This window comes from Triticum urartu, chromosome 2A, assembly GCF_056163025.1.
Source record: "Triticum urartu cultivar PI428250 chromosome 2A, HENAU_Tu73, whole genome shotgun sequence".
Lineage (NCBI taxonomy): Eukaryota > Viridiplantae > Streptophyta > Magnoliopsida > Poales > Poaceae > Triticum > Triticum urartu.
Window position 1 is genome coordinate 23,181,590 of NC_141874.1, and position 67,807 is coordinate 23,249,396.

A 67,807-nucleotide genomic window follows, 5' to 3' on the forward strand; every position below is an offset into this window, starting at 1 on the left:
TTTTCTAATCTTTCTAATCTTCAAGCGCATTTTCTCCATCTTGATCTTGTGATCATCGACGACATCGGCAACATGCAACTCCAATTCCATCTTCTCCCCCTCAATTCTTTTCAATTTTTCTTTCAAGTACTCGTTTTCTCTTTCAACTAAATTTAACCTCTCGACAATAGGGTCGGTTGGAATTTCCGGTTCACATACCTCCTATAAAAAATTTCTATGTCAACTTGATGGGCATAATTTGTCATAAACACGAAATGCAACTAGTTTTAAAAGAGAATATATATACCACATCCGAATCATAACAAGGACGAGGGCCGACGGGGACGGATATCAAAACCATGGCACTATATGTATAACAAACAACGTACGGGTAAGATAATTATACGGGTAACTATATATCCAAATCACACAAACATCAATTTTTATATAAAATTTCATGAACAAGAGGCTCACCACAAGGTGGTGCCGGCGACGGGACAGTGTGGGCGATCGACGGCGGTTACGACAGAGATTTAGAAGGCACTAAGTAAACCACACCTACATATGCAAACTAAGTGTTATTTTTGACCTCAAATTGCATATAAATCAAATACTAGCACATATATATATATCCTCCCAAATTACTAAACTCACAAATTAATCACTATATAAAGCATTGCAAGAGCTAATCTAGCAATGAGAGACCTTTGTGATCATTTGAATGGATGGGGGCCTTCAAATCTTGACAAATTTTGGGCAAAATGTGTGATGAGCTCGAGAGGAAGAGGGGAAGAACAGAGAGAGGAGAGGGGAAAGGGGAAGAACAGAGCGAGCTCGGGTGGACGAAGGGTTTATGTAGGACGACCTTTAGTACCAGTTCGTGCCAAGAACCGGTACTAAAGGGGCTGGAGGGGCCCCAGTCTGACAACATCCTGCCACCACTCTCATTAGTACCGGTTCGTGGCACGAACCGGTGCTAAAGGTTCGCCACGAACCGGTACTAATGAAAGCGGCCCGGCTAGCCGTTGGAACCGGCACTAATGTATACATGAGTGCCGGCTCAAATGCAAACCGGCACTAATGTGCTTCACGTTTGACCCTTTTTCTACTAGTGGTAGAGGAGAATTGGGGGAGGAAGTAGAGGAGAGGGAATCAGGCCGCGCGGGGGGTTAGGTGAAAATAGCTTTAACAGTAGCGTGGGGAGGCAAAACTCGCTGCTGCTAAAATCCGTAGTAGTAGCGATGTTCGTAGAAGGGCGCTACTACTATACCTAGCACGTCGAGAACGGTGTGGCAATTATAGTAGTAGCGCATTCTGTTCCTGCCGCGCTACTGCTAAGCGGTTAACAGTAGCGCTGTTCTAGCAGACGCGCTACTACTAAGTAGCTGTAGCGCCTCATTTTAACAAGCGCTACTGGTAACATTCTGTGTATAAGGTTTTCCCTAGTAGTGAACCTAAACCTAAGCATTAGTGTTTATGGTGGCTAGGGGTCGACGGAACCACCAAAACCTAAGCATTAGTGTTTATGGTGGCTAGGGGTCGGCGGAGCCACCTAAACCTAAGCATTAGGGTTTACGGTGCATCGGGGTCGACGGAGCCACCTAAACCTAAGCATTATGGTTTACGGTGGCTAGAGGTCGACGGAGCCACCTAAACCTAACATTTAGAGTTTACGGTGGCTAGGGGTCGACGGAACCACTAAAACCTAAGGATTAGTGTTTATGGTGGCTAGGGGTCGACGGAACCACTAAAACCTAAGGATTAGTGTTTATGGTGGCTAGGGGTCGACGGAACCACTAAAACCTAAGCATTAGTGTTTATGGTGGCTAGGGGTCGACGGAACCACTAAAACCTAAGCATTAGTGTTTATGGTGGCTACGGGTCGACGGAACCACTAAAACCTAAGCATTAGTGTTTATGGTGGCCACGGGTCGACAGAACCACTAAAACCTAAGCATTAATGTTTATGGTGGCTACGGGTCGACGGAACCACTAAAACCTAAGCATTAGTGTTTATGGTGGCTCGGGGTCGACGGAGCCACCTTTTGCTAAGCATTAGGGTTTACGGTGGCTCGGGGTCGATGGAGGCACCTAAACCTAAGCATTAGGGTTTACGGTGGCTCGGGGTCGACGGAGCCACCTAAACCTAAGCATTAGGGTTTACGGTGGCTCAGGGTCGACGGAGCCACCTAAACCTAAGCATAAGGGTTTACGGTGCATCGGGGTCGACGGAGCCACCTAAACCTAAGCATTAGGGTTTACGGTGGCTCGGGGTCGACAGAGCCACCTAAACCTAAGCATTAGGGTTTACGGTGGTTAGGGGTCGACAGAACCACTAAAACCTAAGGATTAGTGTTTATGGTGCATCGGGGTCGACGGAGCCACCTAAACCTAAGCATTAGTGTTTATGGTGGCTACGGGTCGACGGAACCACTAAAACCTAAGCATTAATGTTTATGGTGGCTACGGGTCGACGGAGCCACCTTTTGCTAAGCATTAGGGTTTACGGTGCCTCGGGATCGACATAACCATCAAATAGTCTTCCAATGCTAACATAATCATCTAATATAAAACCTAGTGCATGAGAAATCATAATCTGAAGTCTAGCAAACATAACACAGAATATCTAATCCATCTTCCATGCATGATATATCACCATTTCAAGTCTAGCAAACATAACACACAATAGTAACTGGAGTTCAACATATTATAGGGTACACAACCATTGTTCACAATACATAGTGGAGTTTCGATGCATAGTTCATCCTTTTCTCACAAAAGGATGAAAAGCATATTTACTACATACATACACAGCCATAGTTCATCTTAGAGAAGTTCACATTTAGTAGAGCCATACACTACACAACCATCATGCCCAAAAGGTCAGCATTGCCCACTAGTCTCATATTCTTCACTTCTCTAAGATGGCCTAGATCCCCTTGATCTTCTCCTTCAGCTTCTCCTCTGCCTTCATTATCTCAGCAAACTGAAGCTCTAGCTGCCCCATCTCTTCACCATGCTTTTCCTTTCACTTAAGCAAATCAGCAACCTAAAACTTCAACTCTAGCTTATCTTGGTTGAGCTTCTCCTCAGACTTTGTGATCTCTGCATTCTTCAACTCCAAGTTCATCTTAGCTTCACTAAGCAATTGCTTCTCTGTAATATGCTTCAACTTCAGGTTCTGGATGACTATAGCTTGAGCTCTTGTCAGGTTCAGTAGCACTTCATAATTCTGCTTAAGCTTCTCAGACTCTGCATCTTTCTTTGCCATCTGTGCCTTCATATCAGCCACTAGTTCACTTCTGCATTCATGCTGATATGTAATGGCAGACTGCAGATGTCTGAAATCCACCACCCTCTCCTCCTGGAAGCTCATAAGCTCATGCACATCTTGGACTAGCTTGTCATAGTTGGCCTCCAACTTGTTCTTCTCTTCTGTCAGATGGTGGATAGTGAAAGAACTTTCAAGATTATCATTCACCCTAGCAATCTTGCTATCTTCAACCATTGCCCACAGCTTCAACAATGCATTTTGCATTGTTGGGGGCCACTGTTGATCAACCCATTCAACAAACCCACAATTCCGCCCTTCCTGCAAAAAGAGCAAAAAGATAAAAAATAAACAAGTTAGCTCATACCACAGGTAAATAACTAGTGCAAAGCAATAGCACTGTTTTTCCTTTCTACATTGCTAATAATAGCACCACTAAGCTACACTGGTAATTGAGGTGTACATACCCACTAAATAACAGCATGACAAAGAGTACTCCATGACAAATTACAGCACCACTCACCTACAGATTTGAACTAGATTTTGCTAATCAACTACAAAACAAGAGCAATCTCAAACTGCAAACTTGGTGAACTACCAAACCATATGTAGTACATACATGCTACCTCTTGAGCACTGCGTTGGTTTTCCCCGAAGAGGAAGGGATGATGCAGCAAAGTAGCGTAAGTATTTCCCTCAGTTTTTGAGAACCAAGGTATCAATCCAGTAGGAGGCTACGCGCGAGTCCCTCATACCCGCACAAAACAAATAAATCCTCGCAACCAACGCAAATAGGGGTTGTCAATCCCTATAAGGCCACTTACGAGAGTGAGATCTGATAGATATGATAAGATAATAATTTTGGTATTTTTGTGATAAAGATGCAAAGTAAAATAAAGACAAAGTAAATAGCAAAGGAAATGACTAAGTAGTAGGAGATCAATATGATAAGGATAGACCCGGGGGCCATAGGTTTCACTAGTGGCTTCTCTCAAGAGCATAAGTATTCTATGGTGGGTGAACAAATTACTGTTGAGCAATTGATAGAATTGAGCATAGTTATGAGAATATCTAGGTATGATCATGTATATAGGCATCATGTCCGAGACAAGTAGACTGACTCCTGCCTGCATCTACTACTATTACTCCACTCATCGACCGCTATCCAGCATGCATCTAGAGTATTAAGTTAAAAGTAGAGTAACGCCTTAAGCAAGATGACATGATGCAGAGGGATAGACTCATGCAATATGAAGAAAACCCCATCTTGTTATCCTCGATGGCAACAATACAATACATGCCTTGCTGCCCTTACTGTCACCGGGAAAGGACACCGCAAGATTGAACCCAAAGCTAAGCACTTCTCCCATTGCAAGAAAGATCAATCTAGTAGGCCAAACCAAACTGATAATTCGAAGAGACTTGCAAAGATAACCAATCATACATAAAAGAATTCAGAGAAGATTCAAATATTATTCATAGATAGACTTGATCATAAACCCACAATTCACCGATCTCAACAAACACACCGCAAAAAGAAGATTACATCGAATAGATCTCCACAAGAGAGGGGGATAACATTGTATTGAGATCCAAAAAGAGAGAAGAAGCCATCTAGCTACTAACTATGGACCCGTAGGTCTGAGGTGAACTACTCACACTTCATCGGAGGGGCTATGGTGTTAATGTAGAAGCCCTCCGTGATCGATGCCCCCTCTGGCGGAGCTCCGGAACAGGCCCCAAGATGGGATCTCGTGGATACAGAAAGTTACGGCGGTGGAATTAGGGTTTTGGCTCCGTCTCTGATCGTTTGGGGGTACGTGTATATATATATGAGGAAGGAGTGTGTCGGTGGACCAACAGGGGGCCCACGAGGGTGGAGGGCGCGCCTGGTGGGGGTGGGCGCGCCCCCTACCTCATGACCTCCTGTTTTATTTCTTGACGTAGGGTCCAAGTCTCCCTGGTCTTATTTGTTGAGAAAATCACGTTCCCGAAGGTTTCATTCCGGTTGGACTCCTTTGATAGTCCTCTTCTTTGAAACCCTAAAACAGGCAAAAAACAGCAATTCTGGGCTGGGCCCCCGGTTAATAGGTTAGTCCCAAAAATAATATAAAAGTGGATAATAAAGCCCAATAATGTCCAAAACAGTAGATAATATAGCATGGAGCAATCAAAAATTATAGATACGTTGGAGACGTATCAAGCATCCCCAAGCTTAATTCCTGCTCGTCCTCGAGTAGGTAAATGATAAAAACAGAATTTTTGATGCGGAGTGCTACTTGGCATAATTTTAATGTAATTCTTCTTAATTGTGGTATGAATATTCAGATCCGAAAGATTCAAGACAAAAGTTCATATTGACATAAAAATAATAATACTTCAAGCATACTAACTAAGCAATTATGTCTTCTCAAAATAACATGGCCAAAGAAAGTTCATCCCTACAAAATCATATGGTTTAGTCATGTTTCATTTTCGTCACACAAGAATGCTCTCATCATGCACAAACCCGATAACAAGCCAAGCAATTGTTTCATACTTTAGTAATCTCAAACCTATAAACTTTCACGCAATATATGAGCGCGAGCCATGGACTTAGCACTATAGGTGGAATAGAATATAATGAGGGGGGTTATGTGGAGAAGACAAAAAAGGAGAAAGTCTCACATCAACGAGGCTAATCAATGGGCTATGGAGATGCCCACCGATTGATGTTAATGCAAGGAGTAGGGATTTCCATGCAACGGATGCACTAGAGCTATAAATGTATGAAAGCTCAACAAAAGAAACTAGTGGGTGTGCATCCAACTTGCTTGCTCACGAAGACCCAGGGCACTTGAGGAGGCCCATTGTTGGAATATACAAGCCAAGTTCTATAATGAAAAATTCCCACTAGTATATGAAAGTGACAAAACAAGAGACTCTCTAACATGAAGATTAAGGTGCTACTTTGAAGCACAAGTGTGGCAAAGGATAGTAACATTGCCCCTTCTCTCTTTTTCTCTCATTTTTTTTTCTTTTTTTGGCCTTCTCTTTTTTTATTCCTCACTTGGGACAATGCTCTAGAAAATGATGATCATCACACTTCTATTTATTTACAACTCAATGATTACAACTCGATACTAGAAAAAAAGATGACTCTATATGAATGCCTCCGTCGGTGTACCGGATATGCAATGGACCAAGAGTGACATGTATGAAAGAATTATGAACGGTGGATTTGCCACAAATACTATGTCAACTACATGATCATGCTAAGCAATATGACAATGATGAATGTGTCATGATGAATGGAATGATGGAAAGTTGCATGGCAATATATCTCGGAATGGCTATGGAAATGCCATAATAGGTAGGCGTGGTGGCTGTTTCGAGGAAGATATAAGGAGGTTTATGTGTGAAAGAGCGTATCATATCACGGGGTTTGGATGCACCGGCGAAGTTTGCGCCAACTCTCAATGTGAGAAAGGGCAATGCACGGTACCGAAGAGGCTAGCAAGGATGGAAGGGTGAGAGTGCATATAATCCATGAACTCAACATTAGTCATAAAGAACTCACATACTTATTGCAAAAATCTACAAGTCATCAAAAACCTTGGTACTATGCACATGCTCCTAGGGGGATAGATTGGTAGGAAAAGACCATCGCTCGTCCCTGACCGCCACTCATAAGGAAGACAATCAAATAACACCTCATGTTTCAAATTTGTTGCATAACGTTTACCATACGTGCATGCTACGAGACTTGCAAACTTCAACACAAATATTTCTCAATTTCACAACTACTCAACTAGCATGACTTTGATATTATTACCTCCATATCTCAAAACAATCATCAAGCATCAAACTTCTCTTAGTATTCAAAATACTCTTAAGAAAATTTTACTAACTTTGAATACCTAGCATATTAGGATTTTAAGCAAATTACCATGCTATTAAGACTCTCAAAATAATCTAAGTGAAGCATGAGAGATCAATAGTTTCTATAAAACAAATCCACCACTGTGCTCTAAAAGATATAAGTGAAGCACTAGAGTAAAACTATAGAGCTCAAAAGATATAAGTGAAGCACATAGAGTATTCTATCAAATTCCAAATCATGTATGGCTCTATCAAAAGGTGTGTACAGCAAGGATGATTGTGGTAAACTAACAAGAAAAGACTCAAATCATACAAGACGCTCCAAGCAAAACACATATCATGTGGCGAATAAAAATATAGCTCCAAGTAAAGTTACCGATAGAAGTAGACGAAAGAGGGGATGCCTTCCGGGGCATCCCCAAGCTTTGGCTTTTAGGTGTCCTTAGATTATCTTGGGGGTGCCATGGGCATCCCCAATCTTAGGCTCTTGCCACTCCTTGTTCCATAATCCATCAAATCTTTACCCAAAACTTGAAAACTTCACAACACAAAACTTAAAGTAGAAAATCTCATGAGCTCCGTTAGCGAAAGAAAATAAAAGACCACTTCAAGGTACTGTAATGAACTCATTCTTTATTTATATTGGTGTTATACCTACTGTATTCCAACTTCTCTATGGTTTATAAACTATTTTACTAGCCATAGATTCATCAAAATAAGCAAACAACACATGAAAAACAGAATCTGTCAAAAACAGAACAGTCTGTAGTAATCTGTAGCTAGCGCAAGATCTGGAACCCCAAAAATTCTAAATTAAATTTCTGGACGTGAGGAATTTATCTATTAGTCATATTCAAAAAGAATTAACTAAATAGCACTCCCAAATAAAAATGACAGCAGTTCTCGTGAGCGCTAAAGTTTCTGTTTTTTACAGCAAGTTCAACAAGACTTTCCCCAAGTCTTCCCAACGGTTCTACTTGGCACAAACACTAATTAAACACAAAAAACACAACCAAAACAGAGGCTAGATAAATTATTTATTACTAAACAGGAGAAAAAAGCAAGGAATAAAAATAAAATTGGGTTTCCTCCCAACAAGCGCTATCGTTTAACGCCCCTAGCTAGGCATAACAAGCAAGAATAGATCTAGGTATTGCCATCTTTGGTAGGCAATCCATAAGTGGCTCTCATAATAGATTCATAAGGTAATTTAATTTTATTTCTAGGAAAGTGTTCCATGCCTTTCCTTAATGGAAATTGGAATCTAATATTTCCTTCCTTCATATCAATAATTGCACCAATCGTTCTACGGAAAGGTCTACCAAGAATAATAGACATGAAGGATTGCAATCTATGTCAAGAACAATAAAATCTACGGGCACATAATTCCTATTTGCAACAATAAGAACATCATTAATTCTTCCCATAGGTTTCTTAATACTGGAATCCGCAAGGTGCAAGTTTAGAGAGCAATCATCAAAATCACAGAAACCTAACAAATCACACAAAGTCTTTGGAATCGTGGAAACACTAGCACCCAAATCACATAAAGCATAGTATTCATGATCTTTAATTTTATTTTTAATAGTTGGTTCCCACTCATCATAAAGTTTTCTAGGGATAGAAACTTCCAATTCAAGTTTTTCTTCATCAGATTGCATCAAGGCATCAACGATATGTTTAGTAAACGCTTTATTTTGACTATAAGCATGAGGAGAATTTAGCACGGATTGCAACAAGGAAATACAATCAATCAATCAAAGAGAAATTTTCATAGTTAAATTCCTTGAAATCTATAATAGTGGGTTTATCAACATCTAGGGTTTTAATTTCTTCAATCTCACTTTTATCAAATTTAGCATCAAGATCAACAAATTCCGAATTCTTGAAACGCCTTCTAGGTAAAGGTGGATCATATTCAGTCCCATCATTATCAAGATTCATATTTCAAAACAAAGATTTAATAGGGGACACATCAATAACTTTTAAATCTTCATCTTTATTTTCATAGCAATCCGGTTTAGCGGCCATCTTATTAACTAAGGTAGCCTGCCTATCCAAAATTTCAGCAGTTAATTTCTCAAGATGAGCAATTTGGGATCTTAAACCATCGAATTCTTTAGACATATCATCAAGCTCTTTATTCATAAAATTCATAAAACTTTTTTGTTCTTTAAGCTCATTTCTGAAGAAACTATTATGTTCAAATTGCAAGACCATGAAACTCCTGACATTGTTTTTGATCTCTTCTAATCTTTTAAGATGAAGGTCACCAAATTTAGGTAGAGCCATCGCGACAAGCAAGAAAACTAACACACAAGCAAGCAAAAAGCAAGCGGGCAAAAAGAGGCAAATAGAGAAAGAAAGGGAGGATAGAGAGAGAGAGAGGGGGGCGAATAAAACGGCAAGGGTGAAGTGGGGGAGAGGAAAACGAGAGGCAAATGGCAAATAATGTAATGCGGGGGATAAGGGTATGTGATGGGTACTTGGTATGTTGACTTTTGCGTAGACCTCCCCGGCAACGGCGCTAGAAATCCTTCTTGCTACCTCTTGAGCACTGCGTTGGTTTTCCCCGAAGAGGAAGGGATGATGCAGCAAAGTAGCGTAAGTATTTCCCTCAGTTTTTGAGAACCAAGGTATCAATCCAGTAGGAGGCTACGCGCGAGTCCCTCGTACCTGCACAAAACAAATAAATCCTCGCAACCAACACAAATAGGGGTTGTCAATCCCTATAAGGCCACTTACGAGAGTGAGATCTGATAGATATGATAAGATAATAATTTTGGTATTTTTGTGATAAAGATGCAAAGTAAAATAAAGACAAAGTAAATAGCAAAGGAAATAACTAGACCCGGGGGCCATAGGTTTCACTAGTGGCTTCTCTCAAGAGCATAAGTATTCTACGGTGGGTGAACAAATTACTGTTGAGCAATTGACAGAATTGAGCATAGTTATAAGAATATCTAGGTATGATCATGTATATAGGCATCACGTCCGAGAAAAGTAGACCGACTCCTGCCTGCATCTACTACTATTACTCCACTCATCGACCGCTATCCAGCATGCATCTAGAGTATTAAGTTAAAAACAGAGTAACACCTTAAGCAAGATGACATGATGTAGAGGGATAGACTCTTGCAATATGAAGAAAACCCCGTCTTGTTATCCTCAATGGCAACAATACAATACGTGCCTTGCTGCCCTTACTGTCACCGGGAAAGGACACCGCAAGATTGAACCCAAAGCTAAGCACTTCTCCCATTGCAAGAAAGATCAATCCAGTAGGCCAAACCAAACTGATAATTCGAAGAGACTTGCAAAGATAACCAATCATACATAAAAGAATTCAGAGAAGATTCAAATATTATTCATAGATAGACTTGATCATAAACCCACAATTCATCGGTCTCAACAAACACACCGCAAAAAGAAGATTGCATCGAATAGATCTCCATAAGAGAGGGGGAGAACATTGTATTGAGATCCAAAAAGAGAGAAGAAGCAATCTAGCTACTAACTATGTACCCGTAGGTCTGAGGTGAACTACTCACACTTCATCAGAGGGGCTATGGTGTTGATGTATAAGCCCTCCGTGATCGATGGCCCCTCCGGCGGAGCTCCGGAACAGGCCCCAAGATGGGATCTCGTGGATACAGAAAGTTACGGCGGTGGAATTAGGGTTTTGGCTCCGTCTCTGGTCGTTTGGGGGTACGTGGATATATATAGGAGGAAGGAGTACTTCGGTGGAGCAACAGGGGGCCCACGAGGGTGGAGGGCGCGCCTGGTGGGGGTGGGCGCACCCCCCTACCTCATGGCCTCCTGTTTTATTTCTTGACGTAGGGTCCAAGTCTCCCTGGTCTTATTTGTTGAGAAAATCACGTTTCCGAAGGTTTCATTCTGTTTGGACTCCATTTGATATTCCTTTTCTTCGAAACCCTAAAACAGGCAAAACCCAGCAATTCTGGGCTAGGCCTCCGGTTAATAGGTTAGTCCCAAAAATAATATAAAAGTGGATAATAAAGCCCAATAATGTCCAAAACAGTAGATACTATAGCATGGAGTAATCAAAAATTATAGATACGTTGGAGATGTATCAATACACTAGTAGAAAAAGGGCCATTTGTCCCGGTTCATAAGGGTCTTTAGTCCCGAGAGTCGTTACTAAAGCCCCCCCTTTAGTCCAAGTGGGCGTTGCATGGAGGTCCACCTTTAGTCCTGAGTACTAAAGGAAATTTTATGATTTTTTTTTAATTTTTTTTGAATTTTTTTTATTTTTTTGAATTTTTTTTCTCGAATTTTCAAATTTCTGAATTATTTTAACCTCTCATCTCTAATCACCCCTCACCACTGCTCAATTTAACCTCTAATCTCTAATCACCCCTCATCATTCCAAATCATCTAACTTCCTGGACGGTCACCCATCCTCTCACTACCCCGACCTGAGCACACTTAACTTCCGGGTTCTATTCTCCCTCGTTTCCAAGTCTGCACTTGTTATTTTCCTGACAATAGTAAGATGTCAATCCTATTAACTCTTAGGAGTTTAGCTTGAGCATGAAGTCACACATTTCACTGTTTGAGTTTGAAACTATCGTTATAAAAAACAATAATTATTTAGTAACACTAATATTTCTTGAATAAGTAGTTTGACCATTGTTTGACCACAGTTTGACCAGATTTGACCAAAATTCAAAAAACAGAAATAATTATTTAGTAACACTAATATTCTTGAATAATTATTTAGTAACACTAATACTTCTTGAATAAGTAGTTTGACCATAGTTTGACCAGATTTAACGAAAATTCAAAAAAAACTAAAATTTGAGCATAACTTTTTTCCTTTTAGAATTTGAGGATTCTAAAAATTTGCAAACAGGCCGTAGGCTGTCAGAATCGGATGCGGATTTTTGTGCTGAATATTTTGATATATTATACATTTTTTCTGACATCGTATGCAAAAGTTATAGCTGTTTTACATTTTCCCTACACTTTTTGCAAAACATGTCCAAATTTAAGTTTTTAAATTTTCCTAACTAGTAGATGTAGTAACATAACTACATCTCAAAGGATTTTAACTTTTGAAGTTTTTATCATTTTCTTTTACTTTTTACCAAACTGAAAAGGCGAAACACGGGGAGGGGGTTAGAATTTGAAAATTGCACCATTAGTACCGGTTCGTGGCACCAACCGGTACTAAAGGTCTACCTTTAGTACCGGTTGGTGCCACGAACCGGTACTAATGCCTCAACCCCATTTGTCCCGGTTGGTGGCTCGAACCGGGACTAAAGGTCTAACCTTTAATACCGATTCGTGCCACGAACCGGTACTAATGGGCATCGCACCCTTTAGTCCCGGTTCGTGGCACCAACCGGGACTAAAGGTCCCATTTGAACCGGGACTAATGCTTGTACGGTGCCCTAACCGCTCGAACCGGGACTAATGCTCACATTAGTCCCGGTTCGTAATGCAACCGGAATTAATGCTCTTTTCTGGCCGAACCAAAGCCCTATTTTCTACTAGTGATACTATCCATTCAACTCAATATTTGTAGCATTTAGATGCATAACAGTAGGTGCATCCCAACATAAAAGTAATAGTTCACTCAATATTTAGTTCCAAACAGGAGCAAAAGTGTAACAGCAACATAATTAACAGTGCACTGTCATTCAACTACATAAAAATGCCACAGCGGCAACATAAAACCTGTAGAAGTCCGATACTGAATATTTCACATGATAGGAAGAAGAATGCCACTGTCAAACCAACAATAATATGACACTGTCAACCTAAATATAATATCCCACTATTAGCCTACAATTCATACCGGCTCTGCACATGCTAACCTTCTCCCTGTGTATGTTCCTTCAAATGCGACAAGCCTCTCAGATGCCTTGTCGTGCTTCTCACATGGCGACATCGTTTCCAGCTCAAGCCCCTGGTAATCTGGATCTTCAACGCTGAAAGGAACCTACCGAAGCTCATACAAACAAAATGCCCAAATCAAAACCCAGTGAAATCAACCAAATCAAAAAGCCCCAAATCCGAAACCCTAACCCTAAACCTAGCTCAAAGAAAATCACCTGGTTAAGCCCGTCCATGGATGAGGTCGAGTGCATGTACGGCAGGCTGGATGTGTCGTCACTGCTTTCGTCTTTGAAAACCATGGCGGGCGGCGGCGGTCCGGTCCGGCAACGCTGCGGGCGGCGACGAGGGGGGCGACAGAGGAGCGAGGAGGGAGGCACGAGCGAGGAGGAAGAGAGACAAAGCACGGGTCGGTCCGGTTCGAGCCGGACCGCACATATCGAGCGAGCGGGCACTCGAGCGGGCGGGTGCCGTTTCGCCAGCGTGGCAGCTGATGCGCGGGCCCGGGCGGTCAGTTCGAGCGTCAATACGTAGAAATACGAAGTTTAGTCCGATTTGCAACGGTTCAACCCAAACATGATACCGACACGTAAAAATTACCAAAAGTGGTACCAATCCTCCACCATCGCCCCAAATGTGGTACTATCATGTAATTAACTCGGCCAAATTCGATGGCCATATTAATAAGAACCAATCAGTGGTTGGATGATGGTTCCCTCGACCTATTAGAGATCAAATAATAGATTTGACGCTTTGCTGTCACATTAATGCGGAATTTTATTTTGATGTGAGACGACGTTCATGTCATTCCACGTGCACCAAGTCATGGGGATATTACAACTAGCAAGCAGTGCTTGGTGTGGCCTATAAATATGGGCCATGCCGTACAAGCCCTCGTATGTGGACGCTGCTACTACTCACTTCGTACTTAAATATTTTTCTTTCTAAAAATTTCAACAAGTAACTATATACGAAGCAAAATGAATGAATCTACACTCTAAAATATGTCTACATACATTCGTATGTTGTAGTCAATTTAAAATGTCTTAAAAGGCAAATATTTAGGAACAAAGGGAGTAGATTGCAGTTGTAGCTAGGGAGAGGGACCTTGTTTGCCCACTTTGCTTGGCCGGGGCGTTTGGTTCCATTGCAAAAACGGTTTTTGCCTTGCTAAGCTAGGTTAGGTGTTTGGTTTCTCAAATTTAATCTAGCTTTTGGAGGCAAGGTAGCCACGCTGAGCAAGGAAAACTTTGCTCCGGCGGGGGAGCCGATTTGGCTGCCTCCGACGGCAAAGTAGGATCGTAACAAAAAATCAACAACGAGCTCTCCTAATGGGACGCAAGTAATCGCAATTAACCAAACATGTAGCCGAGGCAAGGCCAGCAAAGCCAAGCTGAGCTAGCTGGGCTAGCCCAGCTATAGCCTACCCGTGCAATAAAACCAAACGCACCCAAATGAGCCTGCAGGAGGGGGCTAGGCGCTGTAGGAGGATATCTGGTGATACGGCTCATAACATGCTCCCATGCTCCAGGTCAGTTTGGGGCGTTGGATCTGGACTGTAGGAACAAGATTAAGTAGGCTCACGTCCTTCTGGCAACAAATATACAAAGACACCCTCGGTTACTCAGCATATCAGACGGAGGTGTGTACCTGTCCCTTCCTTGGCTCTGTATGACTCGTTCGCTTCGATTGTGTCGCCATGGCAACTGTTCCCTGCCCTGGAGGATATCCCAACGCCGTCGGCCACCGTAGTGTATGCCTCATCTGATATTATTAGCCCAACCCTGCCCAACCTATTAGTAGGCCACGGTGCGCGTGCTGAATTGGAGCTCGGATCAGATCGGACGTGCCATGCATGGGTGCCGAGAAGGATCTGCTGGAACCGACCGCATCGCCTCGTTAGTACCCAGGCCGTATTGTGGCGCTACATGTTGTCTGTGCCGATCACAGCGATCCTGAAATCTGCACTTTTTCAGTGAAAATCTGCAAGTGAAAAACAGTCTCTGTCTTGGTGGTCCTCTACTCCTCTTATGATGTTCATGCTATTACTTTTTGTTTTATCATGTGGCTATCAGTTGAGCCAATCATTGTGAAGAAGTAATGTAAGCATGAAGCTTTCTTGATCTGTGAACGAGTAGTGTAGTACTATTGTCCAAGTTCATGCCATTCAAATTTTTTGTCACTCCTGCATATTCCAACAGTGTTACCAGTAGTGTAGTACGTACATCAGAATGCTTCACTTTTTGGCATGTTCCAGAAGTATTACCAGTTGATATGGAAATAAATGTTTGCATACTTATGTTTAAAAAAAAAATCAAAATTGCACCTGCCTCACTTGTTAAATGATTTCAAATTAAATGGTGTCTTAAAGAATGTCCATGTTGTTGGAATATTTGTATAGAGACAGAGTTGTATAGAGAGAGAACTTCTCCTGTTTAAACCTGTATCTCATCTCTATCTCTTCTTCCGTTCCAAACTCTACCGATCGATCTGTCGATCGTTTTCTTCTTGTAACCCACGGCAATGCCCATATAAATACAAGTGCGGCCCGAGCAAAGGGTTTAACTCTTCCCAATAATCTTACATGGTAATCAGAGCGACTTCTTCCTACGATCAAAAGGAGATCGCATCTAGACAAGCCGTTCTTCAACCTATCGCCATGACTACTGCTTCCACCACCTCCAGCACCATGAGTGCTCTCGCCACGTCCCTTGCGTCCACCTCCACCTTCGCCCCTTCCTCCTCCTCCACCGCATCCTTTACCATGTCCCTTGGATCACCCCCCCAGGAGAAGCTTATGAGGAACAACTACCTCATGTGGAAGGCCATCGTGCTGCCTCAAATCAAAGGCGCACAGATGGGCCACCACCTTGATCCGGCGAGCCAGGCGCCACCTGAAACCCTCACCATCACCAAGGATGGGAAGGAGGAGCAGATCGCCAATTTCGCCCGAGTTCTCTGGTATGCACAGCAGCAACAGGTTCAGAGTTTTCTGATGGGTTCTCTGTCTCGCGAGATTCTTGCACAGGTGGTTACCCTTCAGACACCGGCGGAGGTGTGGGCGGCGATCGAAGCTATGTTTGCTGCCCAAACCGAAGCACAGGCGATCAATACTCGGATGGAACTCACAAACCTCAAGAAGGGTAACATGTCCATGTCAGAGTACTTAGCCAAGATCAAGATGCTCACGGATGAGATCGCCTGCACCGGAGCTGCCATGTCCAGAGGCGAGATCGTCTCCCAAGTTCTGGCCAGCCTCGACCTCGACTACAACCCGGTCGTGTCGGCGCTTGCTGCGCGGGTTGAACCCGTGACCGTCCAGGAGCTATACACGCAGCTTCTCAGTTTTGACGCACGCCTCAATCTTCTCCATGGGATGAACGTGCGCCAGTCTTCAGCTAACGCCGCCTCGCGTGACCGTGGTACTGGTCGTGGGCGCGATCAGGGAAGGAACCGCAGCAACAACAACGGTGATGGCGGGCGCGGCCGCGGCAGCGGACCAGGTGCTCGATCCGGTGGGGGCGGCTACACCAGCACCAACGCTCCTGCCCGTTCTGGAGGGGGTGGCTTCAACAACAATCACACCTCCTCTGGACCTTCCTCAAGCAACCGTGTTCGGTGTCAATTGTGCAAGAAACCGGGCCATGAGGTCATGGACTGTTGGCATCGTTATGATGAAGACTACGTTCCTGACGCCCGTCATGTCGCTGCTACAATCAGAGAGCAAGGAGGAGATGGCACGGTCTGGTACGCCGATTCAGGGGCCACTGATCATGTCACCAACGAGCTTGAAAAACTCTCCATGAGGAAGAGATACCTCGGCAACGATTAAATTCACACCGCAAGCGGTGGAGGTATGGATATTTGTCACATTGGTCAAGCATCTATTAATTCCCCTACTCCTAAACGTGATCTTATTCTAAAAGATGTCCTTCATGTTCCACAAGCCGACAAAAACCTAGCATCCATGTCTCGTTTATCTGCCGATAATAATGTTTTCTTTGAAACTCATCCAACATATTTTTTCATCAAGGATCGGGCAATGAGGGAGCTCATTCATCACGGTAGATGCATTGGAGGCTTGTATCCCATCACATCCGGAGCACTTAGTCGAAAGCGTCGTCATCAAGTTTACTCCGTCATCAAGCCCTCCTTGGCGAGATGGCATCAAAGATTAGGACATCCTTCTTCGATCATAGTCAAGCAAGTAGTGAATAAAGGCAATCTTCCATTGTCATCTAGTCAAAATATTGAGTCTGTTTGTGATGCTTGTCAGTGTGCAAAGAGTCATCAACTCCCTTATCCTAAGTCAAATAGTGTGTCTCGTGCTCCATTGGAACTTATTTTTAGTGATGTATGGGGTCATGCAAGAGATTCTTTTGGAAGGAAAAAATATTATGTTAGCTTTATTGATGACTTTAGCAAGTTCACTTGGATATATTTGCTTAAGTTTAAATCTGAAGTTCTTTCCATCTTCCAAGAATTTCAGAAACTTGTTGAGCGTCAATTCAACAGAAAGATTATTGCAGTCCAAAGTGACTGGGGAGGAGAGTATGAGAAACTCAACTCTTTCTTTTGTGACATTGGTATTAGTCATCATGTCTCTTGCCCTCATGCTCATCAGCAGAATGGCTCCGCCGAGCATAAACATCGCCACATTGTCGAAGTAGGTCTATCCCTTCTAGCTCATGCATCCATGCCCTTAAAATATTGGGACGAAGCCTTTATTGCTGCCACTTATCTTATAAATCGTCTTCCCAGCAAAGTAATTGGTCATATTACTCCTTTGGAAAAATTGTTTCATCAAAAACCAGACTATAACTTCTTGAGAATTTTCAGGTGTGCGTGCTACCCTAATCTTCGTCCATATAATCATCACAAAGTTGAGTTTCGTTCGACTCAATGTGTGTTTCTCGGTTATAGTAACCTTCACAAAGGATACAAGTGTCTTGAAATCTCTACTGGACGAATCTATATTTCTCGTGATGTTATATTTGATGAAACAATATTCCCTTTTGAAAAACTTCATCCAAATGCCGGAGCTCTTCTTCGTGCAGAAATTGCACTTCTTCCGGAATATGTGTCTAGTCCAGATCACGGCGGTGAGTTAAATAGTGTTGATCATGTGACTAATCCTAAAGAAAATATGGTTTTTGATGGTGCAGCTTCAGGGCGTGATTTTATGCAAAGAGATGCAGCCAAAACTGTCACGGGATCCCAGGAAGATTTGGGCGGCAGCAGAACAGGATCCGAGGAAAATCCCCGCGTCAGGCTTGGCACGTGATCCCAGGCGATTCCCTCCATGTCGCATGCGCCAGCCGACGACAGCCCAGGCAGCGTGGGCCAGCCTAGCCAAACCGGCGCGGGCCAGTGCCGCTCCCCGAGCGCCACGCGTGCGGCTGATGGGCTAGTGGCCGACCAGGAGACAGGCGCGGGGCCCAAAACCAACGTCTCGCCCCGCGCATCCGAGGAGACAGCCAGCGAGGGTGACACGTGGCGCGGCTCCACTGGAGCGTTGATCGCGAGGGAGATCCCTGTCGCCTCGGATCTGGAGCGGTCTGTCGCGGCTGATCCAGATCGGTCTGGCGCAACGGATCTGGCCGGATCTTCTGTGGTTGCAAATTCTGCTGGTGATTCTGATGTGCCAGGTATTCCACTTCGACACACGAGGTCTCGGTCTGGTATTGTTAAGAAGAAAGAATACACTGATGGCACTATAAGGTATGATAAAATTAAACGTGCTTTTCTTACTAGTATGGGTGAACCAACTCATTTGCATGATGCACTTGCTAGTAAAGAATGGAAAAAGGCTATGGATGTTGAATATGAAGCACTTATGAAAAACAAAACTTGGCGTCTAGTACCACCAACAAAGGGCATAAATGTCATAGATTGCAAGTGGGTATACAAGATCAAGAGAAAATCTGATGGAAGCATAGACAGATATAAGGCAAGGTTAGTTGCGAAAGGTTTCAAGCAGCGATTTGGTATTGATTATGATGATACTTTTAGTCCTGTTGTTAAAGCAGCTACAATTTGACTTGTGCTATCTGTTGCGGTTTCCAAGGGTTGGAGTTTAAGGCAACTAGATGTTCAGAATGCGTTTCTTCATGGTGTTCTGAAAGAAGAGGTTTTTATGCGGCAACCACCAGGTTATGAGAACAAAAATTCACGTCATTTTGTTTGCAAGTTAGATAAGGCTTTATATGGTTTGAAACAGGCCCCAAGAGCCTGGTACTCAAGGTTGAGCACTCAGTTACAACAACTTGGGTTTACACCATCTAAGGCAGATACCTCATTGTTTTTCTATCAAAAAGGAAATGTCATTATCTATGTTTTAGTATATGTTGATGACATTATTGTGTTGGAAATATGCCCTAGAGGCAATAATAAAAGCATTATTATTATATTTCCTTGTTCATGATAATTGTCTTTATTCATGCTATAATTGTGTTATCCGGAAATCGTAATACATGTGTGAATAACAGACACCAACATGTCCCTAGTAAGCCTCTAGTTGACTATCTCGTTGATCAACAGATAGTCATGGTTTCCTGGCTATGGACATTGGATGTCATTGATAACGAGATCACATCATTAGGAGAATGATGTGATGGACAAGACCCAATCCTAAACATAGCACAAGATCGTATAGTTCGTTTGCTAGAGTTTTCCAATGTTAAAGTATCTTTTCCTTAGACCATGAGATCGTGTAACTCCCGGATACCGTAGGAGTGCTTTGGGTATACCAAACGTCACAACGTAACTGGGTGGCCATAAAGGTATACTACGGGTATCTCGGAAAGTGTCTGTTGGGTTGACATGGATCAAGACTGGGATTTGTCACTCCGCATGACGGAGAGGTATCACTGGGCCCACTCGGTAATGCATCATCATAATGAGCTCAAAGTGACCAAGTGTCTGGTCACGGGATCATGCATTGCGGTACGAGTAAAGTGACTTGCCGGTAACGAGATTGAACGAGGTATTGGGATACCGACGATCGAATCTCGGGCAAGTAACATATCGATTGACAAAGGGAATTGCATACGGGGTTGATTGAATCCTCGACATCGTGGTTAATCCGATGAGATCATCGTGGAGCATGTGGGAGCCAACATGGGTATCCAGATCCCGCTGTTGGTTATTGACCGGAGAGTCGTCTCGGTCATGTCTGCTTGTCTCCCGAACCCGTAGGGTCTACACACTTAAGGTTCGGTGACGCTAGGGTTGTGAAGATATGTATATGCAGTAACCCGAATGTTGTTCGGAGTCCCAGATGAGATCCCGGACGTCACGAGGAGTTCCGGAATGGTCCGGAGGTAAAGAATTATATATAGGAAGTGCTGTTTCGGCCATCGGGACAAGTTTCGGGGTTATCGGTATTGTACCGGGACCACCGGAGGGGTCCCGAGGGCCCACCGGGTGGGGCCACCTGTCCCGGGGGGCCACATGGGCTGTAGGGGGTGCGCCTTGGCCTAGATGGGCCAAGGGCACCAGCCCCACTAGGCCCATGCGCCTAGGGTTTCCATGGGGGAGGAGTCCACCTAGTGGAAGGCCTAGGTGACTTGGGGGGAGGGAAACCTCCCCTTGGCCGCCGCACCTAGGAGATTGGATCTCCTAGGCTGCGCACCACCCCCCCTTGGCCCTCCTATATATAGTGGGGGAGAGGAGGGACTTGATACACCAGCCCCTGGCGCCTCCCTCTCTCCCCGTTACGTCTCTCTCTCGTAGTATAGGCGAAGCCCTGCTACTGTGACGCCCTGCATCCACCACCACGCCGTCGTGCTGCTGGATCTTCATCAACCTCTCCTTTCCCCTTGCTGGATCAAGAAGGAGGAGACGTCTCCCGTCCCGTACGTGTGTTGAACGCGGAGGTGCCGTCCGTTCGGCGCTTGGCCATCGGTGATTTGGATCACGTCGTGTTCGACTACATCATCACCGTTCTTTGAACGCTTCCGCACGCGATCTACAAAGGTATGTAGATGCATCCGATGACTCGTTGCTAGATGAAATCCTAGATGGATCTTGGTGAAACGAGTAGGAAAATTTTTGTTTTCTGCAACGTTCCCCAACAGTGGCATCATGAGCTAGGTCTATGCGTAGTTCTTCTTGCGCGAGTAGAACACAATTTGTTGTGGGCGTAGATTTGTCAACTTTCTTGCCGCTACTAGTCTTATCTTGCTTCAGCGGTATTGTGGGATGAAGCGGCCCAGACCAACCTTACACGTACGCTTACGTGAGACCGGTTCCACCGACTAACATGCACTAGTTGCATAAGGTGGCTGGCGGGTGTCTGTCTCTCCTACTTTAGTTGGAGCGGATTCGATGAACAGGGTCCTTATGAAGGGTAAATAGAAGTTGACAAATCACGTTGTGGCTTTAACGCAGGTAAGAAGACGTTCTTGCTAGAACCCTAATTCAGCCACGTAAAAACTTGCACCAACAATTAGAGGACGTCTAACTTGTTTTTACAGCAAGTGGTTTGTGATATGATATGGCCAAAGTTGTGATGAATGATGAATGATCTATATGTGATGTATGAGATGTTCATGCTATTGTAATAGGATTCACGACTTGCATGTCGATGAGTATGACAACCGGCAGGAGCCATAGGAGTTGTCTTTATTCTTTTATATGACCTGCGTGTCATTGAGAAACGCCATGTAAATTACTTTACTTTATTGCTAAACGCGTTAGCCATAGTAGTAGAAGTAATAGTTGGCGAGCAACTTCATGGAGACACAATGATGGAGATCATGATGATGGAGATCATGGTGTCAAGCCGGTGACAAGATGATCATGGAGCCCCAAGATGGAGATCAAAGGAGCTATGTGATATTGGCCATATCATGTCACGTTTATTATTTGATTGCATGTGATGTTTATCATGTTTTTGCATCTTGTTTACTTAGAACGACGGTAGTAAATAAGATGATCCCTCATAACAATTTCAAGAAGTGTTCTCCCCTAACTGTGCACCGTTGCTAAAGTTCGTCGTTTCGAAGCACGCCGTGATGATCGGGTGTGATAGATCCTTACGTTCACATACAACGGGTGTAAGACAGTTTTACACATGCAAAACACTTAGGGTTAACTTGACGAGCCTAGCATGTACAGACATGGCCTCGGAACACAGAAGACCGAAAGGTCGAGCATGAGTCGTATAGAAGATACGATCAACATGAAGATGTTCACCGACGTTGACTAGTCCGTCTCACGTGATGATCGGACACGGTCTAGTTAACTCGGATCATGTAATACTTAGATGACTAGAGGGATGTCTAATCTAAGTGGGAGTTCATTATTAATTTGATTAGATGAACTTAATTATCATGAACTTAGTCTAAAATCTTTACAATATGTCTTGTAGATCAAATGGCCAACGTAGTCCTCAACTTCAACGCGTTCCTAGAGAAAACCGAGCTGAAAGACGATGGCAGCAACTATACGGACTGGGTCCGGAACCTGAGGATCATCCTCATAGCTGCCAAGAAAGATTATGTCCTACAAGCACCGCTTGGTGACGCACCCGTTCTCCCTGCAGAACAAGATGTTATGAACGCTTGGCAGGCACGTACCGATGACTACTCCCTCGTTCAGTGTGGCATGCTTTACAGTTTAGAGCCGGGGCTCCAAAAGCGTTTTGAGAGACACGGAGCATATGAGATGTTCGAAGAGCTGAAAATGGTTTTCCAAGCTCATGCCCGGGTCGAGAGATATCAAGTCTCCGACAAGTTCTTCAGCTGTAAGATGGAGGAAAATAGTTCTGTCAGTGAGCACATACTCACTATGTCTGGGTTACATAACCGCTTGACTCAGCTGGGAGTTAATCTCCCGGATGATGCGGTCATTGACAGAATCCTCCAGTCGCTTCCACCGAGCTACAAGAGCTTTGTGATGAACTTCAATATGCAGGGGATGGAGAAGACCATTCCTGAAGTATTTGCTATGCTGAAATCAGCAGAGGTAGAAGTCAAGAAGGAACATCAAGTGTTGATGGTCAATAAAACCACTAAGTTCAAGAAGGGCAAGGGTAAAAAGAACTTCAAGAAGGACGGCAAGGAAGTTGCCGCGCCCGACAAGCAAGCTGCCGGGAAGAAGCCAAAGAATGGACCCAAGCCCGAGACTGAGTACTTTTATTGCAAGGGAAGCGGTCACTGGAAGCGGAACTGCCCTAAATACTTAGCAGACAAGAAGGCCGGCAAAACAAAAGGTATATGTGATATACATGTGATTGATGTGTACCTTACCAGTACTCGTAGTAACTCCTGGGTATTTGATACCGGTGCCATTGCTCATATTTGTAACTCACAGCAGGAGCTACGGAATAAGCGGAGACTGGCGAAGGACGAGGTGACGATGCGCGTCGGGAATGGTTCCAAGGTCGATGTGATCGCCGTTGGCACGCTGCCTCTGCATTTACCTACGGGATTAGTTTTAAACCTCAATAATTGTTATTTAGTGCCAGCTTTGAGCATGAACATTGTATCGGGATCTCGTTTAATTCGAGATGGCTACTCATTTAAATCTGAGAATAATGGTTGTTCCATTTATATGAGAGATATGTTTTATGGTCATGCTCCTATGGTAAATGGTTTATTCTTAATGAATCTCGAGCGTATTGCTACACATATTCATAGTGTGAGTACCAAAAGATGTAAAGTTGATAATGATAGTACCACATACTTGTGGCACTGCCGCCTTGGTCACATAGGTGTCAAACGCATGAAGAAGCTCCATGCAAATGGACTTTTGGAGTCTCTTGATTATGAATCATTTGACACGTGCGAACCATGCCTTATGGGTAAAATGACCAAGACTCCGTTCTCAGGAACAATGGAGCGAGCAACCAACTTATTGGAAATCATACATACTGATGTGTGCGGTCCAATGAGTGTTGAGGCTCGCGGTGGCTATCGTTATGTTCTCACCCTCACTGATAACTTGAGTAGATATGGGTATGTCTACTTAATGAAACACAAGTCTGAAACCTTTGAAAAGTTCAAGGAATTTCAGAGTGAGGTTGAGAATCAACGTGACAGGAAAATCAAGTTTCTACGATCAGATCGTGGAGGAGAATACTTGAGTCACGAATTTGGTACACACTTAAGAAAATGTGGAATAGTTTCACAACTCACGCCGCCTGGAACACCTCAGTGTAATGGTGTGTCCGAACATCGTAATCGCACTCTATTGGATATGGTGCGGTCTATGATGTCTCTTACTGATTTACCGCTATCTTTTTGGGGCTATGCTTTAGAGACTGCCGCATTCACTTTAAATAGGGCTCCGTCGAAATCCGTTGAGACGACACCGTATGAATTATGGTTTGGGAAGAAACCTAAGCTGTCGTTTCTAAAAGTTTGGGGATGCGATGCTTATGTCAAGAAACTTCAACCTGAAAAGCTCGAACCCAAGTCGGAAAAATGCGTCTTCATAGGATACCCAAAAGAAACTATTGGGTACACCTTCTACCTCAGATCCGAAGGCAAGATCTTTGTTGCCAAGAATGGGTCCTTTCTAGAGAAAGAGTTTCTCTCGAAAGAAGTAAGTGGGAGGAAAGTAGAGCTTGACGAAGTATTACCTCTTGAACCGGAAAATGGCGCAACTCAATAAAATGTTCCTGAGGTGCCAGCACCGACTAGAGAGGAGGTTATTGATGATGATCAAGATACTTCTGATCAAGCTCCTACTGAGATTCGAAGGTCGACAAGGACACGTTCCGCACCAGAGTGGTACGGCAACCCTGTCTTGGAAATCATGTTGTTAGACAACGGTGAACCTTCGAACTATGAAGAAGCGATGGCGGGCCCGGATTCTGAAAAATGGCTAGAAGCCATGAAATCCAAGATAGGATCCATGTATGAAAACGAAGTATGGACTTTGACTGACTTGCCCGTTGAACGGCGAGCCATAGAAAATAAATGGATCTTTAAGAAGAAGACAGACGCGGATGGTAATGTGACCATCTATAAAGCTCGGCTTGTCGCTAAGGGTTATCGACAAGTTCAAGGGGTTGACTACGATGAGACTTTCTCACCGCTAGCGAAGCCGAAGTCCGTCCGAATCATGTTAGCAATTGCCGCATTCTATGATTATGAGATATGGCAAATGGACGTCAAAACGGCATTCCTTAATGGTTTCCTTAAGGAAGAATTGTATATGATGCAGCCGGAAGGTTTTGTCGATCCTAAGAATGCTGACAAGGTGTGCAAGCTCCAACGCTCGATTTATGGGCTGGTGCAAGCATCTCGGAGTTGGAACATTCGCTTTGATGAGATGATCAAAGCATTTGGGTTTACGCAGACTTATGGAGAAGCCTGCGTTTACAAGAAAGTGAGTGGGAGCTCTGTAGCATTTCTCATATTATATGTAGATGACATACTATTGATGGGAAATGATATAGAACTCTTGGACAGCATCAAGGCCTACTTGAATAAGAGTTTTTCAATGAAGGACCTTGGAGAAGCTGCTTATATATTAGGCATCAAAATCTATAGAGATAGATCGAGACGCCTCATAGGTCTTTCACAAAGCACATACCTTGATAAGATATTGAAGAAGTTCAATATGGATCAATCTAAGAAGGGGTTCTTGCCTGTGTTACAAGGTGTGAAATTGAGCTCAGCTCAATGTCCGACCACGGCAGAAGATATAGAAGAGATGAGCGTCATCCCCTATGCATCAGCCATAGGTTCTATTATGTATGCCATGCTGTGTACCAGACCTGATGTAAACCTTGCCGTAAGTTTGGTAGGAAGGTACCAAAGTAATCCCGGCAAGGAACACTGGACAGCGGTCAAGAATATCCTGAAGTACCTGAAAAGGACTAAAGAAATGTTTCTCGTTTATGGAGGTGACGAAGAGCTCGTCGTAAAGGTTTACGTCGACGCTAGCTTCGACACAGATCTGGATGACTCTAAGTCACAGATGGGATACGTGTATATTTTGAATGGTGGAGCAGTAAGCTGGTGCAGTTGCAAGTAGAGCGTCGTGGCGGGATCTACATGTGAAGCGGAGTACATGGCAGCCTCGGAGGCAGCACATGAAGCAATTTGGGTGAAGGAGTTCATCACCGACCTAGGAGTCATACCCAATGCGTCGGGGCCGATCAAGCTCTTCTGTGACAACACTGGAGCTATTGCTCTTGCCAAGGAGCCCAGGTTTCACAAGAAGACAAGGCACATCAAGCGTCGCTTCAACTCCATTCATGAAAATGTTCAAGATGGAGACATAGAGATTTGTAAAGTGCATATGGACCTGAATGTAGCAGATCCGTTGACTAAACCTCTCCCCAGAGCAAAACATGATCAACACCAGAATTCCATGGGTGTTCGTTTCATCACAATGTAACTAGATTATTGACTCTAGTGCAAGTGGGAGACTGTTGGAAATATGCCCTAGAGGCAATAATAAAAGCATTATTATTATATTTCCTTGTTCATGATAATTGTCTTTATTCATGCTATAATTGTGTTATCCGGAAATCGTAATACATGTGTGAATAACAGACACCAACATGTCCCTAGTAAGCCTCTAGTTGACTAGCTCGTTGATCAACAGATAGTCATGGTTTCCTGGCTATGGACATTGGATGTCATTTATAACGAGATCACATCATTAGGAGAATGATGTGATGGACAAGACCCAATCCTAAACATAGCACAAGATCGTATAGTTTGTTTGCTAGAGTTTTCCAATGTTAAAGTATATTTTCCTTAGACCATGAGATCGTGTAACTCCCGGATACCGTAGGAGTGCTTTGGGTATACCAAACGTCACAACGTAACTGGGTGGCCATAAAGGTATACTACGGGTATCTCCGAAAGTGTCTGTTGGGTTGACATGGATCAAGACTGGGATTTGTCACTCCGCATGACGGAGAGGTATCACTGGGCCCACTCGGTAATGCATCATCATAATGAGCTCAAAGTGACCAAGTGTCTGGTCACGGGATCATGCATTGCGGTACGAGTAAAGTGACTTGTCGGTAACGAGATTGAACGAGGTATTGGGATACCGACGATCGAATCTCGGGCAAGTAACATATCGATTGACAAAGGGAATTGCATACGGGGTTGATTGAATCCTCGACATCGTGGTTAATCCGATGAGATCATCGTGGAGCATGTGGGAGCCAACATGGGTATCCAGATCCCGCTGTTGGTTATTGACCGGAGAGTCGTCTCGGTCATGTCTGCTTGTCTCCCGAACCCGTAGGGTCTACACACTTAAGGTTCGATGACGCTAGGGTTGTGAAGATATGTATATGCAGTAACCCGAATGTTGTTCGGAGTCCCGGATGAGATCCCGGACATCACGAGGAGTTCCGGAATGGTCCGGAGGTAAAGAATTATATATAGGAAGTGTTGTTTCGGCCATCGGGACAAGTTTCGGGGTTATCGGTATTGTACCGGGACCACCGGAGGGGTCCCGGGGGCCCACCGGGTGGGGCCACCTGTCCCGGGGGGCCACATGGGCTGTAGGGGGTGCGCCTTGGCCTAGATGGGCCAAGGGCACCAGCCCCACTAGGCCCATGCGCCTAGGGTTTCCATGGGGGAGGAGTCCACCTAGTGGAAGGCACCCCTAGGTGCCTTGGGGGGAGGGAAACCTCCCCTTGGCCACCGCACCTAGGAGATTGGATCTCCTAGGCTGCGCACCACCCCCCCTTGGCCCTCCTATATATAGTGGGGGAGAGGAGGGACTTGATACACCAGCCCCTGGCGCCTCCCTCTCTCCCCGTTACGTCTCTCTCTCGTAGTATAGGCGAAGCCCTGCTACTGTGACGCCCTGCATCCACCACCACGCCGTCGTGCTGCTGGATCTTCATCAACCTCTCCTTTCCCCTTGCTGGATCAAGAAGGAGGAGACGTCTCCCATCCCGTACGTGTGTTGAACGCGGAGGTGCCGTCCGTTCGGCGCTTGGTCATCGGTGATTTGGATCACGTCGTGTTCGACTACATCATCACCGTTCTTTTAACGCTTCCGCACGCGATCTACAAAGGTATGTAGATGCATCCGATGACTCGTTGCTAGATGAACTCCTAGATGGATCTTGGTGAAACGAGTAGGAAAATTTTTGTTTTCTGCAACGTTCCCCAACATATTGTTGCTAGTTCAAGTTCAGATGCTACCACTTGTTTGCTTAAGGATTTAAAGATGGAGTTTGCTCTTAAGGATCTAGGAGATCTTCATTATTTCCTTGGCATAGAGGTCAAACAGATAAAAGATGGTATACTTGTTTCACAAGAGAAATATGCTCATGACATACTCAGGAGAGTAGGGTTGGAAAACTGCAAACCTGTAAGTACACCAATCTCAACCTCAGAAAAACTCACAGTTGATAATGGAGAAGCACTTGGACCCGAGGATGCAACAAACTATAGAAGTGTTGTGGGTGCATTACAATATTTGACTCTTACACGTCCTGATATTTCTTACTTTGTAAACAAAGTGTGTCAATATTTGCATGCACCTACTACCACTCATTGGGCTGCAGTTAAAAGAATTGTAAGGTATCTGAAGTTCTCAGAAGGACTTGGACTGAGAATTGTCAAGTCTTCGTCTATGCTTGTGACTGCTTATTCAGATGCAGATTGGGCAGGATGTCCTGATGATAGAAGGTCTACAGGTGGATTTGCTGTTTTTCTGGGAACAAATCTTATATCATGGAGTGCAAGGAAACAGGCTACAGTTTCAAGGTCAAGTACTGAGGCAGAGTATAAGGCTCTAGCAAATGCCACAGCTGAAGTCATGTGGATTCAAACATTGCTTTATGAGCTCGGAATTAAGACTCCACAAGCTGCAAGATTATGGTGTGATAATATTGGTGCAACCTATCTTTCAGCTAATCCTGTTTTTCATGCACGTACTAAACATATTGAGGTTGATTTTCACTTCGTCAGAGAAAGAGTAGCTCGCAAACTGCTTGACATACAGTTTATACCCACTGGTGATCAACTGGCTGATGGCTTTACAAAACCTCTCACTATGAGGAGACTTGATGAGTTTAAGTTCAATCTCAACCTTGGAATAGCATAGGTTTAGATTGAGGGGGAGTGTTGGAATATTTGTATAGAGACAGAGTTGTATAGAGAGAGAACTTCTCCTATTTAAACCTGTATCGCATCTCTATCTCTTCTTCTGTTCCAAACTCTACCGATCGATCTGTCGATCGTTTTCTTCTTGTAAGCCACGGCAATGCCCATATAAATACAAGTGCGGCCCGAGCAAAGGGTTTAACGCTTCCCAATAATCTTACACATGTTATTTCTATCTCAATGCCATGGATAATAAATCAAAATTTCCATTCCGAATTTTTTAACAAACGAAAAGGCCAAAAGAATGATATTGAGTTTTGTGGCAATGACGGTTGATTAGTTTTAAATGTGTATTGTGCATATACAAAACTAATAGAACAAACAAAGCAGGGTTCTGATGATGTTAATCTGTTATCATTGTGTAATGGAAATATATAACATATAACCTCCAGGCCCTTCCTCTGAAACCATCTTCCCTTATGGATAAACTCCTGCTCCAGTACTTCATCATTTGGGCTGTAACCAGCACTGCAATGCAAGAATGTATCAAATACATTAACATTGTACGGAGCATCAAGTTTGAGAGTTGCCCAAAGAAGCCTAACTACTATTGTTCGTCTAATAAATATTTACTGTAGCCACATCAACTCGTCTAACACTTGGTAGTAGGAAACAACATCAGCAGCCTCAATCGCCAAAGCTCAGGCCACTCCGACGAAAAAGTAGTGTTATTTTGATTGCTGTTTTTAAGCTCTCACCTCTATCACCTCTATCAGCCAAGAATTCTGCGCCTCGACAATACTCTTAACGCGTCCTCAGTTTGACAGTAGAGTGATGGCGGAACATCGCTTAATAGTTTACCTTTGTTTCTCTAAACATTTCATATGTACAGTTACCTCTAGAATGGCCACTCAGTTCAAAGAAGTGCTAAGTGCTCCGCTGTCCCTTGAAACTTCACATTTGGAGCACTAGGAGACGACGTTGTTTGTTCTAGTGTTTTGGATCTTCGAAGAAATTAAACAGTGCTTCTTACTTGTGTCGAAAGTGCCTGCATTTGTTTTATTCAAGCACGTAGTTGGTACTTTTCTTGGTTTATCTCACACATGCTAATTGACTGTGAAATACTCTCGGGCTCTTTGAATTATGTTCTATGAGGCTGGCGATTCATATATGTACATTTCTGGCCTGGCTGTATGGTTTCTAGTCCATTTGACGTGGGGAGTAAGATGCAAAGACATGATGCTTCCAGGGGGCAAGATGCAAATGTACCAAGGGGCCATACTGAAATTGATTCGTTAATTGATCCTGCCCCTTCATGCATATCCGACGCACCTAGAGGTCCCGGAGCAGCGTATCACTCAAAAGGCTGGAGCACCTGATATTTTCCCTAGGCGTTGTCTCCTCATAGTCAGAGCGGGGAGCGGTGTTGGGCGGGTGAGCTCGGGTGGTGGTGGCATCGGGTGGGAGAGGTCGGGCCGGTGAGGGAGATCGGCGGCGGTGTGGGAACTCGGGCACAGAGTTGGCAAAAACTTAATATGAGCAAGATAGTAGCGACGAGTTGAGAGCATCTCTAGCAGACCCCTTAAAACCGCGACCTTTATAAGCGGGATAAGGATCGAGAAAATCGCATTTTAAGGGCCGAAATCGGCTGCGACGGAACAGAGCCCGCAAACCCGAGTGGTAAAAGAGAATATCCGGGGTTTGCGGGCTCTATTCCGCGTGCTTCCGAGTTGGGCCCTCAAACCATAAAAGCACACAAATAAATTAACCGCGAATTTGAACAAGTAAAACATAAATGCCGAGAATTTAAACATGATCTTGCCACCACCACACAGTTTTGGCGGCATTTAAACATAGTTCTTGCGCCACAATCCAAAAGAGATTGCATCCGTCATCATTGGCACAACCCAAAGATGCATCCATCATCATCATCACAAGATGGAATCTTCATCGCCACCATTACTACCACCACTTGCCAACCACTATGCTCACCAAACCTTGGCACCGTATGGCCTCTTCTGGCTAGCCTCCTCCTCTCCTAGATCTCCAACCTTGACAAGTCATGCCATTCTTTGGTGACCTCGTCTCTCATTTCGGTTCATCATCATGATCTTGTTCTCCTCTTGAAGAAGTTTGGCCATGGCTTTGTCTTCCTCGGCCTTGCCTCTTCTCTCCTCAATGGCAACCTTGTGGTCGGTCTCCACCGTGAATAGTTGCCACTTCTCTTGCTTCTCTTGAACCTTTTTCTCGGCCAACTTCTCTTTTGCCTCCAATGTCTTGATCACCAATATCTCATTGGACTTGACCATGTCATCTAGCTTCTCCCGCAAGCTTGATGCCTCCATTTCCTTCTTGATCCTGTCTTTGGCTTTCTTGTTTCCATCGGGCTTTGTTCTTGTTTCTTGGGCCATCGCCGTCTTCATCATCATCATCGTCATCCTTCTTGGTGAGTGCACCTCTCTTCGGTGGGGATTCTTTGTCAATCACCTTCCACTTCTCACTATCTTTGAGAAGTTCCCAACAATGCTCTAGTTGAATGCCTTTTTGCATGAAGCTTCCATGTCCTTGTATCTTTCTTGCGCAATTTTGTCCTACAAAATGGAAACAATGTCAAATTATGCAACCGCTCCGAGTTGCACAAAAGATTTGCGCTACTTGAGACATGAAAATGAACTCACATAATCGGCTTCGACGACACCACTTGGAGGTGCATTGCGGACTTGCGTCAAGCAAGCAGCCCAACGGCTACAAATCGGCTTGATCACGTGCCAACGACCTTGAAGAGACCGAAAGGTGTGTGGCGTCCGGTTGGGATACTTTGACATCATGCAAAAGAATTGATCCTCGATCCTTTGTCAATACCGCTTCGCGGTTTCGTCGGTGCCGGTGCAAGCATCAAGAGACACCGACTCCCAAGCCTTGATCAAAACTTTATCTTCCAATGGAGTGTAGTTCTTCGATCTTGCGCGTTTTGCTTGCACTTCGTTGTACACCCCCTCGTCAACCTCCTCCACATCATCTTCTTCTCCGTGACCGTGCACGCCACCATCCATCTCAGTGTAACTAAAGTCACCAATCGGGGCGCGATCGATGTCGACGGTGTTGTCATCCAACATTTGCACGAAGTCGGCAGTCGCATCATGCATACCGGCGCTACAATTGCACTCCACAAGTCACGTGCAAGCGGAATGAACCAAAATGAAAGAAGTGATGGAAATTGAAGAATTATACCTTGCGCCCATTATGTCGAACATGTTAGGGGCGGCAGTAGCGCCATCGGCGGGCATCCTTGGGGCAGCTCTCGTCGGAGCAATCGGGGGAGGTGTTGGCGGGGAGGCTCGTCCCGCGAGCTTCTTGCGTTTCACACCGGAGGCCTTCCCCCTTCTTCGCCGGCAGATGCCCGACCGAATTCACATCGGAGGCGGCGGGGTGCGCGTGCCTTCCCGGTGGGGCCGGCGGGAGCGCCGCCCTGGATGACGACGTTGCCCTGCCGCTTGCGGGGTGGCGCGGTGCGGCCTTGAACGGCGACGGGCGCGGCATGGCCGCCGAAGAGGGTGTCGCGTGAATGGCGGCCGCAGTGACGCCCGACGGCTGAGAGGCTTCCATGGCGGCGAAGGGACGTCGAGGAAGGTGCTCCAGGGCGAGTGGAGGGAGGCGGTTGGTGGCAGAGGGAGAGGGAAGCGGGAAGAGCCGCGCGGAAATGTCCCTCCCGCCAAAACTCGCAGCTGTTTGGGGTCGAGCTCGGGTCGGCCTCTCGCCCCGTGAATCTACAGGTTGAGGGGCGAACTTTGTACATGCCCCACAATTTTTTTTTACAATTCGCGGGCTGATACGGGGTCTGGTCGGGGCGTTTTTTTCACCTGAAACCGTAAACAAGCTGTTATTTTGCAGGTCGACGCGTTTTAAGGGGTCTGCTAAAGATGCTCTGAGCGACAAAACAATGGGTTGGTCCCAAATGTTTTCGTGGGGTGTCATTTTGTCCATAAAAACATCAACGCTTCGAGGTGTTGTGGGGAGATGGGCGACTTGAAAGAAGCTCAGTAATAAGCACCTCTTATAAAAAAACATCATCCCTTCAATCAAATGATAGCCAAATCATTTACATGATGGTGAAGAATTGGCCTCTCTACTGCAGTGATCAAAAGTGATACTAGCAAACTCCAATGTCAGGAGGGAGCACTTGGCTATGATTGGCACGCCTGGTCCCATATATGCATTTGGATCAGAGATGGCCTCAACTGCATTGAGACTATCAGACTCGACTGCCAAATTCGTGCACCCCAGATTTGCTCCGAGATTTAACCCACATCGAATAGCGATTAGTTCTGCTACTTCTACACTCGCCACATGCGGTAATAGATGAGTCACTGCACCTAGGAGCTTACCGTGGTCGTCACGGGCAATGACACCACAAGATCCCGTGAACTTATCCGCATGAAAAGAAGCATCAACATTTATTTTAACAGCTCCCACCACAGGCTTGTTCCATATATGATCCCGATTGTGAGTAGGCTGATTTGGAGTGTTTGCTCATAAAAATTTGTTGCTAGCACCCGGATCGTCATTGCTGCTTGTTTAGGCATCTGAACTATCTCACCTTTTGTATGGATTCTCCTTTGCCACCAAATAAACCACATTACTACAAGGACGAGCTCAGCTGTAGGAATGTTATGTACCGACGACTGTATCTGGATCACGCTGTCAAGGTTAATAGAGCCCGATCGGTCCTGGCAAACCACCCGTTCAATCTCCTGTGATAGCCCTAGCTCTGTCCAAATTGCGTGCGCCCCGGTACAGGTGAACAAGGAATAGTGTATCTTCCAATCCGATGGAACAGACCGGACATTGCGGGATCAGAGGAATATGTCTATTAGCAAGTACACCATAGCATGGTAGAACCCCCTTCAACACTTTCCAGCCAAAAGTGTTTGATTTTCCTAGCTAGTCGCAGTTTCCAAAGACCTTTCCAAGCTCCATTTAATGAGGCACTACTTGGGCTAGTCCGATTCAAGTGTTGTCCGAACTGATGCTCAAATTCAACATGGTATGTCGAACGCACGGAAAAGGTCCCAGTATATGTTGCCAAGCTACAAAATCTTTAACGGCCTTCACATGAAAAGGAATTTGTAGAATTCTATGCACATCGACTGATGAAAAGACGCTGCGAATAAGTGCCTTATCCCATTGTCACCTCATCCCTTCAGTCAACACAACAGGAGAGGCTAGCTGCACAGATATTTTGAGTTTTTGTTTTTGGTCCGCCGAGGTGTCACCATCGTGTGGTAGGTTACGACTATCTTTCATCTACAGTATTATGTAATCTCCTTCACATGCCATTTCATGTGCACCACGGGGCTCTTAGTCACGGGGATATTACTAGCAATCAATACTTGGTGTGGCCTATAAGTATGGGCCATCATCCAGGCCGTACGAGCTCTCGTCTGTGACGCTGCTACTAGATTTTATTTGAGACAACGCTGCTGGAGTAGATTGCAGTTGTAGAAGGGGACCTGGTTTACCCACTTTGCTGTGGCCTCTAAATGAGCCTGCGGGAGGGGGGCTAGCTAGGGGCTGTCTCCTCATAAACCAAGAGGCGTTGCCTTTCCAGTCTAGCTTCAGGCGACGGGGAAATGGCCGCGGCGACGGCCATGGCTATGGCCATGCTGGCGGCGCTGGCGATCCTCGTCCTCCTGCCGTCGGCGCGAGGGCTCGACCGCGCCGAGTTCCCGCCGGGGTTCCTCTTCGGCGTCGCGACGTCTGCTTACCAGGTTGGTTGATCGGAGCTGGAGCTTGGCTTCGGCCGGCCTCATCTCTCTTTGCCAAGGCACCGGTTGGTTACTGACGACGCAGTGTGATTTCTGTTGCTTCCAGGTCGAGGGCGCGTACCTGGAGGACGGCAAGGGCCTCAGCAACTGGGATTTCTTCACCCACACAAACTGTAAGTCATCTTCTCGGTTTTCTGCAGCTTCCATGTCCTTGCGTGATCCATGTACCATGTGTGTGTGTGTCGGTGTTCTTTTCTTTTTGAAGATTGTATGATCCATGTTGCTTAGGGGGATAAAGATGAAAATGAGTGGTTCCCTTCCACCCTGCTGTACCGAACAGAGACAGCGATAGCCGCACCTACATTATGTTTGTGTGTGGCCAAATTCGACCATCATATAACGAGAACCAATAAGTGGTTGGATGATGGTACCCTCAACCTATCAGAGATCGAATAATAGAATTGATGTTTCGTTGTCCTATTAATGTGGATTATTATTTTCATGGGAGGCGATGTTTGCGTCGATAGCAAAGTGTCTATGGTGACTACGCAATTTTGATCCAATCTTCAGCAGGCATTGTGTGAGTGCGCGCGTGTGTATACATCAACATCGTAATCAGTGTATTAAAAATATTCGCCGTGTGCACTCATCGGTTGGCATCGTTGTCAAATTTGCTATGTGTCTTCACTCTAGTCATTTGAAACACTGGTGCAACATGGGTCTGATTGCGACACGAATTAATTTATTTTGAAAAGAGAAAAGGACAATCCTCAAGTGATGCGCACTGCCATACCAATACTTTTGAATTTGGCAATAGGATGCAGTTGCCGAGCAATGTGTGTGGTGCCAAATTCTATAAGAGTGGGGGCCTATATACCTGAGAATAAACAAATATTAAATTTAGAGACATTTTACGGGAGCGTTGCTATACAGACGACAAATTTCAGACGATCTGCGGACGACGCTACACATCAAGCCGTCGATGCGTTAGAGCAAAAGCAGAGAACACCATTCATTCCTGCATCGTCTGGGGTTCGGCCGGCTAGTGTCGTCGGTCCAAGTAGTTCCGATTTTACAGTACATCATACTACTCAATAGAGTGAGTAGTATTTAGTTGATTTAACGGTTAATATGGATCGGTAAAATTTAAACTCAAGGATATATTGGTAATTCTATATCAAAGATAGATTTATCTTTTCTCAGTTTAATCCTGCTTGTCGCGTTCTCGTTCGTTGCCGCACCTGTGGCCTGTTACTTGGCATACACTGTGGTTTGCCGCTGTAACTAACAATTCAGCGAATCAATTCAGCGAATCACCTTCGGCTTCGTCAAAGTTGGACTGGATGTTCTATTGGTTTACCATGTATGTAACCAGATTACTTTAGTGTTAGCAAATTATCAGCAGGATAGAGACATAAACCATTTCCTAATACCTTAACACTGGAGTACAAAACAGTTCACCTTGAAAGATCCAGTGTTGAGTAGGGTGATCCAGAGGACGGACTATAAGAAGATTCGGAGGCCAGCCGCGAACGCATTGCCCTTTCCTCGAGTTTAGCTCAGAAAGAAACGTCCTTGCTTCCGGGTATTTTCTTTTGTTCTTGCATGTCAGTAGATCCCCATTCTTATTATGAGAGAGTGATCCCACAAATGCAACAACATTCTGCGGATAATTATGCGAGTGGTTATAGAACTGTGCTTATCCTTTTTCTCTCCCTCTATATAATAATTACATAACATATAGAGGTGGATATTCCCTTATCGTATGACCATTGGACCAACTAACATCATAACATTTCTCCATCATGTTATCTAAGAGAAAGAACAGTTCACAAGCATATATGTGAATGTGATCATCTATTTAATTTTAAAAGTTCAAACTCGTGCTTTTTCTCTCAAAAAGCTTTGATTCGCTGCAGCTAGGGGAATCGATGATGGACGGAACGGGGACGTGGCGGATGATCACTACCACCGGTACATGGTACAAAGTTAGCGAAATCAAGACAAATTCACTAGTAATTTCCATGTGGTGCATGGTGCATCTTAACCGTGCTTGCCCGCCTATTCTGACACTTGTTGTGTTGTGAACAGGAAGATTTGGAGACTATTCATAGTTTGGGTGTCAACTCCTACAGATTCTCAATTTCATGGGCGAGAATCCTACCAAGTATGCCAAGACAAGCACAAAGTTTTGCGGTTTATATAGTTGTCGCGGTTAATTAGTTGCTTAGCTAAATTAATGCTGCTGAATTGAATCCTCGTAGGAGGCCGGCTTGGAGGCGTAAATTCAGCTGGAATAGATTTCTACGACCGCCTCATTGCTGCAGTCGTGCAGAAAGGTACTACATGGAACAGATTCCACTATGGTCTTCAGTCTTCAACGAAGAGCAATCTAAACTTGCTGCCAAAAATGTCAACCAGGGATAGAGCCATTTGTGACACTGCATCACTTTGATCTACCGCACGAAATGGAGACCCGATACGGCGGTTGGTTGGGCGCCGGAATCCGGTACGTGCAACTCCTTTTACTACGTCTGTACTTTGTTTCTCTTTTTGATGAAATCGGTAGAGAGCCTGCCTTGCATCGTCAAAAACAACAAGAGAAGCCTTTTCCCAGGGAGGAGTTCGACTACTACACGGACGTGTGCTTCAAGGCGTTTGGTGACCGGGTGAAGTTCTGGGCGACGTTCAACGAGCCCAACCTGTTCACCAGGCTCGCCTACGTGCTGGGCAAGTACCCTCCGGCACGCTGCTCCGCGCCGTTCGGGACCTGCGACAGCGGGAACTCTCATCGGGAACCCTACGTCGCGGCTCATAACATGCTGCTGTCACATGCAGCTGCCGTCCACAACTACAAGAAGAATTATCAGGTGAGTGAACCCAACAAACTTGCTTCGTCGTCGTCGTTGAGTAGCTTTCTTGGCAATGGGCACCATTTCAGTGGATCTCAAAAGTAGCGCCACCTTGTTCTGATGCATGTGTGTGTGAATTAGGCAACGCAAGGCGGATCTATCGGGATCGTGATTGCAATGAAATGGTATGAGCCGCTCACGAATACCACGGAGGATATCCTGGCTGCACGACGTGCTTTGTCTTTTGAGGTAGATTGGTATGTTCTCTTATTTATTCACCTTAGCACAAGTGCAACAACTAGTATGAGGATGTTCATATCAACTTCACATAGTTATGCCACACAAAAAAAACTATTAGTACTCCCTCCATTCCACAATGCAGTGCCTATAGATTTCTGTGGAAGTCAAACTTTGCCAACTTTGACTAAGTATATAGAGAAAATTGTCTACATCTACAATACCAAACATGTACATTTTGAAAATATAACTCATGATGTATCCAATGTTGTGCATTTGGTATTCTAGATGTACCTACTTTTCTCTATAAATATGATCAAAGTTTGTAATGTTTGACTTTTATAAAAATCTATATCACTACCGGACTCGCGGGCTATGCCTACGGCCCAAGGCCGTCGGCATAGGTCCTTTGCCGTCGGCATAGATCTATGCCTACGGCTGCCGTCGGCATAGCCCCGTCGGCGTAGATCACGTCAGCGTAGATGTGTCAGACCGTCGGCGTAGTATAGCCGTCGGCATAGGTGCATATGCCGACGGCCGTGGGATAGCCGTCGGCATAGTTTAGCCGTCGGCGTTGTTTTTCGTCTGACGGCAACGGACGGCGCCGTCAACAGCGCTATTCAGGAGACGACACGTGGCGCGATACAGGAGACGACACGTGGAGCAGGTATGCCGACGGCTTGGCCGTCGGCATAGATGGAAATCTATGCCGACAACCTAGCCGTCGGCATACCTGCTCCACGTGTCGCCCCCCGGCTTCTCCTGGCGGCAGGGCTATGCCTACGGCAAAGCCGTCGGCATAGATGGAATCTATGCCGACGGCTTTGCCGTAGGCATAGCCCTGCCACGTGGCAGCTCCTGGTTTCTCCTGGCAGCAGGGCTATGCCTACGGCAAAGCCGTCGGCATAGTTTGCCACGTGGCAAGCCCTGGTAACTCCTGGGCGTATATATGCCGACGGCTTTGCCGTAGGCATAGTTTTTTTGTTTTTTTTTATTTTCCCTGTTTTCTCTTTTCCAATTGATTTGACAGCATTTCAAAACAGAACAATATGAAATATGACAATTCATCATGTGAACATACTCAAGTTCATCTAAACATACTCAAGTTCATCACATCATCTAAAGATCATCACCGATGGAAGTTCATGAACATAAAAGTAGTGCAAGACATGAAACATGATAAAAGTAGGAATATGAAAGGCATGGCACGATGGCCACATGCACGGAATCATCAAGCAAGAGCACCCCCGCCAAAACCACCACCTCCGCCATAACCACCACCACCTCCGTCAAAAGCACCACCTCCGCCAAAACCGTCATCGCGACCACCACCACTCTGCCAGATCGGAGTGACTGGGGTCGACGGAGCAGGAGTCGAGCCACCGGTCCCCTACATGTTTCAAAAAAGATTCTAACGGTAAATATGATATGATAGTGTTTCATGAACGAGAACTAGTTTGCTAGTAGTTAGGCAAATGTACTAACCGAACCATCACTGCCTAGTGCCACCCATTCATCGAACGTGGGCACGTGTGGGGGTTCTCCCGCAGGTGGTGGTGGGGGTCCCATTTGTGGTGGATCCGTGCGGTTAGTCCAAGACGCCAACATAGCCTGAATGTTAGTTAAACAAGCAAACTAGAAGATCAGAAGGAATGAAAGTGCAAAAATTTAGATTGGTTTTAAGAGGGCAAAACTAACCGTCATCATCTGACGGTTGTAATCATCGTTTGCCTTCACTCGTTTCAAGTACTCCCGCACCTCGAGATTCCTATGCTCGACAAACTCCTTATATGCCTACATAATTTAGGTTGTTTCTAAGTGAGCAATGCTGAAAATAAACTGAGAATGCAAGATAGAAAAAGATAAGGAGGAAGTACTTACAGCATGCTGGCGGGCTAAGGGAGTCTGTGAACGCCCCGTACTCTCTAACTGGCTCGGGTTGCTAGCCCGAAGCCGTGTGTACGAGATCGAAGGAGTGATCAAGCCATCGAAACACGGATACCGGCCATTCTTCTTCCCCTGGATGGCCACCACCGCCGTGTCGTCGATCTGAGACTGGGCGACCTCAGCAACAGGAACATCCGGATGCAACTCCTGATAGTGATGAATGTAAGACCCCAGGTGCTCCTCGGTCTTGCCGTAGTACTGGCTCTCGCCCTCCTTGCGATGACTCCGCTCGCGGGCCAGCTTCCACGACTCCATGTCTGAGAGCGGCCTCTTCAACTTGTCCTCCTACAACGTCAAATAGAAGTCAGCCATACATAAGAACATGACGTAAAGAAGAACAAAAATGCATCATGCACATAGATATACCTTCATGGCCTTGAAGCCCCAGTGGTTCCTGTTTCCTTGGCCGTGTGTCCCGTCGTCTCCACGGTTAGCCCGGGCCTTGATGCTCTTGGCAGCAAACTCTGCATCGGCGCCGAGCCACCTATCCACCAAACTCGCCCATCCGTCATGCCTTCCATAGCACCAACGAGGAACAACCTATGCAAATTTTGAAAGCATGACATGTGAGCACGAAACATATAGTTGACTGCTTGAAACAATGAAAAGTTAGTAATAGTTACCATCATGAACTGCTCCTTGCTCAAGGTAAGTCGTAGCTTCTGCGCTTGAGTTTTGGTCATCTTTTGGTGCAGGTAGTAGTGGTAGTACTGCGAGACGGCAACCCAGCGCACCTCGTACTGCAACTGACGAGCTTTCTTCTTCGCAGCCGCAAGCAAGACCACGTCGGCTCTAGCCTTGTGCTCGTCAAGAACTCTATAGAGTTGTTGCAATCATGCAAAAACCAGAAGCAAACAAGGCATGAGTTGAGTGATTCAATGATAAACTATGAACGAAACTGAAGACAAGTGATTCAGAAGAGAACTTACCCAAAATTTGGTGATCACGGCCTTAGCGGTCGTCCCGTACTCCGCGTTGCTGCAAGCCTCGTAGTGGGCCCAGCTCGTGGCCAAAACCCGCTGCTGCGGGTCCCTGTCTGGCCGCGGGCAGAATAGGCCAGGCCAAAACTCGTTCAACAGGACAGTGATAAGGCCGTTCGGTTTACGGCCCTTTCCGTGAAGGATCCAGTTTCTGCAAAAGAATCAAATGATTGCCATGTGTACAATAAGAAAATGTTGTCATGTGTTGAAAATATGATTGAGAGGCACTTACTCTGTCCCCACAGGTTCAATGAGCCACTTGTGCTCCTCGATAGAAGGTGGTGTAGGTAGTCCGGCATTACCACGCAGCCACCCCTGCGAAGAACCCGGTGGCAAGTCACCCCACAACGCGGGATCAACCTCCCCTCCACCCTCCTCGGCCTCCTCCTCGCCCTCCTCCTCGGCCTCCTCCTCCTCCTCACCCTCCTCCTCAGCCTCCTCCTCCTCGCCATCAGGAACATACTCCTCCTCCTCAGACTCAGAAGGTGCCTCTGTATAGGAGGGCATCGAAGAAGACCCTCCTATTTCAGACACGGCCCGGAGTTTTTTGCCCCGGTTGCCTCTCCCCCCACCTCCTCCTCCTCTAGGGGCTCTCCCCCCACCGCCTCCTCCTCTAGGGGCTCTCCCCCCACCGCCTCCTCCTCTAGGGTCTCCTCCCCCGACCCCTCCACCTCCCTGTGAGGTGTCATCCTCGCGTAGTCGGGAGGGAACCTTGTGGGCTCGTCCACTCCGAGTAAGTCCTTTAAATTTACTGAGGAAACTAGCGCCGCTGGACTTGCCCATGATTATTAAACCTGCATTGAGAAGAGAATAAACAATTAGTAAAGATATCAATTAAACAAGCATACAGGAAAAACATTAATACCAGAAGAGCACATTAAGCATACTATTGTAATGATCATTAAAAGAACTTACATTTTCTAGAACCCATATGAATCATCACTATTGTAATCTATTTGTGGACCGGTCTCATCATCACTATCACGCATATCTTCTTCGTTGTCTGACGGAGGTGGAGGCTCTTCCTCATCGTCAGCGTCTTCATTTAACTTTTCAAGCATAATTATGTCTCTTTGATTCACAACTGCCTCACCATCAATCCGTGCGTCGTCGTCGTTTGGGTCCAGGTCAACATAACCCAAGTCATCATCCTCGTTGTTTCGGACCACGTCATCATGTTCCTCTTGATAGAACACTCCCTCGTATGTCATGGGGTTTATGTTGTAGTAATCATCATCGTTCGGGTCCGGTAGCTTACCATGCGGCGACACCTTGAACACAACTTCCCAACCCTTTAGGTACTCTTTCTGGCATGGGTAAGGCAGATAATATACTTGTGTGGCCTGGGTAGCGGCGATAAAGAGATCAGCTCCGGCATAGACGGTTGATGGTTTAACTTCAACTAAACCAATAGAAGGCGTATGTCTCAGACCCTTTTTGGGGTCGAACCATCGGCATTTGAACACAGTGAGACTTAGGTGTTCGTGGCCACGTTTGAATGTAAGCTCGTATATTTTTCCTACCCTTCCGTAGTAATCTACTTCATTATCCCCTTCAGTGAAGACTCCGGTATTTATGGTTTTGGGATCAGGCCGACTGTTCTGGTGCTCCTCTGTATGGAAGCGATACCCATTCACATCATACTTTTCGCATGTCATGACGACAGGATCAAAACCCATGGAAACCCATCTCAATTCTTCATCCATTGATTCGGTCGGATCATTTCCCTACAAGTTTAATTGAAATTATAGGGTGCATGAGTTTAATTGAAATTATAGGGTGCATGAGTTTAATTGGAAGTGTGAAAAATTACTTTCTCGATGAACCACGCAACGAAATTTTTCCTTCCATCAGCACCCTTTCGGAGAAGAGCAAGTGCCTCCGCTTCAGAAGGAGGCAGCATTCCCGTCCATTCTTCTTCAACGAATCGACTACAATAAGAAAAGCGGTATAAGAACTAGGCAAAGTGAACATAACGAATTGACTAAAAGAATGGTGCAAAGGTATTACCTCATCCACTCATCCTCAACTTCCTTGATGTTGTGCAAGATATAGAACATGACATCCTCCCACTCATCTCGTGGCATGAGATAAGATTTCGAGCATCCAGCCCTACTACCTTGCCCGATGAATAGAGGCAACTTGGGTTTATACTTGGGTTCTTCTGTATTGTATCGAGACGCCTTATTGTGCAACGTGGGAACATGGTCCGGATAGTAGGCTGTCCTGAGGTCTGCCACCTCCTCTAGGATAACTGCCTCAGCTATGGAAGCTTCAATCTTAGCTTTGTTTCCACATTTCTGTCTCAGATGCTTGTTCTGTCTCTCAGGGCCGTACTGCCAACGATTCTGCACAGGTCCCCCCAACAATACCTCGTTCGGGAGGTGCAAAAGGAGATGTGTCATCGGAGTAAAGAAGCCTGGCGGGAAGATCTTCTCTAGCTTGCATATCAACTCCGGCGCCTTCTTATGCATTTCTTTTATCTTCTCAGGACATACTTCTTTAGCACAAAGCGTGCGGAAGAAATGGCTTAACTCCGCAAGCACACGCCAGACACGCTCGGGAACATAGCCCCGAACCATCACCGGCATAATCCGCTCAATCCATACATGATAGTCATGACTCTTGAGCCCGGTCACTCTGCCCGTTGAAAGATTGACCCCCTTACTTATATTCGACGCATAACCATCAGTGAACTTCACGACGTGTTTCAGCCACTTGAATGTCTCCATCTTATGATCCTTTTTAAGTACGAAGTCAGCATCTGGCTTGAACCAAGATTTTCGACTGCCTGTGGGAGGCTGCATGTGTAGACGTGGTCTATCGCAAATATTCTGTTGATCAACTCTAGCATTAACATTATCCTTTGTCTTATCAGGAATGTTGAGGATCGTGTGAAAAAGGGACTCTGCGACATTCTTTTCGGTGTGCATCACGTCTATGTTGTATGGAAGTTTGAGGTCCTTAAAATAGGGAAGCTGCGTGAAGGGGGTAATGTGAGTCCAGTTGTGCGTCTCACCAAATCCTTCAAAAAAATTCCCTTTACTTTTTCCTTTGCCCTCGCCCTCGTCTTCGCCTGTGGCTTTGCCTTTGCCTTTGCCTTTGCCTTTCCCCTCACCGGCAGGCTTAAGAGCTTTCAGCTGAGCAAGCACATCCGCACCAGAAAACGTTGGAATCTCGTTTACTTCATGAACAACTTTGCCTTTTGTGAAGTTCTTCTTGTCTTCCCTATCAGGATGGTCTGGAGGGAGGAACTGTCGATGCAGGTCAAATGCAACATACTTGCCACCCTTCTTCAGCCAAATGAAAATTAAGGCCTGCATGCACACTGGGATTTTTATAAAATCAAGATACCGAAGAACCTTCACAGGGATTTTTAGCTGCTGCTTCTGACCATGCTTATCGACCACCTCAATATACCGAGAGGAACCGCACTTCCTACAGTACTTGTCATCCGCATACTCATGCCTAAACAAAAGGCAATTCTTTGGACAAACATGTATTTTCTCATAGTCCATCGAGAGCGCCTTCATGATTTTCTTCGTACCGTACATGGTTTTCGGCAGTTCATGGCCCTCAGGCAGGCTGTTAGCCCATACTCCCAGAAATGCTTCGAAGCAACCTCGGCTACAGCCGTACTCAGCCTTGACTGCCATCAGTTGCGAGATGGCATCCAGCACAGACAGCTTGGCACCCTCATAGAGAGGTTTCTTTGACGAGGCCAAGATTTCCAGGAAGGCCTTTGCGGTTTCCTCCGGCTCCTCCGGTTCATTCGCTGAATGTGACGGAGGTGTCGGCTGTGCAGCAAAGACATCATCTAGCATGTCTCTAACCCCATCGTCCTCATAACCAGCGACGCGTTGTCGTATCACATCCTCTCTACCACGGTCCCGCTGGGCAAAGTTTATCGGCATATTAAAGTTGGGCATAAATCCATGCGTGCGAAGGTGCTTAGTCATCTCACTCTTATCTCTGCGGATACGCCTCTTACATCTGGCACACGGGCATTCTGGCACCATCCTCATTGGACTACGGAATATCTCTTTCAAAAACACATCAGTTTTCTCGACCCACTCTGTTGTTACTTGATTCCGACGGAAAAACCCACTATACATCCACTGATTATCTGCCATCTCTACTTTATTGGAAGCCACACAACAAAATTAAGGATTCATTTAAATTACTCACATCAATATTTTATTTTTTACAAGGTTGACGAGAAACGACATTTAATCCACCTACATCTCTAATAGGTAAAGATGGTTCCTAATCCCACCCGATAATGTGTAGATTGAGTACGTTGTCCATGCTCTACCCCATTCCGAGACAAAATTTCGGCAGCACCTCCCCGTTGTTCTCCAAATACACGTCTCGGCAAAATGCCGAGAGAATGTGCATCCGGAGAACAACAGGGAGGCGCCGCCGAAATCCTGTCTCGGAACGGGGTAGAGCATGAACAACGTACCCAATCTACACATCCTCGGGCTGTCCGTGGAAAGCGCTGGACAATCCGAAAGAGCTGCGGTGATAAATATGCAATTGAATGCATATTTATCGATGCAACCCTTTCGGACGGGAGACCTAGGTTACGCGACTTGATGTGAAAATTTAATCTAGTTAAAAGAGGCTAGGAGGTGAAGGTGGATTCGTAGCTCACCCTCCGTTGTAGAGGAAGTAGTCGAGCAGCGGCAGGATCACGGACCAAACCCAGACGACGAAGGCTCCAGGGAGATGAATACCACAAAGCCTGTAAATTTTACCGAGTCAAAAAATTTGACGGCACCACATCACATAAAGCATTGACACTTCAAACTATGAAAAAAAAATCATATTGCTAATGACATCTTGATACTTCAAATCCTAATTTTCATGATACTTCAAATCCTAATTTTAGATCATCATGATACTTCAAATCCTAATTTTCATCAAGGGTCAAATTTTGTTCTTCAATTTTTTAGCAAGATCATCATGATAAAATAACTACTCATCAGATACCAATTTTGTCAACATCACAAAATGAAACTATAGCTATTTGACAACATCTCAAAAATACCAATTTCGTTCTTCAAATTTGAAAACATTTGACAACATCACTAAATTGACCAAAGCTATAACAAGCAGTATACATTAATCCATCCATTCATCCATACAACATGCATCTATCACATAACAAGCAGTAAAAAAATGCAAAAAAATGAAAAAAAAAAAAGCTCACCGGGGCGGCCGCGGCCGGTGAGGCAGGGGCGGCAGGGGACGGTGAGGCAGGGGCGGCCGGGGCAGCGGCGAGCAGGGGGCGGCGGTGGAGGGCCGAGGCGGGGCGGCCGGGGACGGAGGGCCGGGCGTGCGGGCCGGCAGGAGCCGCGGCCGGCGCGCGGTCAGGGGGAGGCCGGGGCGGTGTTGGGGTCGGGGGAGGCCGGGGCGGCGCAGCACGGTCGGGGGAGGCCGGGGCGGCGCAGCGCGGTCGGGGGAGGCCGGGGCGACGGCGGGTGGAGACGACGACGGGGGAGGCAGGGGTGGAGACGGCGAGGACGGCGGGGAGACGGCAGGTGGAGACGGCGGCGGGGATGGCAGGGGCGACGGCGGGTGGAGACGGCGATGGGGGAGGCAGGGGTGGAGTGGGCGGCGGCAGGCGGCGGGGCCGAATGCGGCGGCGGCGGATCGGGGTCGGGGGCGAGCTGGGGTCGGGAAACGACTGGACGGGGAGCGCCCGGGTATGGATAAGGCGACCTATGCCGACGGCTTAGCCGTCGGCATATATTAATCATGCCACGTGGCATGTATGCCGACGGCTAAGCCGTAGGCATAGGTATATTTCTTTTTTTTTAAATATACGTTCTTGAATTTTTTTGAATGATACATGGTATATAATTATATTAAAAATGATACATGGTATACATATTTTTTACATGCATGAACATTATTTAAAATGTACCATACATTTTCTTTAATGATTTGAAACATTATTTTTAATTACATGATCCTTTTTTTATATTGTACAACAATTTTCTAAAATATCACGTATATTTTTTTCTGAACCAGATTTTTTCTATGGTCAACAACATTTCTTTATGACATAATTATTTGCTAAATTGTACTAACAAAAAATGTACATTGTGTTAATATATTTCGAAATAAATTGAGGGGGACAACATTTCTTTATGATATAAATATTTTATATGGTCTCGTGAAAGGTGATACATAGGAGAGCAACTGACTGAGGGGTACCGTTACCGAGTGCCTGATCCGGTAACTATGCGAGTGCCTGATCCGTCTACTACCGTGTCATCGCCGTCCGTGAGGGGGGGGGCACGCCCCGGAGACGCGTGCCGCCTCTTCGGACATGCCACCACACCACCCCGCATGTATGAGGGACCGGTGCGATGCTCCGGTGGCATTGCTACCCCCCAGGCCCCCCTCCCGCCTAACCCTGTAGCGTTTGACCACGGGATCTAGCCCTTTGACTTTGCACGGACGGGCTTTGACCAGCGGACCTCCCCGCCCGGTTGTGTTAGGTCAGCCCATAGGAACACTTTGGAGCAACAACCGGGCCAGACCCACAGCAAGATCCCCTCCATGTAGACACGACGCGCCCGTTTCCTCCCTCCAGGTGCCGGCGGCGGCGCCGTCCGTGAGGGGGGCACACCCCGGACACGCTCCGGTGGCATTGCTACCCCCCAGGGCCCCCGTCCCGGCTAACCCTGTAGCGTTTGACCACGGGATCTAGCCCTTTGACTTTGCACGGACGGGCTTTGACCAGTGGACCTCTCCACCCGGTTGTGTCAGGTCCGCCCATAGAGACACCCGGGAGCAACATCCGGGCCAGACCCACAACAAGATCCCCTCCGTGTAGACCCTACGCGTCCGTTTCCCCCCTCCAGGTGCCGGCGGCGGCGCCGTCCGTGAGGGGGGCCACGCCCCGGAGACGCGTGCCGCCTCTTCGGACATTTCACCACACCACCCCGCGCGTATGAGGGCCCGGTGCGATGCTTCGGTGGCATTGCTACCCCCCAGGCCCCCCTCCCGCCTAACCTTGTAGCGTTTGACCACGGGATCTAGCCCTTTGACTTTGCACGGACGGGCTTTGACCAGCGGACCTTCCCACCCGGTTGTGTTAGGTCAGCCCATAGGAACACTTTGGAGCAACAACCGGGCCAGACCCACAGCAAGATCCCCTCCATGTAGACCCGACGCACCCGTTTCCCCCCTCCAGGTGCCGGCGGCGGCGCCGTCCGTGAGGGGGGGCACACCCCGGACACGCTCCGGTGGCATTGCTACCCCCCCAGGGCCCCCGTCCCGCCTAACCCTGTAGCGTTTGACCACGGGATCTAGCCCTTTGACTTTGCACGGACGGGCTTTGACCAGTGGACCTCTCCACCCGGTTGTGTCGGGTCAGCCCAGAGGGACACCGGGGAGCAACATCTGGGCCAAACCCACAGCTAAATCCACTCCGTGTAGACCCGATGCGGTAGTTTCCCCCCTCCAGGTGCCGGCGGCGGCGCCGTCCGTGAGGGGGCCACGCACCGGAGACGCGTGCGGCCTCTTCGGACATGCCACAACACCACCCCACATGTATGAGGCGCGGTACGATGCTCCGGTGGCATTGCTACCCCCCAGGGCCCCCGTCCCGCCTAACCCTGGAGCGGTTGACCACGAGATCTAGCCCTTTGACTTTGCACGGACGGGCTTTGACCAGTGGACCTCTCCACCCGGTTGTGTCAGGTCCGCCCATAGAGACACCCGGGAGCAACATCCGGGCCAGACCCACAGATACATCCACTCCATGTAGACCCGACGCGTCCGTTCCCCTCCTCCAGGTGCCGGCGGCGGCGCCGTCCGTGACGGGGCCACACCCCGGAGATGCGTGCCGCCTCTTCGGACATGGCATAACACCATCCGGTTGTGGTAGGTCATCCGATATATATGAACACTTGGAGCAAAGTCCCCTTCGTATAGACCCGATGCGGCTGTTCCCCATTCCAGTTGCCGGCTGGCGGCGGCACCGTTCGTGAGGGGGGTCACACCGCTCTGTACAGAACCGAAAAATAATGTATGTATGCTTATTAACACATACTATATGTAAGTTAGTTAAATAATAATAATAAAGAAAACAGTGAAGAAAAAGAAAAAAAAACTATATGTATGCTTACTATATGCTTATTAACACATACTATATGTATGCTTATTAACACAATCTATATGTATGCTTATTAACACATACTGTATGCTTAATAATAATAATAATACTATATGGAAAAAAAGAAAAAAAAACTATGCCGACGGCAAAGCCGTCGGCATAGCTGCGGCCAGGGCAGATGGACAGCGCCCCGGATCGATGATGTGTCATCTATGCCGACGGCTGCCGTCGGCATAGGTCCTGGTCGGTGCGCTCTGGATCGGTGACGTGTCACCCGTATCTATGCCGACGGCCACCCGTCACGGCCGTCGGCATAGATTTGACGTCGTTAGCCGGCCGTGATGAGTGTTGTCGGCGGGCCCGCATCTATGCCGACGGCCAGTATATGCCGACGGCAGCTGTAGGCGTAGTCCGGGATAAGCCGACGGCTGTGTTGTGCCGACGGCTGCTGTCGGCGTAGACGGGGATAGCCCGACGGCCATTGTACGCCGACGGCCAGGATCTAGTTGTCGGCATAGCTCGGATTAGGCCGACGGTGGCCGTCGGCATACATTTGCCTGTCGGCTTAGAGCCCTGTTCCGGTAGTGTATGCGCTACATTATGAAACGGAGGGAGTACTACGGTCTTTTTCAATGTTTATTTTTTCTGCAGGTTTTTGGAGCCGATATTCTTTGGTGATTATCCCAGAGAAATGCATGAGTTGTTAGCATCCAACTTACCAAAGTTCACCTCGGAAGAGAAGAGCTTACTGCAGAAGAACAAGGCGGATTTTATCGGTGTAAACCATTACACGACAATTTATGTCAAGGATTGCATCTCTTCTCCGTGCGACCTTAACACTTATGAGGCTTATGAGGGGAACGCACTAGTCCTAGCTACAGGCGAAAGAGATGGCGTGGCAATTGGGAAACCCGTAAGAACTGCTTCGATCAGTGTTGCCATCCTATACATACTCTTCTCCTCTTTGTCACACATGTCCGTATGGTTGCAGACTGCATTCGATGGTTACTATGTTGTTCCAGAGGGCATGGAGCAGATCGTCAAGTATGTTAATCAGAGATACACGAACACACCTGTCTATGTTACTGAAAATGGTGAGTGCCAATGGACTCACGAGTTCACAATGCATTCTGTAAACTCGCTGAAGATCGAGAAGCTTCTAGCGCCTTCTCATTTGCTTCCATACGTTCACAAGATCATGTGTTATCTTACGCCTTTTTTCCAGGTTACTCGCAATACAGCAATAACACTATGGACGAATTGATGAATGACGGTGAAAGAGTGAACTACCTACAGGGTTATCTCACATTTCTCTCTTCAGCAATCAGGTGACGTGCAACCCACTACTCGAATCTGGAACTCTGCCTAGTTTCAGGTTGTTTGCCGAGTGCATTTTATCGGGTACTAGAAAAACATGACATATGCCGAGTTCCACGAGGAAAATACTAGGCAAAAGGACGAGACTTGACAAATTGCACGTTTGCCGAGTTTCTGCCATGTGGCACTCGGCAAACACATGCTTTGCTCCAGTTCCTGCTACATGGCACTCGACAAACACATTCCCCCCCCCCCCCCTCCCCCCTCCTCTTTTCTTTTCTTTTTTACTTCCTTCTTTTGTATCATATCTTTTTTCTATATTATCTGTTCTATCCTTTATTTTGTTTCCCATGTATATTTTCTTTTACAATAGACCCAAAGTGGCCGGATCCTTTTCCGGACCCCGCGCAAGCGGGAGCTGCATGCACCGGGCTGCCCTTTAGCCCTTTTAGTCATGTCGGTTCAAAAAGTATCCTAGAAAGCAAGCTAATTGTTTTCATTTGTCACACACACTCATAAAATATGATATCGAAATAAGAAGCTTCGTCTACAACTCTGCATTCTGAAAGTATTAACACTTTCCTCACGCTTACAGGAAAGGAGCAAACGTGCGTGGCTACTTCGTATGGAGTATCATCGACAACTTCGAGTGGACTTTTGGTTTCACGGTAAGGTTTGGACTGTATCATGTGGATTATGAAACGCAGAAGAGGACTCCAAAGATGTCGGCGAAGTGGTACCGAGACTTCCTCATGGGCTCTAGGCCGACCGACCAAGTGCAGACGTTAAGAGCAGATTCGTGATGGTTGCAGCCATTACCTGTAAAAAGAAACTGTCAGATGGAGTAGTAATTAAGAAAAAATGTTTGTTTACTTGCTTATCTTGAAGATTTCTAATGGGATTTTTACATACTTCCTAACCTGGACAAGAGCAGAGCATAGCCATATGCCTGACATAGTTTGTACACCATGACACATGCTACTGAATCCTTCTTCAGGATCTGCTATATAGCAGGTCATTGCAGTTCCTTACAACATGCTGCAACAAAAAAATTCTGAAAGATTTTGCATTCAGACCATGAAAAAACTTTTAGACCTCTTCCTTCCACTACCATTTATACAGCAAGGTACCAAACTCTCAAGCATCAACCAACAGCACAGAGCTACAAACTACATGTACGTTTATGCGGGAGGGACGGCCGGATTCTCGACGTCACCGCCGGCATTACGCTGTCCCTCACCGGCGCCTGATGGCTGACTGGATGCCGGAGCCGTCTGCTGCTGCTGCTGCTGCTGCTGTGCGACACGTGGCGGCCTGCGAGTGCGGCGCGGCTGGGCCGGGGATATCGTCCTCCACCTGAGCACCTCGATGATGATGGAGTTGCCGATCATCCCCACGTCGAAACCCGCAAAGGTGGCCAGGATGATGGATATCACCGCCTGCAGATGCAGCTGACACAAACAAACAGTTCCCAGACATCAACACTTGCATCACAAATCATTCAGAAACTTCAGGCGGTGTGAGCAGAGTATGCTCTGTTTTGCTTGCATGTCTGTAGAACAAATGAGTGAAGAACACAACAAAGAGGAACTGGATCGCCGCGTATATCCACACGTATCTCCTCGCCACTGCACACAAGTGCATTTTCAATTTAGTTACTGTTGCAATGAGGGTTTTATCATGGCAGTTCATGTCAAAAATTTCAGTCTGTGTTCTGAGGTGGATGGGGGTTAATGTGATAGTGTCCGTCACCAGCAACAAACAAATTGTTATCGATCCAGTTGTAAGAAAAATCAACAGAGTGATAGATATGAATACCAGCAATTGCTCCAAGAAGCAAAAATACACGAGGATGCTGATGATCACAACTATAGGTGTCCCATGCCACAGCCTGATTAACAACATGACAAAAGAATCACCATCAGGTTGCATAATTCTATTACTGTACTAGGTGTTACTAATATACTATCAGCACACATCATTCTAATTCCAGAAGAAATTCTATGTCGATCTGTCACGAAGTAGGTAAGATTAGCAGCATGCAAACTTGCTCTTCTCAAAGCAGGTAGTCAAACTGTCCATATAATAACGACAAAGTCCCTCTCCAGGGTATCACAGGTGTTACCTGACCTGACTCCATACGAGGAACACAAACTTCGCAATTAACAAACAGCAAGAGTTGTGTGTGTTCTATCAAGAACTCAGCCTACCTGTACCGGACGTATCACGGATTTGCACCAGCGATGCCTGTTTGAAGGAATCTTCTTTTTTTTAAGAAAAGGAGGAATTACCCTAGGTCTCTGTATCTGGTTGATGCATGCGGCTATATTATTTATTATTCACAAAGACCTTACAAAGTAATACAACAGTAAGCCCGAGGCTACCATCTAAACGACACATGTCGCTACTCCTATCCCGTTGATGAAGGTGTGCCGAATATCCGGGCCAAATACCAAACAGATATCGCACGAAAGCCTAACATCTAACGCCGGATGCCCCATCTAAGCCACATAGGCGGGACTGGGTAACACTCCGGTCCAGCGTACTCTCAGTGAGTACCACACGCACACGCTGCAAAGGGTCGTCACCTCCGTCTTCCCTCGATCCATCCTCAAAGCATGTACTGACGCATCGACCTTGTCAGGCCACTCTGCTATCGACGCCACCACGACGTCGGACAACGTCGACCTCCTGCGCGTGTCCCTCGCCACACATCTGACGCCAAGTCTCCACTGCTCCATGCCATCGAGAACCGTGGTCATGAATATGTAGAAAGAAACACCGCTCCACTGCAGATGCCATCCACTGGTCCCTCCAGCCCGAGTGCATCTCCAAGAATGCCGCCCCCAAGGGGGTAACGACACATGAATGCCGCCGTCATCCGATCCACTGATCTAGGGTTTCCCCCGGAGGTATTGGGTGGGGTTGGGAGCTTCACCTCGATGATGCCTTCATGAAGGAGACGGTGATAAGAGCATCGTCATCACCGGCTCCGGCCAATGACTGAAGACCAAGTTTTCACCCGGATCCATTCCAAAAAATCCACCCGACAACCTGTGCACTGTCTCGGCCGCCTTCAAAGCCCCAGATCTAGCCGCCTAAATCTGGCGACCAACCGCAACAGCAGTGCCACCGTAGGAGCCCTGGCACACCAGCCACTGTCTGAATGCGCCACCACTGGAGCCTGGGAGGAGGGCTCCCACCCCACCTCGCCAAACCACGAGAGCCGCCGAGATGGATCCCGCACGCTCATCACTGTCTCTGATCTGAACCAATCTGTGGCCAAACCACGAGATCGCCGATGCAGATCCGCCTTGGATAGGGACTGCACCACGCCATGCCGCCGCGAGAAGCCTGAGCTTCACCTGCCGCCACCTTCCAGGGCCGCCGCCCCGGGATCCAGCCGCCGCCGACAGGACGCGCCGCCCACGTGCAGTAGGCCGGAGGAGCCCCCCGATCCAAATCTGGACCGAGAAGCTCACCACGGCCGCCCCACACCGACACGCCCCACCAGGTCGCGAATCTGCAGCCACCCGCGCCTCCGCGCCAGAGAGCCACCATCCGGCCGCCCCAGACGCATCCGCGCCGCGCCGCCCTGCATGGCTGCGCGCATCCGCGCGAGGGCGCTGTCCCGCGCCAGCACCACACCACGCCGAAGGGAGGAGGGCCCGCCGCCGCCGGCCGGGCTTTTCCCGGCGGCGGGGAGGGGAAGGGGACGGGGAAGGGTTGGAGGCGGCGGTGCGTGGGTTCGCCCCCCCCCCCCCCCCCCCCCGGGGGCGTCAGGCCTGAGTCCTATGTATTTCCTGTGATGCAATCAAACAAACCAAAATATATAGGATTGAGACGAGCATGACATTCCAATACTATGTTGTTCATATTCTCGTGTTTATAGAATCCCTGTGAATCAGAGTCCCCAAACATGGGTTATGCGTGACGGAAGTAATTCGTATTTGTAAAAATGGTTTTTGGTGGTATAACTTTGAAGTCACATAGCTTGTGTTTTGTCGGTTGAATGAGCGGTCAAAGTTAGTGTCGAAGTTAAATTTTGAAATGGGAGTGTTTCTAAAAGGTTTTCCTCCTCTGCACGGCATGAGAGTCGTGCTCGCGCACCAGCTTCTTGGACACCACACGTGGCCATTCCGATTCTTTCCTATTACCAAAGGAGTTGACAAATGTTCTGAACCTATATGTGGACCTACCTTCCTCAACAGTCAGTGTATAAAGTCATAGGAAGAATGAAATCGTAAGGCATTTGTTACATATATGGGGTATCTCTGCTTAATGGCTACTGTTCATGCATCCAATACATTCAGCCGAGAAAACGACTATGACAAGTGCCAAGGAAAGATATGAATATCAGATGTTCGATATGGCACGTTGAAAGGAAATGTTGGGAGGAAATTATTGGTTCGTCCTCTCTTGTGCAATATTTTTTTTCATCTATCTCTTGTGACTATCTTATATGTATGATAAGGCATGCTAATTAAGAAAACCAGTTTACTGACTCGCTTATCTGAAAATTCATCTAGGTGGATGGAGTAAATTGCACAAAACCACTACTTTGAAGGTTAGGTTTGTGAAAAACATTACAATACATTTTTTTGCAGAAAACACCACGTCTACGGTAATCTTTTTGCAAATAACACTAATCGGCGGCTTTGGCTCGATTGACCGCGTTTATGACAGATAGGGCCCGCCAGTTAGGTTGACGTGGCATCACTTAACATCTCACATATAACGACGACAATTAATACCGTTATCATCATGTGTGACCTTGTGGGATCCGCCTGTCATTGAAAGAAAGAAAAGCTGGTTCCTCCACTGTACCGCACCAAATAAAGTCAACCACCCCATCCTGCCGCCACCCACTGTACCGCCCCGCCGCCGCTGTCCACTGTACCGCCGTCGCCCGTCCCGCCGCCGTCCGCGGCGAAGTGCCCGCAGCCGCACGTGCCGCTGTCCTTCCCACGCTCCCGCGCCGCCCCTTCCTCATCCTCTCCTCCCTCTCCGTCGTGCACCTGAACTCCGTGGTCTCCGCTCCCGGCGGCGCCGGCGCCGGCGCCATCCACCTCCGCGTGTTCCTCAGAGGGCCCTACCTGCTCCGCCTCGCCACGGACGCAGGGGACTCCATGGACGTGCGCCTCGGCTGGCAGCCACACCTTCTGCCGGTTCTCGACCCCGAGGCGGCGGTGCCGGACGCCGAGCACTGTGCGCTGCTGCACGCGGCTGCTGCGCGGGGCAACTGGGAGAGGTGAGCAGGCTGGGGCAGGAGGCGCTCGTGGCTTGCGACAAGGATGGCACGATGGCTCTTGGCGGCGCCCTGGCAGGGCAAGCTCCAGCTCCTCCTGCCCGCACTCTGGCCACTCCCGGCCCTCGCGGGAGATGTGCTTATGGAGGGGCGGCCTTCCACCACACGCCGAGGACGCCGTGAGCGTGCTCCAGGACGACTAGATCGCCGGAGGTCGCGGCAGGGGCTCCCTGTTCTTGCGAGATCCGTGTCAAATTGGAGTGGAGGACCACGAATATGAGGTGCGGAAGGGGACGACAGCTCGATTCTTGCCGGATCGGGACGAGTGTTGGTTAACGGCGGCGAAATTGGTGGAGCTCAGTGGCCATGTCGATGGGCGGCGGCGGCGCTCTGCTGGTTCGGGGAGAGAGAGAGATTAGGGAGGAGAGAAGAACAGGAAGGAATGCTGACAAGTGGGCCCATGTGTCCAGCAAAACGGTTCAACTAACGGCGTTAAAAATTTGTTCCACATCAGCCTGATTGGCGGGTCCCATCTGTCATAAACATGCTCAGCCGAGGTAAATCCGCCGTTCAATGTTATTTGCAAAAATATTACGGTAGACACGGTGTTTTTTGCAAAAAAAAAATGTAATATAGTGTTTTCTGCAAACCGAGCCTCCAAAGTGGTGGTTTTGTGCAATTTACTCTGGTGGATGCCCACAAGGCTCCTACTACTAGGCCCCGAGCCCCAGGTCGCCCCCGCGGGCGACAGGGGCGAACCCTAGGGCGCCGCCGCAGGCCACTCCCCTCCATGCCCTCCTCTCCTGCCGCTGCTGGGCAAAGCCCGGCCGGCATGGGTGGCAGCGGGGATCTCGTTCCTCTATGCTTGGATCTTGGGCTGGCGGGGGGTGGCCCTTCTCAGGCGGAGGCGGGAGGCTGCCGCGGGGCTCCTCGGTGCAGCGACAGGCGGGCAGGGCGGCGGCGTGTGCGTCCCAGGGCGGCGCGGTGGCGTGCTCCTGCTTCTCCAGGGTGCGGCGGCTGCGAGGGATTCGTCTCGAGCAGGAGCGTGTGGGAGACGCACTGGCCAGGTCCGTCCGGATCTGGCTCCAGGAGTCTATTCGCGGCGCGGGTGGTGGAGGAAGGCCGGTTGGGCCTTTGCAGGGTGCTGGGGCACCGCTGGTGGCTGGGAACTGACCTCGGTACTGCTGCGGCGGCATGGTGGGTCTGATGTCCGGTCAGATGTGATCCGACCGGTGCGGCGATGGCGGTTCCCTGCACACGATGCTGGATGGAGGGTCCTCGAGCGGATCCGGATGAAAATCCTACTCTTGGCACGTTGCCAAGGTCGGCGATATACCTGGCCAAACAGGCCGGCACGGCCTGGCCCGCGGCAATCGTGCCTGGCATGGCACGGCCCGCCACGGCACGATTATTAGCTGGGCCGTGCCGGGTCAGCCCATGGGCGGGAGCTCGCAGCCCAGGCACGGCACGCAGCCTATCTTTTTGAAAAAAAAGAAAAAGAAACGCCGGCCCGTTATGGCACGCTGGGCCGCCTGGCGCATATTTACCTCGACTGGCGCGTTTTCCCCTCTGTACAACAAAAAAAGTTCAAAAAAAGTCCAAAAAATGTAGAAAAATGCAAAAAAAATGTAGAGCATTATGTGGGATAAATCTAGAGTTTTATTAGCGCTTGCCTCATTAAAACCCTCCATCCCAAAGAAGTAAAAGAGTACAAGTTGTGCTCTAGAAATACTAAAAGATTAAAAGAAATAGAAAGAAATATATTAGAGCACTACAAATGTACCCATGCACTACAAAATCATTGAGCATATTAGAGTACTAGGTATTTATATAGGACATATTTATTTATATATTTCAAAAAAAAGTTAAACAGGCCGTGTCGTGCCGGCCGCGTGCCCAGCCTCCAGGCCCAGGCATGGCCCATGGCGTGCTGCGTGCCATGCCTGGCCCGTTTAGCCCTGGTCGTGCCGTGCCTGGGCCGTGCTGTTCTTGCGTGCTACCGGGCCGACCCAGTTAGCACGGCCCGTTTGGCCAGCTATAGTCGGCGATGGCGGTGTTTTTCTGCGTCGTCCCCTTCTTGAAGGCATCGTCGTGAAGAAGCTCTAGGCCCCTATCCGCTACCTCCGGGGGAAACCCTAGGTCAATCGATCGGATGACGGTGGCGCTCATGTGGCGTACCCCCTTGAGGGCGTCATTCTTGGAGATGTGCATAGGCTCGAGGGACTAGTGGACGGCATGTACGGTGGAGCGGCGTTCCCTATGACGCGTCAACGTCGTGGAGTCTCAACGGCAAGGCGCAACAAGGTCTCGCGCGTAGGGAGGAGGCGTTGTCTGGAGCCGTGGGGCCGTCGACGGCAGGCCTGGCAAGGTCGATGCATCAGTACCTGCTCTGAAGATGGATTGATGGAAGACGGCAGCGACAACCTATGAGAGTGTGTCGGACTGGTTAGTGCCCCAGACCAGGTATGTGGCTTGGTCAGGGCCTCCGGCATTATATGTTAGGCTAGGTAAGAGGACTGGATATTTGGCTCACACTTTCTGCACTCCTTCATCAATGGATAGGAGTAGCAACAAATGTTGCCAAGATGGCGGCTTCAAAGATATTGATGTATTACTTTGTAAGGTCTTTGTGACTAATCAATAGTGACTGCATGCATCTCCCAGATGCAGAGGCGGGGGGGGGGGGGGGGGGGGGTCATCCTCCTTTTCAAAAAAAAAATGACTTGCTGATTCAAGTGGGATTTACACACTCCCTGCCCATGCTTGTTGTGGTGAGTGATGAGAAGAGGCCTAGGATACATGAGAATGGCAGCAATATCGCCGGGGCGGCGAAGCCGTTATGCACAACCTGCCAGCCACCAGCAACAAACAAATTGCTATCAATCCAATGTAAGCAAGTTGTAAGAACAATCAACAAGAGAGATAGGGATGAATACCAGCAATTGCTCCAAGAAGCAAAAATATGCGAGGATGCCATGATCACAAGGATAGGTGTCCCAAGCGACATCCCAAGTAACAAAATGACAAAAGAATCACCGTCGGGTTGCATAATTCTATGACTGTACGAGGTGTTACTTATATACATGAGATTAGCACACAGCATTCTAATTCCAGAAGAAATTCTATGTTGATCTGTCACAAAGTAGGTACGATTAGCAGCATGCAAACTTGCTCTTCTCAAAGCAGGTAGTCAAACTATCTTCCATATAATACTACGAAGTCCCTCTCCAGGGTATCACAGGTGTTACCTGACCTGACTCCATACGAGGAACACAAACTTCGCAATTAACAAACAGCAAGAGTTGTGTGTGTTCTATCAAGAACTCAGCCTACCCATACTGGACGTATTGCGAATTCGCGTCAGTGTTGCCTCTTTGAAGAAATCCTATGTTTTCCTATGATGCAATCAAAGAATCTAAAAAATATATGATTGAGATCAGCATGACATTCCAATCCCATGTTTTCATATTTCCATGTTTATCAAACCTGTGAATTGAAGAGTCCCCAAATGTGGGTTACACGAAAGTTATTCATACTGAAAAAAAGCTTTTCGGTGGTACAAATTTGAAGTCACATAACTTATGTTTTGTCGGTTGAATTAGCGGTCAAAGTTAGTGTCAAAGTTAAATTTTGAAATGGGAGTATTTCTAAAAGGCTTTTTTCCTCTGCATGGCACGAAAGTCGTGCTAGCGCACCAGCTTCTTGGACCACACGTTGTCATTCCGATTCTTCCCTTTTACCAAAGGAGTCCAGAAATGTTCTGAACATATCTGCGGACCTACCTTCCTCAACTGTCAGTGTCTAAAGTTATAGGGAGAATAAAATCATAAGGCATGGTATAGGGGGTATCTCAGCTTGATGGTTACTGTTCATGCATCCAATTCATTCAGCCGAGAAAACGACTGTGACAAGTACCAAGGAAAGATATGAATATCAGATGTTCGATATTGCACATTGAAAGGAAATGTTGAGAGGAAATTATTGGTTCCTCCCTTCTTGTGCTATATATATTTTCATCTTCTCTCTTGTGACAATCTTATATGTGTGATAAGACATGCTAATTAATAAAACCAGTTTATTTACTTGCTTATCTTCAAGATTTCCAGCGGGATTTACATACTCCCTGCCCAAGAGCAGAGCAGAGAGCATAGCCATATGCCTGACATACTTTGTACACCATGACACATGCTACTGAATCCTTCGTCAGGAGCTGCTATATAGCATTAGAGATCAGAAATGTTCTGAACCTACCTGTGGACCTACCTTCCTCAACTGTCAGTGTCTAATGTTATATGGAGAATAAAAACGTAAGGGCCGTGTTACATATACGGGCTATCTCTGCTTGATGGCTACTGTTCATGCATCCAATTCAGCCGAGAAAACGACTGTGACAAGTGCCAAAGAAAGATATGGATATCAGATGTTTGATATGGCAGGTTGAAAGGAAATATTGAGAGGAAATTATTCATCCTAGAAAATGACTGTTCATGCATCAATGTATGTTGTCACAGAATTTTGTACCAAAATTTGAAACATTATTCGAGATACAAAATGAAAATTTTGACCTCAGTGTGATAACGGGTCAAATCTAAAGCTGTTATGTTACGTGCTATTCAGTGTCGAATTTGTCTTCTTTTAAAACAATGTTTTGAATTTTGATTCGAAATTTTGTGACAACATATATTGTTGTTGTGTGAATGTGCCATTTTTTAAAAGAATTTTCTGAACATTTTAAAATGTGCTACGGGAGTTCGGTGTACCAGATGCACCGCAAGCATCGGTGCACCAGATATTCTCCCCCTGCAGCAGCCTAGGCCATGCATCGTCAGTGCCTTCCTTTTCACCAAAGGAATCAGAAAATGTTCTGAACCTATCTGCCGACCTACCTTTCTCAATTGTCAGCGTCTAAATTTCTAGGGAGAACATAAACCTGAGGGTTGGGTTACACATAGGGGTATCCATGCTGAAATCTACCATTCATCCATCCAAATAATTCAGCCGAGAAAACGACAATGACAAATGCAAAGGAAAGATATGAATATCAGATGCTTGTTTTGGCACACTGAAAGGAAATATTCAGAGGAATTTATTACTTCCTCCCCACTTGTGCTACTGCCATCTACTGTATCTCAAGTGACAATCAGCACATTAGCCAGTAATGTCATAGGCATGCTAAGCAAAATAGTTTAACCAACGATACGTGGGTTATGCGTGGCGAAAGTTACACAGTTGAATTCGTATTGGAAATAGGTTTTCGGTGCTATAAATTTCAAGTCGCATAACTTATATTTTGTTTGGTTAAATTAACAGTCCAAAGTTCAAATTTTGAAATGGAGGGAATATTTCGAAAAGGTTTTCTTCTTCCGCAGGGCACGCTAGTCGTGCTCGCGCAGCAGCTTGGACCACGCGTGGCCATTCCGATTCTTCCCTTTTACCATAGGAGATCAGAAATGTTCTGAACCTAACTGATTTGTCGACCTAGGTTCCTCAACTGTCACTGTCAAAGTTATAGGGAGAATATTAACGTGAGGCCTGGGTAACGTATACGTGGTATCTCTGCTGAAGCTTACTGTTCATGCATCCAATTCATTCAGCCGAGAAAACGACAGCGAGAAGCCGATAAGCGCCAAGGAAAAGATATGAATATCAGCTCACTGAAAGGAAATTTCAAGAGGAAATTATTGTTTCCTACACTCTTGAGCTACAATATATTATCACCTCTCTCTCGTGACAATCAGCAGCCAATATGTGTGATAAGACATGCCAATCAAGAAAAACAGTTCATTTACTTGGTTATCTTCAAGATTTCCAGTGGGATTTACATACTGCTGCCCTAGACAAGTGCAGAGGGTTGATAGGTTACATTGGTAGTAGTTGGTGCTCTGCTGTTCACCTTTGGGCTGCTACCCTGTTGTAAACAGTTCATTTGAACTCTGCAAACTTTGCCAAAGTTGTAATAATTCCGTCGCAGCTACTTTCTACTCCCTCTGTCCCAAAATATAAAAACGTTTTTTACACTACACTACTAGTGTAAAAAACGTTTTTATATTATGGGACGGAGGGAGTAGTTGTGTCCGAGACCTGCTAAATATTGGATTTGGTGGCTGTTTGACTCTGCTTTTAATAAAGTTGAGGCGAGGGAAACCCCTTTGATTAAAAAAAAAAGACAAGTGCAGAGCAGAACAGAGAGCTTAGCCATATGACTGACATACTTGGTACACCATGACACATGCTACTGGATCCTTCTTCAGGACACGAGGAACACAAACTTCACAAGTAACAAAAACCAAAAAAATTATGTGTTGTGTCAACAACTCAACCTACCTCTACCGGACGTATCGCGAATTCGTGCCAGCGTTGCCTGTTTGAAGGAACCCTCTGTTTTCCCTATGATGCAATCAAAGAAACCAAAATATATAGGATTGAGACGGGCATGACATTCCAATCCTATGGTTTTCATATTCCCATGTTTTTGGAATCTCTGTGAATTAAAGAGTCCCCAAATGTGGGTTATGCGTGACGGAAGTTATTCATATTCAAAAAAAGTTTTTGGTGGTATAAATTTTAAGTCACATAACTTGCGTTTTGTCAGTTGAATTAGCGGTCAAAGTTAGATTTTGAAATGGGAGTATTTCTAAAAGGTTTTCCTCCTCTGCACGGCATGAAAGTCGTGCTTGCGCACCAGCTTCTTGGACACCATGCGTGGCCATTCCGATACTTTCCTTTTACCATAGGAGTTCACAAATGTTCGGAACCTATCTGTGGACATACCTTCCTCAACTGTCAGTGTCTGATGTTATATGGAGAATAAAAACGTAAGGCCTGTGTTACATATAGGGGGTATCTCTGCTTGATGGCTACTGTTCATGCATCCAATTCAGCCGAGAAAACGACTATGACAAGTGCCAAAGAAAGATATGAATATCAGATGTTCGATATGGCACGTTGAAAGGAAATATTGAGAGGAAATTATTCATCTGAGAAAATGACTGTTCATGCATCAATGCATGTTGTCATAGAATTTTGTATCAAAATTTGAAACATTACAAAATGAAAATTTTGACATCAATGTGATAACAGATCAAATCTAAAGCCCAACTTATGTTACGTGGCATTCAGTGTCGAATTTGTCTTCTTTTTAAACAATGTTTTGAATTTTGATTCGAAAATTTGTGACAACATATATTGTTGTTGTGTGAATGTGCTATTTTTTAGAAGAATTTTCTGAATATTTTAAAATGTGTTACGGGAGTTCGGTGCACCAGGCGTGGACCACAAGCAACGGTGCACCAGATATTCTGCCCCTGCAGCAGCCCGGACCATGCATTGCCTTCCCTTTCACCAAAGGAATCAGGAAATGTTCTGAACCTATGTGTCGACCTACCTTTCTCAATTGTCAGCGTATAAATTTCTAGGGAGAACATAAACCTCCGGTTAGGGTCACATATATGAGGCATCCTTGCTGAAATCTACTGTTCATCCATCCAAATAATTCAGCCGAGAAAACGACAATGACAAATGCAAAGGAAAGATATGAATATCAGATGTTTGTTGTGGCCCACTGAAAGGAAATGCTCAGAGGAATTTATTGCTTCCTCCCCACTTGTGCTACTATCATTCATCTATCTCAAGTGACAATCAGCACATTAGCCAGTAATTTTATAGACATGCTAACTAAGCAAAACAATTTAACCAACCAAATGTGGGTTATGCGTGATGAAATTTACATCGTTGAATACTTGAATTCATATTCGAAAAAGGTTTTCGGTTGTATAAATTTCAAGTAACATAACTTAGGCTGTTTGGGTCAAATTAACAGTTCAAATTTTGAAATAGAGGGAGTATTTCTAAAAGGTTTTCTTCCTCTGCACGGCACGGCTCGCAAGTCGTGCTCGTGCAGCAGCTTGGAACACGCGTGGCCATTCCGATTCTTCCCTCTTACCACAGGGGATCAGAAATGTTCTGAACCTAACCTATTTGTCGACCTAGGTTCCTCAACTGTCACTGTCTCAAGTTATAGAGAGAATATTAACATGAGGCCTGGGTTACGTATACGGGGTATCTCTGCTGAAGCTTACTGTTGAACTGTTGATGCATCCAATTCGGCAATTCATTCAGCCGAGAAAACGACTCTGACAAGTGCCGAGGAGAAGATATGAATATCAGCATATTATCACCTATCTCTTGTGACAATCAGCAGCAGCCAATATGTGTGATTAAGACATGCTAATCAAGAAAAACAGTTCATTTACTTGCTTATCTTCAAGATTTCCAGTGGGATTTACACACTCCTGCCCTAAAGACAAGTGCAGAGCAGAGCAGAGAGCTTAGCCTTATGCCTGACATACTTTGTACACCATGACACATTCTGCTGAATCCTTCTTCAGGAGCTGCTATATAACATTGTACTCCCTCCGTTCCTAAATACAAGACGTTGCATCCAGACAAAAAAACACATTGTACCACATGTACTCACCACATGCTGCAACAACAAAAAAACTCAGATTTTGCATCAAGACAACGAAAAAAAAACTTCCAGACAACCTCTTTGTTCTACCATATACTACACAGCAAGGGTCCCAGGCTCTCAAGCATCAACCAACAGCACATGGCTACAAACTACATATGATCTATGCTTGAGGGATGGCGGGGTTCTCGACATCGACGGTGGCGCTACGCTGTCCCTCCTCTGCAGCTGAAGGCTGACTGGATGCCGGAGCTGGCTGCTGCTGCTGGGCGACACGTGGTGGCCTGCGAGCATGGCGCTGGTGGGCAGGGGCCATCGTCCTCCACCTGAGCACCTCGATGATGATGGAGTTGCCGATCATCCCCACGCCGAAACCTGCAAAGGTTGCCAGGATGATGGATATCACCGCCTGCAGATGCAGCTGACACAAACAAACAGTTCCCAGACATCAGCACTTGCATCAACAAATCGTTCAGAAACTTCAGGCGGTGTGAGCAGAGTATGCTCTGTTTTGCTTACATATCTGTAGAACAAATGCGTGAAGAACACGACGAAGAGGAACTGGATCGCGGCGTAGATCCACACGTATCTCCTCGCCACTGCATATTTTGTCAGACACACAATTTCAAGTTAGTTACCATTGCAACAAGGGTTCCATCAAGGCAATCACATCAAAATTTTCATTATGTGTTCTGGGGTGGACTGTGGTTAAATGATGTAGTACCCATGCTTGTTGTGGTGAGTGATGAGAAGAGGCCTAGGATGCACGAGAAGGGCAGCGATATCGCCAGGGCGGCGAAGCCGTTATGCGCAACCTATGAGACACCAGAAACAAAAGAATTTATCGACCATATGCAAGTAAGTTTTATAAGCAATCAACAAGAGAGGGATATAAAATACCAGCAGTTGCTCCAAGAAGCAGAAGTATGCCAGGATGCTGATGACCACCAGGATAGGTGTCCCATGCCACAGCCTGATTAACAAAATGACAAAAGGAATCACACGTTTGGTTACATAAATCAATGACTGCACTATGTTTTATTAGTACACTATTGGCAGTTTAATAGCACACATCATTCCTAGTCTAGAAGAAATTCTATGTTGATCTGTCATGAAGTAGGTAAGATCAGCAGCATGAAAACTTGTTCCCTATAGCTGTACCAGGTATGGTTAGTATACTATTATCAGTTTAGCACACATCATTCCAACTCTAGAAGAAATTGTATGTTGATCTGTCACAAAGTAGGTAAGATTAGCAGCATGCAAACTTGCTCTTCTCAAATTATATTGTCAAACTATCTTCCATATAATACTACCAAGTCTCTCTCCAAAGTATCACAGGTGTCACCTGACTCCAAATGAGGAACACAAACTTCACAAGTAACAACATAAATTGTAATGTTTGTTTTGTCAAGATTTGATCCTACCTGTACCGGACGTACCGCGGCCCGTTGGCGCCGGCACCGGCACGGGTCGCGTCGCCGCCGCGCGTGCTCTGGACGCGTAGCAGGGTGACGGGGAGGTTCTGGACCTCCTCCTTGCACACCTCGCAGGTCCTGGTGCCCTTGATGCCGAACCACTTGAGGGCGCAGTCGGTGTGGGCTAGTGCGAGCTCACCCCTGCAGGAGCACTCGAGCTTCATGGCGCCGCCTCCCTCGGAGAGCTCCACCATGCAGATCCGGCACACCGCCTCCTCCTCCGCGATGTCCTCCCCATGGTCGTCTTCCCCCTCTCCGGCGCCTGCATGAAGCAGCTAGACGGCATAGCAATTAGCAACTTGTGGCACAGCAACTGTATGTGACTTACTGAATTTAGACTTGTACTACTGACTGCAGTGGTAGCAGAGTTCAGACTGGAAATGTAACAGGGGAGGCGAATGTTGGAGAGTGATGTGCATCCACCCACCTGGTTCTGTGGGGACTATGTCCGGCGCGGCATTGCTCGTCGCGGCGGCAGCGGCGGCGGGGGCTCGCGGCGTGGAGGGGACGACACGGTACACGCCGCCGAGCGAGTTCATCCTCTTGATGCTCTTGGCGGAGCTGAACTTCTTCATGTTCATGGGGAGGGATTGCGACCGGTGCATGCCCGTCTTGTCCTGCCACCAACAAAAGAACCAAAAAAGTTCAGATAAAATTCAGCACTAAGCATAAATTCAGCTCATGATCATCATAAACTCAAACGAGTGAGAACGAAACCCAGTCGAAATGCTTACAGTAGCAGCAGGAACGCTGGGCGGCGTCTTGTCGGCGGCGTGGTCCACGGCCGGGAGCGAGGCCGTCCTGGCGATCCTTCCGCTGAAGAGCCTGGAGAGGGAGGCCTCGTAGCCTCTGACCGAGGACTTGAAGCTGCCCCCTCCCGGCAGGAGGCTCCGCACCGTCTGCCGCAGCATGAAGGACGGCGTGCGCTGCGGCGCTGGGGACTTGGCTGGGGCACCGTTCTTGCCGGAACCCGAGGCAGAACCTGGTGCTCTGCTGGCGGTGGAGCCCGGCGTTGCTGCTACGGCGTCTGACTCTGCTGCTGCCGCCGTCGGTGTGAGGGGGGCGCTGGTCGCCGCCGGGATGTCGATGGAGAGGTGCGGCGGCCTCTTGGGCTGCTGGTCTTCAGGCGCAGGGCCTCCTCCGACTCCGACTCCATGCATTGGATTTGTGATGGTTGAACCACTACCGCTGCTTCTACTCTGCTGCAAATCGAAGGGCAAGAAGAAGATGAAGCAGAGTAGTAAGGCTTGAGCTCATCAACTGAAAACAGCGCGAATCCGCACGAATCAACTGAGAGACACGCAGGTGAAGTGACCAACTAAGCTCAGCGCACATGCATGATGCATGGACCGGTACCGCTACCGCTACCGGCCAGTGACCAACCATATGGGCATGGAGAAGAAAAGAAGAGGGAAGCAAGCAACCACATGCTCTGCTTTCAGTTTCGCCCACCGGCTCACTGAACCCCGGTCTCTGGCAGGAAGAAAGCGGCAGCAGTACACGGGACGAACTCACCCAGGAGGAAGGCAGAAACTGGTTCAGTTCTAACTAATCGCAGGAAGGAAGTAAGCAAGTCACCTGCTCCATCGGCGGTGAATCCATGGCGGCTCCTGGACCGGAGCCGTGGGTGGGTTGCCAAAGAAGACACTCCTCTCCCTCTGCCTTCAACCGGTTGGTTTGAATTGAAACGGTGGGAGGTGTGTCCAAAGCTGGAGTGGGAAGTCTAATGGAGGGGCGGAGGAGGCGGCGACGATTGGGGTGTGGCTCTGCTGCCTCTGCTAGTGGCGCAGGCGATTCGGTTGGCAGCGTGGGCGGTAGTGGGATGTGACCGGGCGGGGCCATAAATAGGGGACGGGCGGGGAGGTTGGGTTGGGCTGGGCGAGTGGAGAAGAAGACGCGCAGGCACAAGCACCAGGAGAGGTGGCGGGAGACGGGAAAAGGTTCGGGCAGATCTTCGTCGCCGTACTTTTTGGCGTCGTCGTCCTCTGCTAGTGGCGACGCGTTACTGTTTTGTTGGAACGGCCACGACCATGGCACAAGGCACGAAGCTTCCGACTTCTCAGTGAGTGACTAGCAGAGGGAGAGGAGTGAAGAGGAGTACCTCGGCTACTTTTGGCGGGCAGCCATGTCAATTCTCATCCCGTCATCCCATGTGCGAGGTCACCGGCTGGCTCCCGGACGACGATGTGGATTTGTCGTGGCGGCACGCTCTCCGGAGCACACACTTGCACCTTTTAGTTTAATTTGGACTGTGGTATTTGGCACACGTGTGCCATACAAACAAAACTGTCACACCTTTATTTTTTTCATTTTAAAGTACCATACGATCCCTCGTTCTTTGATCTCGCCTCCTCCCAAACGACCCT

General features: G+C 46.9%; 5 protein-coding genes and 1 pseudogene across 7 annotated transcripts; 1 reads left to right on the forward strand and 5 right to left on the reverse strand.

Annotated features, from left to right (window-relative positions):
- Window positions 1–2,890: 2,890 nt before the first annotated feature.
- Window positions 2,891–8,425, reverse strand: LOC147983051 (uncharacterized; annotated as a pseudogene).
- A 25,972-nt stretch (window positions 8,426–34,397) lies between these two features.
- Window positions 34,398–51,169, forward strand: LOC125535217 (beta-glucosidase 16). 2 transcript variants are annotated; one of them, XM_048698263.2, is made up of 12 exons: window positions 34,398–34,784; window positions 34,888–34,954; window positions 36,701–36,762; window positions 36,873–36,948; window positions 37,046–37,120; window positions 37,203–37,290; window positions 37,399–37,651; window positions 37,775–37,890; window positions 49,583–49,844; window positions 49,923–50,025; window positions 50,157–50,259; window positions 50,844–51,169. In XM_048698263.2, exons 1-12 carry the CDS (start codon window positions 34,647–34,649, stop codon window positions 51,049–51,051), a joined length of 1,551 nt encoding a protein of 516 aa, XP_048554220.2. In that variant the 5' UTR covers window positions 34,398–34,646; the 3' UTR covers window positions 51,052–51,169. The 2 variants fall into 2 exon arrangements, with proteins under 2 accessions (XP_048554220.2, XP_048554221.2); XM_048698264.2 differs by having other exon boundaries at window positions 34,404–34,784; window positions 36,701–36,769.
- On the reverse strand, window positions 39,087–40,562 carry LOC125553286 (uncharacterized). Its single transcript, XM_087542816.1, has 6 exons — window positions 40,441–40,562; window positions 40,184–40,357; window positions 39,752–40,102; window positions 39,569–39,664; window positions 39,356–39,481; window positions 39,087–39,260 (listed from the first exon to the last, which is right to left on the reverse strand). The coding sequence occupies exons 1-6, from the start codon at window positions 40,498–40,500 to the stop codon at window positions 39,102–39,104; spliced, it is 966 nt and encodes a 321-aa protein (XP_087398942.1). The 5' UTR covers window positions 40,501–40,562; the 3' UTR covers window positions 39,087–39,101.
- Window positions 41,488–42,518, reverse strand: LOC147983052 (uncharacterized). The gene is made up of 2 exons (XM_087542817.1): window positions 41,713–42,518; window positions 41,488–41,591 (listed from the first exon to the last, which is right to left on the reverse strand). The coding sequence occupies exon 1, from the start codon at window positions 42,501–42,503 to the stop codon at window positions 41,718–41,720; it is 786 nt and encodes a 261-aa protein (XP_087398943.1). The 5' UTR covers window positions 42,504–42,518; the 3' UTR covers window positions 41,488–41,591; window positions 41,713–41,717.
- LOC147983053 (uncharacterized) lies at window positions 42,801–45,113 on the reverse strand. The gene has a single exon (XM_087542815.1). It carries the CDS (start codon window positions 44,928–44,930, stop codon window positions 42,804–42,806), a length of 2,127 nt encoding a protein of 708 aa, XP_087398941.1. The 5' UTR covers window positions 44,931–45,113; the 3' UTR covers window positions 42,801–42,803.
- A 12,557-nt stretch (window positions 51,170–63,726) lies between the features above and the next one.
- Window positions 63,727–67,274, reverse strand: LOC125535219 (uncharacterized). Of its 2 annotated transcripts, none has more exons than XM_048698266.2 (8): window positions 67,020–67,274; window positions 66,176–66,640; window positions 65,869–66,058; window positions 65,391–65,703; window positions 64,864–64,936; window positions 64,688–64,778; window positions 64,483–64,562; window positions 63,727–64,384 (listed from the first exon to the last, which is right to left on the reverse strand). In XM_048698266.2, exons 1-8 carry the CDS (start codon window positions 67,041–67,043, stop codon window positions 64,127–64,129), a joined length of 1,494 nt encoding a protein of 497 aa, XP_048554223.1. In that variant the 5' UTR covers window positions 67,044–67,274; the 3' UTR covers window positions 63,727–64,126. The 2 variants fall into 2 exon arrangements, with proteins under 2 accessions (XP_048554223.1, XP_048554222.1); XM_048698265.2 differs by having other exon boundaries at window positions 66,176–66,643; window positions 67,020–67,273.
- Window positions 67,275–67,807: the final 533 nt, after the last annotated feature.

Excerpts from the sequence above, each read along its gene's own strand:
- LOC125535217 (XM_048698263.2), top strand. The coding sequence starts at position 34,647 with ATGGCCGCGGCGACGGCCATGGCTATGGCCATGCTGGCGGCGCTGGCG. Across the intron at positions 36,763-36,872 it reads ATCACTACCACCGGTACATG|GAAGATTTGGAGACTATTCA; the intron begins GTACAAAGTTAG and ends TGTTGTGAACAG. Across the intron at positions 37,891-49,582 it reads TTGTCTTTTGAGGTAGATTG|GTTTTTGGAGCCGATATTCT; the intron begins GTATGTTCTCTT and ends TTTTTTCTGCAG.
- LOC125553286 (XM_087542816.1), bottom strand. The coding sequence starts at position 40,500 with ATGACCAAAACTCAAGCGCAGAAGCTACGACTTACCTTGAGCAAGGAG. Across the intron at positions 39,665-39,751 it reads CCTTAGCCCGCCAGCATGCT|GCATATAAGGAGTTTGTCGA; the intron begins GTAAGTACTTCC and ends TAAATTATGTAG. Across the intron at positions 39,261-39,355 it reads CACTAGGCAGTGATGGTTCG|GGGACCGGTGGCTCGACTCC; the intron begins GTTAGTACATTT and ends TGAAACATGTAG.
- LOC147983052 (XM_087542817.1), bottom strand. The coding sequence starts at position 42,503 with ATGGATGAAGAATTGAGATGGGTTTCCATGGGTTTTGATCCTGTCGTC.
- LOC147983053 (XM_087542815.1), bottom strand. The coding sequence starts at position 44,930 with ATGGCAGATAATCAGTGGATGTATAGTGGGTTTTTCCGTCGGAATCAA.
- LOC125535219 (XM_048698265.2), bottom strand. The coding sequence starts at position 67,043 with ATGGATTCACCGCCGATGGAGCAG. Across the intron at positions 64,779-64,863 it reads GCTTCTTGGAGCAACTGCTG|GTTGCGCATAACGGCTTCGC; the intron begins GTATTTTATATC and ends GGTGTCTCATAG. Across the intron at positions 64,563-64,687 it reads ACTCACCACAACAAGCATGG|TGGCGAGGAGATACGTGTGG; the intron begins GTACTACATCAT and ends CAAAATATGCAG.